Source organism: Lycorma delicatula, chromosome 3, assembly GCF_047948215.1.
Source record: "Lycorma delicatula isolate Av1 chromosome 3, ASM4794821v1, whole genome shotgun sequence".
Classification (NCBI taxonomy): Eukaryota; Metazoa; Arthropoda; class Insecta; order Hemiptera; family Fulgoridae; genus Lycorma; species Lycorma delicatula.
In genome coordinates, this window is record NC_134457.1 from 115,967,586 (window position 1) to 116,039,674 (window position 72,089).

The 72,089-nt window shown below is 30.6% G+C and overlaps 1 protein-coding gene across 3 annotated transcripts; it reads right to left on the minus strand.

Moving 5' to 3' along the window:
• Positions 1–25,784: 25,784 nt before the first annotated feature.
• Positions 25,785–54,179, minus strand: LOC142320965 (RYamide receptor-like). Of its 3 annotated transcripts, none has more exons than XM_075358954.1 (3): positions 54,095–54,179; positions 53,222–53,290; positions 25,785–26,336 (listed from the first exon to the last, which is right to left on the minus strand). In XM_075358954.1, the coding sequence occupies exons 2-3, from the start codon at positions 53,288–53,290 to the stop codon at positions 26,028–26,030; spliced, it is 378 nt and encodes a 125-aa protein (XP_075215069.1). In that variant the 5' UTR covers positions 54,095–54,179; the 3' UTR covers positions 25,785–26,027. The 3 variants fall into 3 exon arrangements, 1 of the variants encoding a protein (XP_075215069.1); XR_012755525.1 differs by lacking the exon at positions 25,785–26,336 and adding an exon at positions 42,556–43,233; XR_012755526.1 differs by lacking the exon at positions 25,785–26,336 and adding an exon at positions 50,626–50,668.
• Positions 54,180–72,089: the final 17,910 nt, after the last annotated feature.

The window sequence follows — 72,089 nt, forward strand, 5'->3', positions numbered from 1 at the left end:
GTACTATATCATGCGAAGACGCGGTTCACTCCCTATGGATGGGACATCCGCCCAAAGTAGCAGCAGCATGACAAAATCGGCGACGGTCAAGAAAACCGATCTAAAAGGGAAGAAGAGGCTCCGTCAAGGATCTTCCGAGGAGGAAGAAGAGGCACCCGATACAGTGAGCAGTCTAGCATACCAATTGGGTCTGATACTGATATCGTTGAAACAGCATTTAGGCCCAGGTTTGAATAAGTACTATTGCGACCCATGAACAGGATCTAAGGCGAGTATACGAGGGACTGAATGAGCTTTCCGAGCTGTCCTCTCCAGACACAAAGACTTCCCAAGCTACCCAAACGGACCCTATTGCGGGTGACGATTACATGGAGTATATTTTGACCAGCGATTTGAGTGATGAAGAACTCATTGAGCTCCTCCCTAAAAGGTGGCCTAACTCACTTAGAGGCAAGCTAAAGTTAGTTACTGACCTTCCACCTGAAGTCAAAGACTCTTGTACTCTTAGAGATTTAAGGAGAGTAGGTGAGCAGGATATAGGTAACAAGCTCGCAGCTGGTGACATCATAAAAGACGAAATAACTCTAATAGGAGACCAAACCGTTGAAGAAAAGAAGAAGAAATTTAAGATACATTATGACTCGGGAGCCCCGGAAAAGGAAACCCTTTCTTGTTTATTGAAGGCGTTCAAAAAGATAGCTATACAGTCACCAAATTCAGCGTACATACTGCCTTCGGGCAGTATGGGAAATTTTGCCAAGAAGATCATATCCCATATCTTCAGAGCAAGGGAAACACCTGTATATGTGTTAACTCTCCAAGGGGATGGTGGGACCAGGCACATCGGTAATAATCAAATCCCGATAAAGAAGGCTACTCCACCGGCGGAGCAAAGCCGAACAGTGATTGTTAAGGCGGAAGGAAAAACGTACGCGGAGCTCCTCCGGTCCATGAAGGATGCTGTCACCAGCGAGGAGGCAAATAACGTCATCTCATTGCGAAAGGGCCGTAACGAGGAGCTCCACGTTAGGATACAGGGTGCAGAGAAAGCGGAACAATTTACATCTATCCTGAGGGACAAGGCTGCCGACCTTCACGTTGATATAAAAAGCAGAGCTGGAAGGAGAACTGTTGTGCACATCCGAGATGTCGAGCATGACACAACAGAGCAAGAGGTTATGGCTGCCATTATAAAACGCGTGGGTTCTAGCGAGGAAGTCAAGATAACATCCATGATGAAAGGTTTTGGCGAGACACAAAATATTACGGTCATGACCTCTTATAGATCGGCATGCAAACTGGTCGAGGAAAGAATAAGAATCGGATGGATTAGTTGCCGGGCGTACATCCGGGAAGATGAAGACAAGTGCTACCGTTGTTGGGGCACGGGCCATAGAAGGCACGAATGTAAGGGCCCAGATAGGCTCGATTTGTGCTTCAACTGCGGTAGCAGAGGTCACAAGATAGCGGATTGTCTTGAACCTAAGCAATGCCTCGATTGTAAGAGCGGTGAACACAGGACTGGAGCATGGCAATGTAAGAAAAAATTGCATGATTAGGACTATGTTAGCGAATGCCAATAGGAGTATTCTCGCTCAAGACTTAATTAGTCGTGTTGTTGCAGACAAGAACGTAGACCTCCTTGTGGTCACCGAACCCAATAAATATGAAGCTGCCAAACTTGGATGGACTGTTGATATGTCGGGAGATGTTGCCATTATGGATGTAAGTCATAGTATACAATGGAATTTCAAGTTTAGAGGTAGTGGCGTGGTGTCTGTTGAAACCGAAACAACTCTATTCGTGGGTGTGTACATTTCGCCCAACATTGCGATCGCGGACTTTACTAACTTCATCGACACTTTACAAGGTGTGATTACCAATTCAACCAAGAGGATCGTAATGTTGGGTGATTTTAACAGCAAAATGGTGGCAGCTGGCAGTCGACACACCAACAGGAGGGGACAGATCCTTGCCGATCTCCTGGAAACTGCCGGCTGCATCTGCATTAATGACGATACGCCCACGTACGTAGCGAGAGGTCATCGGTCGGTGCTTGACCTCACCATCCTGGACTGTAGGTGGAGGAGGAATCAGTACCAGTGGATGGTTCTCTCAGAAGATATAGCGAGCGATCACCGCGCCACTATCTTGGATCTGAAAGACGTAGATTTCAGGCGTTAAGTGCACTCCCCCCCACCGAGATTCTCATCAGTACAAATAGAGCAAATCGTCAACAGGACTGCAAGTAGACTGTCTGATAGACATCAACAATCACCTGAGGCTTTATCTAATATAATAAAGCAGGAAATGGACAGAATGGCAGCTAACAATACAAGGAGGCGCTCCGTATATTGGTGGACTGCTGAAATTGAAGCAATGAGACAAGAGCTCCAGTCCCTTAGGAGAAGGAAACAACGTATTCTTAGAAATAACAGAGAAGGGTACCAGGAAATAGCCAATAGATACCTCGAGGCAAGAAGAACGCTCAATAAGGCTATTAAGAGACGTAAAAAGGATTGCTGGATCAGGCTCTGCGAAGAGCTTGACAGCAATCCCTGGAGCCAGGCATATCGTATTGTGACCAAAAGGTTCGGGAGACGTATGCCTATCCTCAATAAGACCAGTGTTGCAAGGGAGGTAGCCAGGTTGTTCCCGCATACAGTGCCTGATATCGTGAGATCCACACCTTGCGACAATAGAATATTCACCATGGAAGAGCTGCAACTTGCGGCGAGGAGTTTGGCAACCAAAAAGAGCCCTGGCCCGGACAAGATTCCCGCGGCAGTGATCAAGGGGCTGGTTCAGAAGGCTCCCTGGGAGATGCTCGAGATTGCCAGCCATGGCATGGAGAACGGAGACTTCCCCGATTGCTGGAAGGAGGCCAGAGTGGTATTCCTACCTAAAGGCACCTCTTCGGAGGAAGATATAACCTATAGACCCCTGAGCCTCCTTAACATGATGGGGAAGCTAGTAGAAAAGATGCTGGCTCGCCGCATCATCAAAGAACTAGAAGAGGGAGCCGGAATCAGTCCTAACCAGTACGGGTTTATGCGGGGGCGATCCACCGTGCAGGCTATCTGCCGAATTTCGGGATGGGCCGACGAGGTGAAGAGAGGCACTTGGCGAACCAGGAGAATTCCACTGATGCTATCACTAGACATAAAAAACGCGTTCGGGGCTATTGGTTGGGGTCATATTAATGACGCAATTGCGGCTAGGGTCCTCAGCCCGTACCTGCGTAGGCAAATTGAATGTTACTTGTCCAACAGAGGATGTCTGGTGGAAGCACAGGAAGAAACAGTACATTTTCAAATGCACGGTGGAGTTCCGCAGGGCTCTGTTTTGGGGCCGTTGTTGTGGCTGGTGATTATAGATGAACTCCTTCAGAAGGAGTTTCCTGTCGGCGTTCAGCTGCTGGCTTATGCAGATGACCTTGCAGTCCTCGTAGAGGGAAGGACGGTCTTGGAGGTGCGGGAGAGGGTGTATGCGGCCATCGACACTATACAGGAGTGGTTGAGGTCCAGGGGTCTGCCACTGTCTACCGAAAAATGCCGGTGTATTGCCTTTACGGGTAGAAGAGTGCTAGAACCGTTCAATATTTCCATCAACGGTCATGCTATAGAAGAAGCGAATAACATCAAGTACTTAGGAGTTATCCTCCAGAAAAACGGTAGATACACCGAGCACATAGTCAATGTATGCAACAAGGCAGAAAGGATGATAAAAAGTCTAAACATCATTATGTCATCGCAGAATGCCCCTCGGGCCTCAAAGCGCCGTTTACTGGTGACCACCGTCGTGTCTTCGCTTATGTATGCCGTTCCGGCCTGGTGGCGCTCTTTCGCCATCAGGCGCAACAAAGAGAGACTGGCGAGGACGCACAGGTGTGTACTCCTAGGTGTTGTGTCCGCATACAGGACAGTGTCCTATGCCGCCCTGTGCGTGTTATCGGGTACACCTCCTATTGACCTAATCGCAAAAAAGAGGGTGGAGAGGGCACAAGGCAAGCCAGAACAAGAGGTCAGGGATGCCGTTTATAATATCTGGCAGGAAAGATGGTCGCAGGAAGCTGTGGGTCGATGGACGAGAACCCTCATCCCCAACATCAAGCCATGGTTGTCGAGAAGATTTGGTGAGGTTGATCATCACCTATCGCAGTTTTTTACAGGACATGGTTCCTTCAATAACTACCTGCACAAAATAGGCAAGAGAGAAGAACCAATTTGCAACTACTGCAACGAGATAGATGATGCTGAGCACACCTTTTTTGAGTGCAATAGGTGGGACACACTTAGACATAGTAAGGCACTCACAGGTATAACTACAGAGACAACAATAGACTACATGCTAAGAAGCGAGTCAAACTGGAATAATTTTGCTAGTTTTGTTAGACAAGTTGTTCTACAGAAATACTCCGCTGAGAGAAGACAAGGTGTTGGCTAGAATAGGACTGGGCGGACAGCCTTGCTGGTGAGGTCCAGCATGCTGCGGTGTGTTGGCACTGTGTGAGCCACCAAGGACTCCACGGGTAACAGTCAGGCAAGAGCACACTGAATACTGAAGGGACCCGGTACCGCGTCGCGGCGAACTGGGTCTGGCGTGGTGTATTAGTATTGCCCTTTTGGGTCCCCAAGGGGCCAATATTGATAAAGAACTCTCAAAAAGAGCTAACCGGTAGGCCGACCTGCCTTGCCGGTATATAGCCGGTAGGTGGGGAGGCCTATTTGAGTTTAAAGACACTCCCCTGGGCGGCGTAATACCAACAAGTCGGTCCGGCCCAGGGGAGCTGAGAGAGAAAAAAAAAAAAAAAAAAAAAAGATACATGAATGGGGCATTCGTGGCAAACTGCCAACCTTATTGAGCAACTGTATGAATGACCGTACTTTCCAAGTACGTGTCAACAGCGAATATTCATCAATAAAAATCTTGGAAAATGGCATACCCAAGGTTTGCCGTTGAGGGGTACCTTGTTTATGATCGCCATTAATAAATTGATATTAGCCATTCCAGTAGAAATCAGCAAAAGCGTCTATGTTGATGATTTGGGAATTGTGTATGCTAGCAACAACGACTGCTATGGTGAAATACAAATTGCAACGAGCGATCAACGCTCTAAATGAAGTTGCGAGGAATAATGGATTCCAATTTTCACCAGAAAAAACGTGCTGTGTACACTTCTGTAGGAAGAGAATTCCTCATCAAAGTCCTACGTTGATAATCGGCAATGATCCAATACAATATAAAGATAACGTGAGATTTTTAGGACTAGTATTGGATAAATCCCTTAGATGGGGATCACACATACAGGACTTGAGTGTTAGATGCAAAAGAAAGTTAGACGTAATTCATAATAGCGGAATTAGATATGCGACAGGTGCTTTCCGCACAAGTCCGGCGACAAGTCTAATGTCCAAAGCCGGAATAATGCCACTACATTATAGAAGAGAGATCCTTTTGTTAAGATATGCAGCAAACGTATGGGCTTTTCCTGCCCATATAAATAATAAACTTTTCATGAATCATCCAATGGCTGCAGTATATGAACGTCGTGCTACCTATTCCAGACCAGCCGGAATTAGGTACCACGAATTAAGGAGAAAATACGAAATTGCTATTCCAGATACAATAGCAATTTCCACAAGAGAAATACCGCCATGGCTTTTGCCAGCGGTAAATTCAAGGTTGGATCTCTCTCGAAGCGTGGCACGTATAGTAACGGGAGGTAGCCCTCTTGCCTAGGCCATCCTGGCTCGACTGCATTCAAGAGCAGTGAGTCGGGATGTGTCCAATGATTGCATGGGGGACCCTCAAGGGTAAACTAAGGGTGCGAGGCTATGGGTAAGTGCAATGGATGCCTGCAGCCTGTTTATAAGGAGGAGTCAACTGCCACGGCACCCTGGCGCGACTGAAATACTGCTCAACGGCGGTTCTGGTCGCCCCGAGGGTGCTTAAACAAACTATAAACGAGTCACGTAGAAAAACGGAAATGGTATTGATATCTTGTATTTTTAATTTCATGGTCTTTTGAGAACCTTATCTTAAATTTTAATATCGAGGCCCTTTACATCCCGTAAGTGTTGTGTTTGTCCTTGTCTTTTGTGTCTTAATGTTTCGTGTAGTTCGTGTTTTTAAATAAAATGTAAGGGCCCTTTACACCCTTACATATGACGATCCTGATGGTGATACTAATTTCTTTCTAAGAACTTGACGAGGGCTAATGACCTTAGTAGTCGATTCCCGTAAAAATTCAGGAAAAAAAAAAAAAATAAAAAATAATAATAACCAAATTATATATATACAGTTATTAATGAAATAAAATTTATGTACTTTTCATTTATAAAAAAATGTGTATATTTAATTTAATAGGCGTACAAGGAAGTCATGGGGTGTTTACATCAGATAAAAAATTCTAATAAGTCTGGGACCTTCGTCGAAACCGACGACTAGTAAGTGCGTTGCATCCCAGAGATGACATTACGGCGAATGTTGGCAATGTAGTTCCTTAAAGCTCTTCCGCGAGTAGTAATGAGCCTAGAGCCCCAGAGAGGATTGTTCGCATTTCGATCGCCTCCTGCTTTAAACGGGTACCCAGCTGAAAGAAATTCTGAGAAAAAGTCATCCTTGATCACATGACGGGAGGACAGTAGAGAGCAGATAATTTTAAAGATTCACTCCATTCATGGATCTCAATTTTAGTTGCCTGAATGTGGTTGGTCCTGTGCTCCGGTAGTAGATGATGCTTTATAACATTTTTGACAAGCATTGCAGTAACCCCATGGGTCCTACTATCAGGGTTAGTTGTGTAAACCGAGTATACCCTGGTCGTGGAGATCGAGATAATTACGGTTAAAGGAAACTGCTTCCGAGATTAATATACCATCCGGTATATTAAAGTACCGGATGGTACGATCCGGATTCGGTAAACACCAATGCTTCTAGTTACTGACGTCGACAACCGAGGTCATTCATATTCTAAGCAGCAATCCTGAGGAATCTAGCCATCATCGGATTTTGGCAATCGAATTTTGGGGGTAGGGTGTAGGCTTATCAGATTACATATTTGCTGTATAAGGAATTCTATATTAGCTGTTACCTTCTCCAACTTGTGTTCAGTAGAGTTACAAACACTGCGCTCAACAGCCGTAGCATATATTCTCGGACGAGTATTAGAATTGTTGTTTAAATTCCTAGTTGTTAGGTTTCTTAATCTAGGGAACTTGGCGTTGTCCAAGTCTAACGTGGCTCGTTTCTCCCCATTCTGTAATGGATTAGCAGTTCTCGTAACATGCTGGTCACTTTACATCTGCTTTCTCACCAAAATTTCTTTATATACCCTGCAATCTTTGCAATTAGCAGGGTGGTCGGATTGACAGAGCATCCATGTCACTGGGGTATTTCTGTCTACTCTAGGACAATACACAATTTTATGACTTGCAATTTTTTTTGCATGTGTCCATACTGCTGGCATCTGATGCACTGGACCAAACCGGGAGGTTTCCTTGGTATTTCGAATCTAATTACACAGTTGGCAATATATTTTAGATTAAATATTTCTTTGTTATTTCATTTACATATAGTGAATGAAAACCGGGTCAAGATAAAAAAGTAAAAATGTTTGGATTTTTTCAAAATTTTAGTGAACAGACTGATTAATTTGAAAAAATTTCAAAATAAAAAAATGCGTTATTCAATTAATCCGTAACATGAAAAGAGATTGGATTAATACTAGTGTCTAATATTAAACCAATATGGTAGTAATATTGTACCTGTAGTAATAATATAGTGTTTAATATACTAGTATTAAAGTAATATAGTAATAAGGAAATAAAAACAGTCTTAAATGGGTTAAAAAAATTATAAAATAGGGTAAGTGTGAATAAAAATGGCTATAATCCAGCTATTCCCTCTTACACATTCATTTCTTATTAATTTCTCATCCGCTATTTAAACTTTAACTAATTATGTATATGGAAATGATTCTAATAGTGAAGAGGAAGAAGAAAATTGAGAAACTGTAAAAACAGGTAATACAAAAAAAAACTCCGATTCGTTTTTACAAACATATATATAACATGCATATTTCATTGAGTTAATTGAAAAGAATTTAATAGAAAAATCTGATGTGGACATCACTTGACTTCCTTGTACGCCTATTAAATTACATAAACACATTTTTTTTTAAAATGAAAAGTACATAAAATTTTATTTCAGTAATAACTTCTGATATTTTGTTTTTATTGTTATTATTGAATTATTATTTATTGTTCAAAACTTTTTAAAATGGGAGGTTAATAATTATTAATAAATCAATATATTTAAATTAAAAAAATTAAAAAAGGGAAATGAAGTCGGATTTGAACCGATGCACAGAAGGGTATATGATTAAAAAATCTTGCCACTAGTCGATTTTACAGAATTACCCGTATCATAAAATAATCGTATACCCGAGGTACTTTAGATTGTAAACAAACAGCCGATCCTCTTTCGTACCCCCGCCACACCATTTCTCAGCGTTCTCAGTAGGAATTCGATCGTTAATCATTGTATAAGTGTCTGTTCCCGGCGTTTATTGCAATAGCAAATATATCAAAGTGATTTTTGAAGTTTTAACCAGTTATTTACTACGGATATATCAGAGGCAGGTATGTATAACCCTTTTACTAATTTTGGCAGTAATACATCATAATGCATTATGAGAGGTTTTTTTTAAAATAGTTTTTAATATTTTTGTCTAACGTTTTCTTTTTAAACGTTAAGAGTTTTACACTTTTATACTTCTGGACGTTTACTGGCCATGATTTATATCTCATAATGTAGAAACAGATATCCTTTAATCATCCTACTTAAAAATGTTTCCAACTTCCAAAGTAATCGCTCTAACCAGTACATACTCAGCAAAAATAAATAAATAAAATAATTTTATCACACATAAAACGTTTCTTTGTAGGACCATCCGGAATCAAAAATGACTCAGAAACGTTTCTACGACAAAATGAGAGAGAATCTGAGTGAAGATATTAAAAAAATGAAGCATATTGAATCGTCTTTGTTGGACTCCCGGAATTACACAAAGGATCAAATAAAAGAAATGAAACACAAATTATCATATACAAAATCAGAAATAATATTGTAGATGAATCAGTTCACATTACAGAGAAGATATTTTTCTTAAAAGAAATGATAGTTGGCTTTAAGGAACATTTGAAATATCACAAACGAGAACTCGAACGGGGGCGTCCGCAGAAGTTTTTTTTTTGAAGCCACTGAACAAAGAAAAAGAGAAGCTCTTTGAAATGATGTGAGCTCTACAGAGTTAACTGTAATCTCATATAAGAAGTTACGCTAACGCTATGGGGGTAAGACGGATGCTTCAAATGTGATTAAAAGTTTAACACAATCTCCAACGCGCGCAAAAAAATATAGAAAATCGCTCATTGAAATTTCAAAAAGAAAGAACAAAAGCAGTGATTAACATCATTAGAAGCATTGTTCATGTTCGTTGAAGCTGTACTATCAAGGAAACAGTATGCAATTATAAGGAAATCCGATAAAAAATTCTATCCATGCTCTAAGAAAGAACAAAAAAGACTTATCCTGTGCAAGAATTATTCAGAATTACAGATGCTTGTGCTGAAGTAAATCTCCAAAATCTCTTAAATCACACTGCTTCGTGGAATTTGTTTTATTTGACTGAAGTTATTCAGCATTTGAATATTGAAGAAAGAACCACATTAACTTTAGTGCTCAAGTGGGAATGTGGCGGGTCACCAGCAAGCAACATTTAAGTAAAAATTTGAAAACAATTCAGATTCAGATGCCAGCATTTTTTAAAGTTCGTTTGTCCTACTGCAATTGTCTTGTAGCGAAGAAAGATAATATGGAGCAATCCACTACCTTCATCTCCCCGATTTTGCAGATCAATTCGAATAAGATTTGTAAAAGAAACAACTGATATCACGAAAGAAGAAATTAGTTATGTAGAATATAAAATGAGTTCATTGGAAGGAACTCGAATCATGCTAACAGACAAAAGTTTTTTGTAAAACATGTCATGATTCTGACAATGGTTGACGCTAAAGTATGCGATGCCGCGACGAACACTAAATCAATGATGAAGTTCTACATCTGGGAGTTTCGTCCAAGGATTTTAACGATTTTACAATGACAAAGCAAATAAATGAAGATTTTTTGAAATTTAGCTTATCGATACTGAATGCCAGAGTAAGATTGTTTGAAGGATTGCTTCATCTTACATATAAATTACCAGTAAAAAAGTGGCAAATAAAAATTCAAAGTGATAAAAGCGTTCAACAAAGAAAAATTGAGATACAAGAGAAATTTGAAACATAATTGGGTTTAATAGTAGATGTTCCTAAAGCAGGAAACTTTATATGGATTATGAGCTATCAGCGGCAATAACTGTCATAGATTATAGATTAATATATCGTCAAAAAGTAATTTTAGAACCTATATCTAGTGGCCATAAAATAGTCACTGATAAAATCAAAGCCTTTCGCTTAGACACGGAGAAATGAACGTGGAATTATATTCGTGGCATCCAATGACACCTATTCTTCTAAAACTATTAATCCATGGATCTATTGTTACTGAAAAGGTTTTACTACCCACAGGAATGACGTCAGAAGAGGCTATTAAGGTTCGAAACAAACACTTTCGCTTGTGTCGTCAAGATTTTGCTCGAAAGTTCAGCTGAGAGTTCTGCAATCTAGACTTCATAAAAAGCTTTTTATAACAGGATCTGAGCTAAGCTCAGATCCTGTAATTACAGGCATGCGACCTACTCCTAAAAATAGCAAAACCATTCCACAAAGAAATTTTTGAAATGCGTTCTTCCCGTAGAAACAGGGGGTAAATCAGATTCATCTGAGATGAATTCCTCGCAGAAGGGGAACAAGAATCATCAGATGAACCATCGATTTCATCATAGGATTAATGCCATTTTTTGTTTATTTAATATGTAATAAATTTCATTTATAATTAAAGTACCTATTTGTTATTATTTTCAAACCTAGTGTATCCTTCAATCAAGTGTTTACTTGATTACTTCAAGTGTTTAGCAACACTTTTTAACTAAGAAATAGTTAATTAATCTCTGTCCTCTGATGTTTTGTATAAAATAATAGAGTATTTTGTAAAAAATAATATTGGCCAGGTTTTTGAATCCAATACTCTTATTCGCAATGTGCCTTCCCCTTGTAAGATCCAAATGTTTTATTAATTAAAATTTTATTTGGGTATACCCAAATATCTTTGGTAACTCCGGTACTAATAAAAATAAGTACCGCTGATATATCGTTGAAAAGCTCTCTATGAGGGCTTCTTACTAAAGAAAAAGTTCAAAATCAAAATTTGTTTGAATTTTGGGCTTTTTTTTGGAAACTTTTAGTTCAGTCGATTACAATCAAAAGGGGAGATGCACAACTTGAAGTTACGACAGTCCTAAATCCACAATTTCAACATCCTATGGCTAATCGTTTTTGATTATGCGAGATAAATATGCACATACGTACGTACAGATGTCACGCCGAAATTAGTCAAAATAGATTCGGGATGGTCAAAATGGATATTTCCGTTGTAAACTGAAAACCGAAATTTTTCGAGATCAAAGGCGATAAAGCCTTTTTTTACTTCCTTTACTTCGTACAAAGAAGTAAAAAAGAATTCAGAATCATTAAAAAAAAATTGATTTAAAAAAATATAATAACACTTAATATAATTACATAAGTGCTAGGGTAAAACGAATTATTATTATTAATTATTAATATAATTAAATTTCATGACACATTTCCTTATTTGTTATTTAAGATACTAAATGGAGTATTATTGAATTATATAAACAGTAAAAAACGTGACAATTATTTTTTACATCAATGGATGAAAATTAAAATAATTTCAAGAAAATTAGATTTTAAAAGTGAATTTTAACTGGAAAATTAAATGAAAAAAAAACGTATAATTAATCTTGGTAATGATGAATCTTGATCATTTAGAAAATGATTTTATTTTTAAATCAGCCTATGAATCAAGTTAATGGGAGTAAATTAATAGAAGGAAATCATTTGAGGTAAATGAGCCACGTGAAGTACAAATACAAATCTTCATTGCATCTCACTATCCCTATCAAGTAACTTTTCATGAACAGACGTGTCACGTAGATGTCTTACCTTTTTTGATATCAGTATCGTTTCGTTAAACAGTTTTATTTATATTACAGACATTTTTTTTTTGAGCGGAAGAAATGATATCTGGGAGACTCTTACAATACAGTTTACAATTTCATTATATTTTTTTTTTATATCACTGCGTTTTGTTAGATTATTCTTTTATTTTTTTTTATGAGTTACTTATTGTTATCTTATGAATTTATTATTAAAATTTATCGCCTTAGAACAAACAAACTGAATTTCACGGCCAATTTTTTTTGTTGACAATCAAATCATTCACTTGATACCATATTTTTCCTTTCTTAATAAAACTAGTATAATGACCTTTACGAATCGAAAATCGGTGATGTAATATTGCACTTATTAGTTTGTAAGGGAAATCCTCGATTTTTATCATTAAATTCGATTTTTTTATCGTATTTATTTCTTTTTTAATAAAACTATTATAATCTCTTGTAAACTAATACTTATATTTTTTTTAAAGAAAGAGATGGGAATTAAAAATATTGTTTCATCTTCAGTACTTTCATTTACATTACAGCAATTACTATTAAAACAAGCTGTAGTATATAACTTTTAAATTTATTATTTCTAGTACATTATCAAGTTTTTATACGCTACCTAGTACTACAAAGTACTGCTATCTAACGGCGCAACTTGTAAAGGTACATTAAAAAATGAATAAAACGACATATTCGAGACCCGCGGTTCATCAAATGGAAAAAAAACCGTTGTGTAACAAAATTCGAGGTATTTTTTGAAATTATTATTTATTCCAAATCTAACTGAACTGAAATGTAATGTTTTTACTCTTATTTTTTCCCCCACTTTCATTTCACTGTTAGATTAGGTCATGCTTAGAATTATAAACGTAGTTCGTTAATTTCGTCGCCTCTTACCGATGAAGTTCTAACGAACTCCGTGATAGAACCTATGATAATTCCGGTAACGTAAGGACTTCCACGCGGGATCATGCATCTAAACCGATTCAGCCGTTGAGCTGTTACGGTGGAATAAACATACATATAATATATATATTGTACATAAGTTATAAAAAAATTTTAGAAGTCGTCAAATGTATAAATATGGTCAACAATTAGACAAATAGATAAACTAAAAGTTATATATGCACATAAAACATGTATATATATATATATTTTACAAGGAATATTTGCACGCATATTTTTAATTGTCAAAACGTTTCGAGATACTGACCCCCATCATATTTTTCCATTCTAATCCAATCTTAAAAAACTGAATAGAATCAATTCTTCTTATTTTACAATCTACCTAGAAAAATTGTATGACTGCACATTTTTTGTTCTTAGTGATTTCATTTTTCAAGTTTACAACCATATATTCAAATCTTTATAACTAAGATTTTAGTGTTTTAGATTCAAGGGGATCTCAAAACGTCAGTAAATACAAAAACCCATGAAAAAGGTAATTTAATTTTTTTTAAGCTGTCTTGCTTATTTTATTTTAATTTTCTCTTGTTCACTATATCAACCAGGAAAGTAAAAGTGTCAGTATAAGGTCAGAAATTTCTTAGTGTCGGTTACTGTGGAAATAAATACTGTGTTCTTTAATTTCATCGGCTATGAAAGCTGGTTGTGTTATTTACAAAAAAGAAAAAAAAGCAGTTTATTACCTTAGATCTCATTTAACAGAGCTAAAAGCTAAATTCACATTCAAAGACTATTTATCTTATGAGAAATTAAGTAGAATGAAAGATTTCATCTTTGCTTTCAAACATAAATGTTTGGAAAACTATTTAATGCCCGAGTTCAGTATCGTATATAGTAATGTGCAATCCGTTATTAAATAAACTGCATGTAATTAAAGTTTAATGTACGAGTATGTATATATATTAGCTACGAAATTTTAATAATGTTTAAATTATAAGCTTTAATAAGACTTTAATTGACTGTAATATTCTGAAATAACCCTTGAAAGGAAATGAATTTATTGGATTTGCTGCAATAAGAAACATTAAAAACTAATAAAAACAGTACAGCTGAAATTAGTGCACGTATATAATAACGTATAACGAATAAAATTATGTTATGTACTCGTAATATACGCCTTTTTGATTTACTTTCTTATGTAATCAATTCACTTAAAATCGTAGCGAAAATTTTATTCAATAGCAGCGTATGAATGAATAAATATCCATAGAATCACTATTATTTATAATATAAATGTATACTAAAATTTTATCGTAAATTTTACTCATACGAGTAATTCTTCAGATGATTAAATATACGATTCTAGTTTTAATGAGAATTTATTTAATCTTAGTTTCCATCATACTTTATTGAGGAATTACCAACCTTTCTTTTTTTAAAAAAAAAAAAGATGACTTAGTTCTATTTATTTTTGTATACAATTTTCAGATTATTTTTCATAATCTTTTATGTATTACCACTATAATTCACTGATTGGGTTACAGAGTTATCCAATTCGCAGCAGTTGACAACTGTTAATCCAATTGTTCTTTGAAGATGCACGACGGTTGCACAAATCTGGTTAATTGTGCAGTTTAATTAGATTTAATTATATTTACGCATAAACATGATTTTAGAGTATTATGACATAACATAATATATATTTTTTTAAATTGTTTCTCTACGGACAAAGCACTTAAATTTACTTAGAAAAACAAATTAAATAACAAAAGAATAGGACGGAGGCTATAAATAATGGAGATTAATGAAGTCAAATTCGTTAAATCTTAGTAAAGTTTAAATCTGATAAAGTTTAGTTATTGTCGGACCGTGTGGGTGTTCCTTGATGCCGTTGCTTTGTTCAACCGGCATCAGTAGTTTATTTAAGGGAAAGACTCCTATCTCGCTCCTGTGGGAAGCTACTAGAGAGTTATGGCTGGCCATCAACCAGATTAAGGCTCCAAATGCTTTAATGGTGGACAGTTACTTGCTGGCATTCAGCGACCAAGGCGTAGCAACGAATTGTTGTCTTGACGAATTGAATTTATTGAATGTCATATAGTTGAATGTTTAGTAGTTGCCGGAGTGCGCCTACCCATTTTAAATATATGAAAAGTGAGCGGTGGGACACGAAGCAAGTGATGTGTGGCACCATGCTTAGTTCGCTCACGCAATTATGTTACTCTAGGAGCTCGTTAGGACACTGGTCGCTAAACTGATTTGAGGATCAGTAGCCGTTTGTGTAACAGACATTCGATCTTATGCTTTAGGGCGACCGAATGGGGTGGCGGCGGGAGAAATGCCATGCAAATCAAATCAAATGTTTATTGACTTTTGACTTCCTGATCACAAACAGAACATAAAATTTTAATCTTTGATACAAGACTACACAGATTTGTTTTGTTTATTACTAAACTATTCTTACATTTTACAAAAATTGCAATAATACTAAGATGTTTCTCCAGTTGTTTTAAAATCACTGTCATATTCAAAAACATTTACATAATTCTAGTATTTAGTTTCTAAGTCACCCAATTTTTCTTCTGATCTTGAAAAAGCTGGATCGTCACTTTTTGAAAATGCTGGAGTGTTTATGTTAGGATCTATTTTCGGTTCCGTAGAATCATTAGGTTTGCTGCCTTCCATCTGGTATTTCAAACAGGGACTTTTCTTTTTTCTTTATAAAACGAGGCATTATGATATTGCAAAAGAAATCATAAAAATCACTGTCACAAAAATCAAATTTACCACTTCATAATACGTAAACAAATAAGATTAGCTTAGTACACAATAGATATTATTATTAAATAAACAGTATGAAAAATATTACCAACATAAACTCGATGATTGATAAAAATAAATGTGAAAATAAATAACTTTTCAAATGAAAACTACGAAGTCATAATAACAAGGAAGAAACTTTTTTTTGGAAATCCATAAGAAAAAATATCTCTGCAGTAGAAACGACCAATTATCAAAAGAATACTACCGTAAAGCTGGAATTTGAAATTATATTTCAAGACAAAAATAAAAAATTGACTTTTAAAAAACTTTTTGGTTCACTGCTGCCCTTAATCTTAAAGCAAATGTTTCATGATTTTAATATTTCTGGTTTTAATATTTTCTGATTTTAATATTTCTTTGTACAACGCAAAAAAAACCACTTGACTCAATTTTACATTTCTTTAAATACCATTTCAACAAGATTATGTGTTTTTGCAATTTAGAGGCCACAAAACGATATTTTTTTTGTTGATATCTTAGTTGTAACTATAAGAATGCTTATTAACACGGACGTTTCTGTTATTATAACCTTTTACTCTTTGATATCGTTGGGCGGGGGGGTCATCAATGATGACTCTCATTCATGTGATATTTCAACATACTTATTACTTATGGTTTCGTCAGAAAAAAACGATTGTAAATTTTTGTTTTACAGCAAAAAAAAAAATTCGATATCATTATTTAGCTTTATTTTTAACCAGAAATTTTATTAATATTTTTAATTTATTTAAATTTGAGATATTAATATATATTTTGAGATTTTCAGATTAGTTTGTTTTATAACGTGGGATTAGTAGTGTGAATATGGAAAGTAATAAAGATTTTCGTTTGGGTTTGATTATATGTTTCAATAAAAATTCAAATTTCTCATAAGTTTAACAGACTATAATGTTTTCTATCACAGATACCCGGAAAAGAGAACTAATGAAATTGTAGCTTTAATATTTAACTGGTATGGCTTGACCACGCTCTCTGGAGACCTTCCACAATAAGAAAAAACAATCCTTACATTTCCGGAGATCATATTTCTTTATTATAAACCTTAACACAACACCGAAATATGGAATATAAGATATATGTTATTAAAAAAAAAAAAAAAATCACCGACAATGACAATGATTTCAAAATATAGAAAATAAACAAAACAGTAAGCAAAACTAAAGCTCTTAAATTAGAGTGGTGTTATATTTAATCAATAATTAACAAATCCGACATCAAGTGTTGTCACTAACTAAAAAGTAAAAAATCTGATAATTGATGATTTAGGATCTTACATTGAAGTTAAAACATTATTACAAAGTAGTGTTTAAAACAAGTTTTGGTTTAAAACATTTGGAGGTAGTTCTCATCCAATTTATTGATAAATTGCTAAAACAACGTATCTATTTAGCAATATTGGTTTATCTAAATTAATATTTTTGTCACTGATACGCTTTAATTTTTATACTTCAAATACTATCATTTAAATATAATTTCAAAAAAAATATTGCTGAAATATTACAGATGGTTATATGAAAATATTTATTAAAAAATCCCTGCTAAAACCTCCTTTTCTACAAAAAAAAAAAAAAAAAAAAAAAAAAAAAAAAAAAAAAAAAAAAAAAACGCCAGTAAATAACGTATTCATTTTTCTATAGCATGGTACTTTGGGCTAATGAAGAGTAGAATTAGCTTTGACTACCACTGGAATTTCAACAAATATATTGTATTATTAACGATTTCGTATTAAATCACTAAGTATCAGGATCATAACTGCTTCCAAAACTATTACGCTCGATTTTACAAATATATTTGAAAAATCTATAAGAAAAATTGTACGTTTTTTGATCAAAAGATAAATTCTAAAATTCTGATAAAACATAATTCTTGAGTTTTTTGGGGTATATATTTTTGAGCGACAATATAAGGTAATAAACTAAGGTATTAGTCGATTGATAAATAATTATTGCCTAGTTGAGAGGAAAAGAAATAGACTAAAGAGAGGTAAAGAAATACAGTAGACTAAATTAAAAATGTGTAAAATATGAAATAAAAGTGCTTTTATAAAGCGATAAACTCCTCATTTTGCAACTTTGTAATTGACGAGAAGAAACTTCTCGTCATATGGGTTAGAATGCAGTTTCTTTTAATCTAAAACAGGTTGTCTTCTCATTATTTTGAGTAATAAAAATACAATATAATGGTTTAGTTTTCTCAGGGGGAAAAAATTGATGAACTATTTTATTCTACATTAATTATATCAAATTTATATGTTATTGTCTGTAACTGTGGTAATAATTTATGACTTCCATAGTTCTAGGTCAGGCATGCGAAATAGAATTCACGTGAATTCTATTTCACGTGAAATAGTTGGCTTTGAGAGTTTGTGGTGATATAAAAAAAGAACACTCTGTCGCAAGGCTAATTTAATGTCAAGAATTTAATGACTCGTAACTGATAGAATGTGCAGAAAGCTTATATAATGAGCCTTTATCAATAAATTTTTTCAGTGGAGATTAATTTTTAAATTGCATCTAGCAAGTGATATTAATTCCAATTTCATAATAATAATAAACAAAAATTATTTATAATTTATTATAATTACTAATAATTTAGTTTGATTATATTTTCATTGATTCTTGAAGGCAAACATTTACTAAATAAATTTCATTAAAAAAAAAAATTCATATAAAAACTTCTGTAATTTTCAAGGCCTAAGATAAATTGAACTATTTAACGATAATGTGAAATGCACACGGCCAGATTTGCAATTGTTTTTATGGAAAGTAGTTCTTTGGTTTTTAAATATACTATAACAGAAGGGAAAATAAAAATTATACACGATTACAATATTTATGCCGTCAAAGTTTGATTCAATTTTGTTTAAATAACATTTAAAAACAGGTAGGGCAAAAAAGGATAATATGGAAAATTTAGTATGATCCATTTCATTTATATAAAGTTTAGAAACCCAAATGCCAAAAAATGTCACTTGAGAAATATACGAAAGCTTCTAATTTATTTAGGCAGTTTCCCTTCACAAGGTACACACATTTTTTCATTTACCACTTTATTGATTTTCCTTGTTAAATCCACGCGCGATATTCTATTATTAAAAATAAATATAATACATTTTAACACGTCTTAAACACATCTAATGATTTACTAGAGATCATGGAGTAGTTAGTATAGTATAATTATAACTAATCAACTATACACAAATTATAAATACTGATCATATTTTCATAATCTTTTCTGCTTAATTGCAAAATAATAGTAATAATTTTCCCAACTAGAATGGATGATTGCATTTAGCCAATATATAATGAGAAGGAATAAAAATTTTGAATATCTATTTGTATTAATATCCTTGTATTCCGCAGCTGGATTCCGTAGGGACAAATGAGAGTTATAACGAAGTCGTACAGCAATTCCAAAACAAAGGATTGAGAAATTTGACAGAATCGCCACGGTTTGCGAAGAACACTGAAATACACGATTATCTGGAATTGCAAACCGTTCGAGAGGATATACGGCAATTCAGCACAAGATACAAAATGAATCTCAAAAAACATGTCAACTGGCTCGCGGTTAACCTCCTGGATAACAGCGAGGACGTTAGGCGCCTAAAGCGACTGCATATTTTTAGATCTGTGCTTTTCAAAAATTTGAGGTAAATCAGCTACAGAGTGTTGTGCATTCTGTACTTCATTTCATTTTGTCACTTACTTTTGTTGCTTCTTTGATTTGTTTCACTGTTTCTTTGTTTGACTAGTTATTCTTTGTGTGATTGAAAAGACTATTTTTTTGGTGTCTTCTTTGCTTTTTATGTTCTGAATTTTTGACTTTGATCGATGTTCTTTAAACTCATCTTCGTATATAATTGTGTATACTGTGTAAGATGTGTGTGTGTGTGTGTGTGTGTATGTGTATACACACATTATATTATATATAACATTATATATATATATATATATATATGTGTGTGTGTGTGTACATATACCGTTCTTTGAGGGATTTCATTGGAACTCCTCTCTGCATGTTTTTTTTGTATTCAAATTTACTTATTGTTCCGGTAAATTGGAAATAATTATAAATTAAACACTACAACAAAAAATAAATCTAATATTCTCAAAGTAGTGAAGTCATGGGACGACGTTTTGATAATTCAGGCAATATTAAGAGTATATGCGCGCGCATGTACTCTTGTTCTGCTTTATAGACACTTTCGTTTTATTTTTCTGTTTAGCCTCCGGAACCACCGTAAGGTATTACTTCAGAGGATGATATGAATGAATATAAATGAAGTGTAGTCTTGTACAGTCTCAGGTCAACCGTTCCTGAGATGTGTGGTTAATTGAAACACAACCACCAAAGATCACCGGCATCTAGTATTCAAATCCTAATAAAAGCCTTTATAAACACTTGCTAAATAAAAAAATAACAGAATATCAAGATGAGAAAAAGCTGCTGCATCCGTTTCCCCGACCTCTAAATTTTTAACATTTATTCCTTAAATTACACAGCTAGAGGATTTAAAAAAAAACAGTTGGACGTCCTAGTTCAGTATACGAGTATTACACTATTTTGTGAATGAAAGTGATGAATCACAAATTTGTTTTCAACATTTGTATTTAAAACTTGAGGAAATTAACCTATAAAATAAAGCAACTGATACTGCTGAAGATCATTTGACTTCAGAACAATAGCAGGGAATTCAATTGATGGAAATCAATAGTAAAAGTAAACTTCATTTTCGTTCTTATTATCAACAATTTTTTTTTAAATGTCAGGGCGTATTTTCTTATTCTAAAAATTGATCAAGTTCAGTGTTCATATGAATTATTTTATTATCGTTCTGCGATCATGCGTTCTGCGGATCATGGAAGAAATGGAGTAACGATCTATTTAATTGAATTTAAAGGGTGAACTTATCATAAGAGTAATTAAACAATAATTATAATAGAATTAAACTTTACTTACGTAATAATATTTTCCTGGGGATCCGCTCTATCATTTATTCACTTGATTAGCAATTTATTTTTTGGATTCAATTAATAGCATATAAAATCTACATATTTCAATAAAATTTTCTATCCAATTTTTATCAATTCTTTTATGAAATCCATTAATTCCTCTTAATCCTATTAAGTTTATTGTAAAACTATTTTGTAACGTTCTGAAAGATATTCTAATGCATTTAGACTAGAAAATGTTTCTAGAATTTATTTCTTAAGGCGTATTCACTGAAAAACATTTTAAGGAAAACGAATTAAATATAATAGAATTTATGTTTACTACAACATCAATTTTTTAATTAATAACATGGACAGGAATCATAAAAAAAAATTGCCAAAATAAATTGACGCAGTAGTCCTTAACTGTTTTTAGAATTAAATGCACTATTTACAGAACAAAAATTTAATTTACAAAACAATTATTCTTTTCTGAAAAACAATTATATTGAACATTTTAACCGAAAAACTATTCGAATAAAGATTATTTATTAAATACTAGATCGGATTTTTTTGCCACTCTCGCATTTTTTTATGTTAAGTTAAAAGGCTTTTCCTAAAACCATGCAATAATTTTGAGACAAATTTCAATTATGTATTAAACTGAAGTAATTAAAAGAAATGAAATCATTAAATGAAATGGAAATAAAATAAGTTCACCTTCATATTTTTACTATAATAATGAGTGAGGTAAGCTTTAAACTTTATAACACAGTGGTATAACGCGACTAGTATAAAATTATTAAAAGCTATTCATATAAAAAAAGAACGTCATTAAAGTATTATAAGAGTATAATGTTTCAGACATCATACACATTAAAATTGTAAGATAATCAACACAGTAAGGAAATTTAATTTGCAATGTTATACATAATAATGTAATATGAAAATCAGATTCAGTAAATTTTAAGGGAAGATATAATTAACGGAAGAAGCGCAAACTATTTCTTCTTATTTAAACTCACGAAATGGAATAACTAGGGTATCATCACCACATGTGTGCATCTGGATACAATATTAATTTTACGTTACACTTTGTTGTTGGTGAGTAAGAGAGGTTGAAGTTAGTGTGCCGATTCTTTTAATATGGATGAATAAATAAGTTCCTGTGTCTAACGTTTCGATAAAAAATACAAAAAATATCTTGACTAACTGTTCTGAATTCAGAAGGTTTGACAACAACATGCATAATCCGAGTAAAAATAGATTTAACAACTGTAGTCTACAACTAATTGTGTCCGGTGAAGTCTTTTTGGGAAAAGTAACACTACAGAAGTCTCAAACTTTATTTCTTCAGGTGAATACAACTATGGATTTTTACATTAGATGTTAATTTATATTATAACCCTGTATGTTGTGTGGTGTGTGATATGTGTGTAAACTCAAAAACCAAAAGAGATTTTTATTTAATTAAATAATTAACATAGCCCAGTATATTCATAATATTGCATTATCATGGAATAAAGTTTCTTTTTTCTTAATAATAGTGTTAATATATTAAAAAAAAAAAATGGAAATTTTTAAAATTATAAAAGGAATAAAAAAATTGGAACAATATCAAAAAAGTCGGTAGAAAGTTCTTTACAGCTTTTTGTTGATGTTTTTAGTACAAATATTTGTAATGTGATATACAAACATAATCCTCTTTTTCAAGTATTATATTGTTACTAAAACTAAATGCATATTATTACAAAGAAATGTAAAAAAAAGCTTTTCTGTTTTCTTACGCAATTATTCTCATTAAAAACCGTTTTATTTAAACTTTAAAATTTTTTATTAAATCATTTTAATTATTGCATTTTGTATTAAAATTCATCTTATCTACTATATTAATATCTAAAATTTATGTAGTTGCTAGTGCATCTGATATTTGTTTCTAAGAAAAGGCATTTTTTTTTTACAATTAAACTTTGCAGATATATTTACAAAAATAAAAAAGCTGGAAACGATGTTGCCTCATCACACTCGGAATTCACAAAACGCTTAAAATCATACCTCACTCCAAACTATTTTTTTCACAACATTACTATTTTTATAACTGATTAACTTGTTTTATTTTTAATCAAAACAAAAATATTAAAACATTTTTTCGATTGTTTAATTATACTAATGAACAATTATAAATATTCTCTACAATCCGACATTGTACGTAGACAATATGACTATTTATTATATAATACGGTTTTAAAAAATTTAAGTGGTATTATGTTAGACTATTTTAAGGATAAGCTCGTTTTATTTGGGCAAATGACAATCAATTTATTTGAGTGATTCGATTAGAAGTAGAATAATCAGCGGGATGAGATATGCAGAGTAGTGTAAATATATTTATACTAGTATCACTTAACGAGATATTCAATTATCATGAACAGGGAAATTGAAGATCATGAATTTCCCATCTTCTTTTATACTCATCAATCAATTTTTGCAATTACTTGAACGAATGCCTGTTACCTGCTGCTAATTTATTTGATTAACTTTACTCAAGTAGTTTAGCGTGTAATTTTTTTGAATTCTTGAAAAAACGTTGTTATATATGTTTAACATCATGGAGCCATTGATAGAATGAATGATTTTCTCAACAAACTTACTTTTGTTAAAACGTCAAACAGAAATGAAATCTATGAAAACCCTGCTTATAATTGTTATAAGCAGGGTTATCAAAGATTACCAAATGTTTTTTTTTAGGCTTCACTGCATTATAGTATTCTAATGCAGTGAAACCTAAAGTAGACTTCACAAGCCTGTAGTATTCTAATGCTGTGTTTGATTAAAGAATGTTCACAGAGAAAAAATTCAAAAGTATTTCTACCCTTTTTAAAAAACTGAAAACTGATTACTCTTTTCACTAGTAACACATTATTTAGATAAAAACAATTAGAAAGATTTAAATTCTTTAGTTTGAAGTAGTGAAACTTTATAATAGAAAACTACATAACACCAATTTGCAGGAAAAATATGTTAAGATTTATTTTTAAAAAATGTTTCAATGTTCAAAAGATTGCCTTACTTGATAATCTAAAAAAAAAAACCACGTAACTTTGAGTAAATGTTTCATAAAACCAATATATTCATACCCAAAAATAACTCCTTACCAACTAATCCGATTTTTCCTAACTTAGGAAAGTCAATCCCTGCAATAAAAAAACTACAACATATATCAGTAATACAGTTGAAGCAAAACGTTACTAATTTCTGACGTTCAGTAATCTTCTTTTTTTGTATTTAAAATGAATATTTAAGTCTTTTCGACAAAATGTTTTTGTTATTTTCTTATTATTTAACATCTCAAAAACGTGCGTTAATTCTATTTATTTTTAAATTAAAAAGTTTGATTAACTTTCAACTAACTCTGTTTAATTTTTTTTTTTTAATTTATTGTTCGAATAGTGATATGTATTCAACAATACCAGTGAATAAGATAGAGAAAATTTGATAATTTTTAAAGGAAATTTTATTACACTGCTTGGTGTTATCATTGTCACGCTTGAATTATTATTAGGTAGTCTTCCCTTTTAAACTGTTCCAAGATATAAAATCAAACACATACACATTCATGGATGTAATTTAATATTTTTCGATTCGTGGACTACAAAATATCAAATCCAAAATACAACAGGTTATTTTTTTATCAATACGATTAGTTCCCAGTATGATATATTCAATAATAATTTTACATACAGCTGGAAAAGTAAAGACACAGCGAAATTTTCCAACAACGATCTCCAAAAAAATGATATAGAAATTGTCTAAATTTGATTTAAATTGTAAGTTGCAAAATATCAAAATCCTTTGTGAACCTATCTTTATCTTTCAAAATCTGCTCAAATAAACTCAATCTATGAAACCGAAGTTTTGCCACACAATTCCAAACCGTTACACTTTCACAATGAAGGACATATTCATCATCTTCGTTTATGTGTCTGATTCACAGGGATTTTCAGTTGTTCATATAAATGCACATGGTACTAACTGACGTATTTTTGAAATGAAGTACGCCGCATCTTTTATTATTATCACTAGATATTATTAACAATTCGTCATTTTATATGAGTGGTAATGCGAATCAAATTACAAATTTATTAAACACTGCAGTCAGATATGCTTAGCTAAGCAACATACCAGAAGGCAGAAATGCACCTTCCGCGGAATTTTGTAGCTTATAACATTGTTTTATCAGAAAAAATTTGGTTCATTTCAGGTAGTTATGCTATCCTTTTTTGAAGAAACCTTAAAAAGTGGTAGAAAAATTTATTAGAATAATAAATCTCAGAAAAATTTATTAAAAAAATATATACACGTAGAATTTTTAAAATGTTCTACTTCTTTTAAAATTAAAAACAATAATAAACTATCATATAGACTACGGAAGAGGCGAGTATATCTGACCTACCATTTACTAACTCAATTTATTTATACAACGTTTATTAAAACAATTTACCTTTAAAATATGGTTCCAATTATACATTCGGGTTACACATATTTTGTGAATCTCCGCATTTTTAAACAATTTATTTTAATTTATTTTTTATATTATTCTAATTAAATTCCTTCCTGTTGAATTATTAAAAAATAACGTTTGAATTTATTAAAGATAGTTATTGATAAGAAAAAATTTTATTTTAGGTAATATGTTCTGATAGTTAATATTTTTTAAATCTGATTGATATCAAACTGTTCTAGTATAGAATCTTCCTTAATTATTTAAGAAATGACATTACGTTAATCATATACAATGTTGAGTTTCACAGTTTCTTTTTTTAGAATTTCTTTCTGCAAAACAAAATCTCAATACTTAAATCATTAAACAATTAGAGACACTGAATAATGTAAAAAATCTTACCTTGAATGGAAGAAATTTGTAGAAATCATTCACCTTCATTAGGTGAGCACAACTGAACTGAAGTGAATTGAATTTATGTAAATTTTGTGATTTGTATAATTTATAAGCACTAAAAATTATTACAATCAATGAGCTAGTTTTATTTTGCACACTTTCTAAAAGTTAAACTATTTATTATATTTTTTCACTTTTTTACTTTTTATGAACCGCTTTAAACAACACATAATAAAACACCTAATGAAAAAATAGTATATTACGTTACTTGAAATGGCTAAATTACATCTTCGTGTATAACAGCCATTTTATTGAACGCCGAATTGTTCTCCTGAAGTACATTACCAATCGTATTTACTCTTTGAAGTACGGAATGTTCCGTCATAGCAGTTGATTGTGGAGCTCTTAATTCGCCAGGAACAACTCGACCTAATGCAGAACAGAATCCTGCTCTGAATCGCGTGTTCATCCAACAGTAGATTAACGGGTTGTAACATGTATGAGACATTGCTAACCAGTGACAAGCGAACCATAGGTAAGGAAGCCCTTTCCATTCACTAAGAGTCTCATCGTTTGCCCACGCAACCTGTAATAGAAAAAAAGTTAAAAAATTAATATTAACAATAAATGTTGTGACAATTAATATTACATGAATAAATCTATTTCATGCTTTCTTTATATTCTTATACGTTATATAGCTGGAAACCAGAAAATATGAAGAATTTATTTTCAACCTTCTGCCTGCTTGAGAGATTATCGCTTGAAGGTAGTTAACATCAAAATAAGGATTATAGAAACTAATTTTTTCAGAAAAATAATGTAAAGTAAGCTAAATATTTTCAAATAACTTGCAGAGCTTGTTAATGAAGTTATTTCAGAAAGGGAATAATACTAATCTAATGAATGGCTAAAGAAATACGAAGCCTTATAATTAATACAACGATCACTTAGAAAGCTGTGTAGTTGTGTACTGAACAGTTATATAAATTAAGAAATAACATATGAAATGCTTACATCTATTTAATTTGAAAATAAAAGAAGTGATGAAATTTATTCCTTTATATAAAATTGAAAGCTATCTTAATTCAAGAAACAGGAGAGGGTTGCAGTCCTCTATATTCGGCGGAGGATACCTCTGACATGGAGAGATACGAGTCATGGATGGACCTTTCCGGTATGAGGGAAGAAGGATCTGCAGGACAACGGCGTGTATTAAGTACAGAGTAGGCTGTTGTGAAACAGAAGTATTTTGCCCATTGTATGAGGCTTCTCTTTCGTAATGTGAGGGAGCTGAATGTGTTCGTCCGACAACACTCGAAAACTCCACCCTTGTTGAGAGTACTGACAGTTTGGACGAAGGAGTTGGCTCCGCCTGGATTGTTGGCATGGCGGTTGGAATTGAGCATTTTCAGCATGTGACAGTGCTTCGGAAAGCTCCGTGGTTTAGGGACTTGGCCACTGCTGGCAGATTGAAGCCTGGCCAGGTCCTCCTTTTGCAGTCGACTACTCGGGACCTCTCCGAAGGGATACCAGCTGTGAGGTTGTACTTGGGCGGACCGATTACGCTCTGGTCATCGATTCTGTGGCGGGGGATCGTGAGGTGGCCTCTGCTCTTTGCAGGTCCATTCCACGGGTTTTAGAGAATGGAAAAGATCGGCGGGTGTGCTTCTGTGGTCCACAAGGGCGGGGCAGACAAGCCTTACGGAAGTCCGTGGAGTGCGCAGGGAGAAGGATGGAGAAACGCCTTCTCGTTTATCTGACACTGGCATCACCATTATCGATGCTGGCAGGTAAGAAGCGACCCGCGGGTCCGCCACTACTACGTTGTGGTCAAGGCGGAGGGGCAGATCTTTTCCGCTCGGTGAAAGAGGCAGTTTCACCAGGGGAAACCGGTGTCTTCTCCGTCCGGCAGGGCCAAGGAAAGGAAACGGAGGCGAGGCAGACCAACTCAGCAAGGATATTGCCGAAAAGGCGGAGGGTGCTACTATGGCCCTGGCTCGTAGAGGCTGCAGAAGAGCCCACGTCCTAGTTAAGGACGTGGATGCCCTCTGCCCTCACGTCACAGGACGGGTTTCTTCGGGAGCTTCGTAAGACAATGCGGCCGGCTTACGATTACACTCAGGTGGTTACACTGGCGATGCTGCCAGTTCTGGCAGACAAACTATTGACTAATGGGCGAGTTCGGATTGGGTGGGAGCTTGTCGAGTGGTGCGACGTACATCCGACGACCTTTGCTTCAGATGTTGGAATCCAGGCCACAGGGCCAAGTTCTGTTCTAGTGCGGACAGATTCGGCCACTGTTTATCATATGGTAAGGCTGGCTATTTACGCAAGGACTGTCAGCAGGTCCCTAGGTGCTTATCTTACAAGTCACATGGTCTTGCGCCCGGTGGTCGGGGATGTAAGATGGATCCATCGGCATCTGCCACTGCTTCTTCTTAGGAACATCATGGCATCTCTGAAGGGCAGCCTCATCCGGGAGGGCGTGAGAGGCCTCGGTCTCCCGCTTACGATGGATGATCGGGTGAGGACTGCCTTGCAGTTCCGTGGAGGGAAAGTAAGACCCTAGTCTTGGTGGGGGGATCCTTTGCGGTCCCCTCATTAGAGGCAAGGCTCCTAAAAGACCAAGTTTCAGCTATCTGGCGGGAGCTTTGTTCCTGACGAGGTAGTTAGAGGCTATGGCACCCCTCGGAGCCGAGTTTATGTTTAGTTGTGGATCCGGCTACGGGGAGCGGGGAAAAAAGAACAGGAGAGAATGATGAATAAGCTACAGAAAATTCCACCTTGAATAGTGATGTTATTGGTTGCCGAAACTGCACACTCATTTCCAAGAATAAAAGAATTTTAATACTACATTTATAGGAAAAATGAAGAGATAAGTAGTTTCTCGTTGCCTTCTTCACTGAGTCGGAGGTAGTACAGCATATCAATATGTCAAGCTCTCCAAAAAAAGCGGTATGACTCACAGGGTGAGTCATACCGCTCTGTTCTTCATATGTTTGTATTATAATGAAAATCATTACTTTGATTTTCAGAGAACAGAATTCTGGTTGTTTACTACTAGCACATGGAACTGTGGACGACATGCCACTTGTGTTTGCACTTTTACAGAATTTGTGTTTCTGACACTTTATACGAGTTACAATCATAAGAAAAATTGAAATAGAAAGACTGACGGCGATATATCTAGAGCAGTTGGTGCTGATGGAAACAATTTGTTGATTTTGTATAATACGAAAAAATTGAACATAGAATTTAAAAATAAATCAACTAAGCTTGGAATCAGACTGTCTCAAATTTCATTGTTTAATTTCGCACTCATTTTATTTTTTTTAATTATAACGACTACATCCACTATATTCAAAATATATATTTATTAGCACTAATAAAAAAATAATGTCCAAGTTTGATTTAAAATTATTGGTTGTTCAAAATAAAATAAAACTAGTACAGCAATTTTAATGCTATTAGGACATATTTTATGTCTTAATATGTGTTCTTATAATAATGTTATACATGCCGAAATTCGATTTCAAGTCATAACAGTAGATCATTCATTTTGGGAGGAAAGTACTAAGAAACACTTTACAAAAAAATTCTTAATTATTTTTCATTTGACTTTATGCCGATTGAACAAAGATAATTTTTTAAATTAAAAAATTAAGATTTCCGGGCAACAAAGAAATAGCGTGGTAGTTTTCAGATGAAATAATTTCTAGTTTTGTTTGACTTTTAAATTTGCGACTAAATGCTGTGAAATTATCTGTTATGAAATATACACTACATAATATTGCTTGAACTAATAATATACAATGTGACCAACTTAAAACGATATCGTATATATACACATTGAAAATTTACTTATATCCAAGGCGAACAGTACTTTGTACAAGGATTCAATTGTAAATGCTAATCTTCCTTCTGTATTATTTTATATCTCCAGAGAGTATTATTTTATCACCATCTAAGTTTAATGAGATTTCAGTAAAATTAGACAACTCTGATTAAATAATATACGATGATGTTCCATTTTGACTTTATCCTTTTCGTAATGAAGGTTAAATTAAATCAGCTGCTGAATTAAACCATATTAACAAATTTAAAGCTAAAGTTATGCTATCCAATTTATGTGTATAAGTTAGGTTAAGTCTAGAAAAGAATCGTATTAGAAATGTGTTTTAATAAGAAAAACAATTATTTTTACGACGAAATCAAATAACTTTGTTTAACAGTAATTTCCAATTCATCGTTTGCAACTACTGAGTTAAATATTTGTCAGAGTAGCAGGCAAAATTATTTTGGTGAAATAACACCAAGTAACTTTTTATTGTAGTTAAAAAAAAATAAAATCTGTTAGTTTTCACAGGATTTCACACTGTCCTAAAAAATTCTATAATTCTAAGAATAATTACGCAATGAAATTTATACCGTATATCATACCCATTGCTAAAATGTATCATGTGATTACAAAACCGAAAAACTGGATTACGCTTTCTCAACTGTGAAATTTTTAATTTTTTTACACATCGTAAAATTAGATTTAATTATAAATTTTAACACACATGTAATTTTTTAAAAAATAAAAATTTATTAATACTGAGTTTAAGATACGGATTTAAATGTAAAAGAATTTTCGTTCTCTAATATGGTTTTAATTATAAAAAATACTTTAAAAAATTAATTATTTTTTTGTAATTTCTATCAGGTACAAGATTTAATTTTTGATTTAAAAGATTGATATGACAACTATGAATAAAATTAATAAATTCGTTATTATCAATTAAGGGTGGATGAAATAGTGCAAAATGAATTTATACATTAATGTTTTGGTTAATAATAATAACAAATTTGCAAAATAAATTAGCCTAAATATTTTTTCCAAAACTGTAGTAATACAGTTTTGTTTTTGGTTTAAACTATAAATCTAACTTATTTTGTCATTAATTCATTTTAAATTATTTTCCCCGGAATATAATACCATATTATATACTTTATTTAAGATATATATATATATATATATATATATTATTTTTGACATATTATTAACATTTTTCAGCTATGTGATGTAATCATTTACCCATGACTACAATCTTTATATCTGTTAAAATGCATACTAGTTAAGAGCTGGTTAGTGGTTGTTAAAACTTCAATTATGATTTGATTGATTACTTATTTTGTGAGGCTTTTTGCGATTCGTAACGTCTCAGAAGCCTTTTTAGGTTCATTATATTTTTATATCATATTTATTAAATGTATATTCCTTAAGAGTGTTTTATAACATATTTAATCTAAAATTTCTATTGCATTAGGTTCTTTAAACACCTTTTTTTACATTAAAAGTTTACGTGGACTGAAAATTCTTAATTTAAAATATTTTAAACATGATAATAAAAAACATCGGTGACGGATGGGAAATTTATAATAAAAAAAAAATCAACGAGAGGCAAAGATTAATATTCTAATAGGGTTTATACATAAATATAAAGAAGTATATAAAATTATTTGAATATTAATCAGCTTTTTCCAGAAGAATATTAGTTAAAAATTTAATCTCTTATAAAAAATTTGCGCTCTTTATAATTCATGAAATTAAAAAAAAATACGATGCGATTACTCAAATATTTACAGAGATCTGACAGTAAAATATTTATCTGACACTTATATACTTTTTATCACCCATGAAATCTAAAAAAATAAATATCAATCGGATATTTAATCCAAATTTGACTCTCGCACCGTGAAAATTATGATATATTTTTCAAATGACATGAAAAATACTCTTTGAACAAATCAGTGTCCATTTTTCAAAAAAAAATTTATTTAATATAATGATTAGTATCTTATTAAAAAACTAAACACAATTGCGTATATTGTTGGGAAGTTTTAATTATATGGATTAAATGATGAATAGTAAGCCAACCTTCATGTCTGTGGTCTTAAAACAAAAATAGATTTGCTTTCAAAGAGGTACATTGTTTTGTTGCTTTACATTATCATTAATTTTTGTGGCTGCAATAAATGAAAAGAAACTGATGTAAAAAAAAAACTAGTCAAAGTAACTTCATCTGAGAATAACGATGCCTTAAAAGTTTACCTTTAAGTTAATAACGATTTAGCTTAAAGTTTATTATAATAGACAACCTTCAAATGAAAAAGAAATTACTAGAAAACTGTTTTACATTTCGCTACCGTTGTTTTAGGTCATTTAAAAAAATTATTTGTTGACGATATGTGGTGGATAATTGATAGTAAATATTTATATAATTCATTTTACTTTTTACAAAAGTACATGTAAATATTTATTATACTGTGTGATTCACGAAGAATGTAGCTAACTTTCAGGAAATGTTCTACTGGTGAAATAAATGTTCACATAAACATAGGTTCGGAAACGCTTCATTAGCGACTGTCGGCTGATAATTTCGCCCTAATTTCTATGCCTTCCATAAAGTTAAGCCTTATTTGACACAAAATTCTTTTGTTTCTTTTAATCGTAACAAAAATATGCCACTTTTTTTTGTTTGTAAGAATTCTTACGTCTGAATTTAGTTTCTGTGCACATTATTCATACCATTTTACTCAGACTAAAATTCTTTACAAGTTTTATTTTATAACGTTTCTATATTTTTTATTTTAATTATATGTTTATATATTTGCTTAAGAAGTTATTTTACGCCAAACATTTAACAGAGTGTTTTTCGACCCCAAATCTTTTGTCTTTTACCACAAAATTTCTCAAAAACTATTAAAATACACTGTTGGTACCAAAGTTTTTCAAATTTTTTAGATCAGATTTCAGTTAAAACCACAAAATTTATCCCTTAATTTTAGTCCCTAGAAATACAATCTGGCTTAACTTAATTGAAAGCGTAGAAATCAGAGCGAAATTTTTCGTCAGCTGACACTCACTAACGAAGCGATTTCAAAACTTTGTTTATATGAACTTTGTTCTTTATTTTTACCAGAAGAATATGTCCTGAAAATTTGTTACATTCTTTGTGAATCACTCGGTGTAAAAGTCATATGGAAGAAAAATAACGATAAAAAATAAAAGTAGGACTACATATTTTATTTTTTTTTATTTTTCAACAAAGTAGTTACAAAAAGTAATGCTTCATTATTATAAAAAAAAATCAGAATGCTACAGTAATATAATAAGGCTAAAAAATGAAACAGAGAATATATTTTCTAGAGAAAAGAAAACTTAAAGAAACATTTTATTTATGAATTTATTAATACCTTCTAAAAAAGTCAGAAATTATTAAAAACCTTTTTTTGAAGTGTCAGAATGTATAATTCTGTCTATCTTCTTAAGTTATGTGAAATAAAAATGGTGGTTACAAATATATGAATTATTAACAATAAACAACGTTTATTGATTAAATATAAGAGGAGAAAATATAAAAAAAAAATAAGCTACACTAAAGTTCTTAGTTAATAGTTAATGAATAGACTGTTTAAATAACAATTCTTGTTTCAAATTTTAGGAGTAAATTTGCACATGAGAAAATATGCCTTTGTGATTCATAATGTATTGCATTGTAGCTAAAAAAAATATTGAATGAAAATATTCATAAATGTTATGTATTCCAGTGAAAAGTCAAATATTTATTTTAATGATTTTCGTATTAGAGTGTTATATTTATAACTCATCTATTTGTAAAGGAGTAAACTGAGATAACATTAAAAAATTTCCTCTGTTTTCGTAACTTTTATAGAAGTAAAACTATTTCTTGTTCTAAAATATTCAAAGTTTTCTTAAAGGTGTATTTTACTTCTTAGTATAAAGTAATGTACCATATGTGAAAAAATTAACATAACTGCAAGAAACTGTAATAGATATAGTCATTGTAGACTATTATCAATTAGCTGCCGGGTTCAATTCCTAGCAATGATCTAACATTTTTCACCTATTGTTTCATTCATTTAGTGCTGTTAATGTTTTACAAATACGCTTTCTTGACATCGTAACTGCACGTCTAGTGTAACTCATAGTTTTTTAATTAAAAAAATTAATAAAAACTTTTTTTAAAACTCGACTTCAAAAACACGCTTTTATCAAAAGACAAAAAACTATTTTAATGATACAATTTTACTTTATGTATTTTTAAAGTTCTAACAAAATTAAAATCAAATATCTACAAAAAAAAAAACTTATTGATATTTAACGACAAATTCAAAAGTAAGAATTTAAGATGTTGAAAAAATAAATTTTTACCGATTATTTTATTTTTATTTTTTTCATAAAGATTGATTTATTTTTATCTTTTTGATTTTAAAAAATACAGATATGCCTACATAAAAGAACACTAGCTACTTGAAAAAGTTTGCATGTATACGAAAACCAAGAAAAAAATAAGAAAACGAGTGGGGAGAAAATATATATTTATCATTTTTAGTAGTATTTGATAGTACTAGTGAACTTGCAAGAATACTTATTATTCTTTTACCCAAACTGTTTCAATAAACTTTTTTTTAAATTTCGAATAAAAGTATTCCAAATTAAATTAGAGTGAGTTCAGGTAACATTACGTTGCAAATATTTCTTATTAAGTAATTATGACGACAGAAATCTTCATATCGCCTTCGAGATCGAACAGGAGTCGCCAGAGGAGGATTCTTAAAAAAAACAAAACAAAAACATCTTCAAAATCACCCCACTAGCAAGAGTGTAAGAGTTGAATACGCATAAAAAAATAAAATTCAAATTCTTTGAATTTGGTAATAAAAATATATGGACGTATTACCGAGCTAAAATATTCATATATATATATATATATAACCGACAGAAAAAACGTTTTTATAAAAGAAAATCAGCGTGATATATTTTAAAAGTATCATCATCACTCATGAACCTTTATTTATTAAGGTCATGGGATCCATCTTTAAATTCGGACTTAACTTTTGCGCTTTAGTCGCAACTGCATTTATTTACTCGTAGATCAGTAAGTCACTGTTAACTACATTTTCTTTTTCCTTGGTTAGCCAACAAGTAAAAATAATTAACATAAACACAATAACAACTTTAAAAATGATAATTACTTTTACGTAAAATGGCTAAAAATAAGCAAATAATTTCAGAAAACTACGCTCAAATAAATATTTGAAAATATTAATTCACGTACACAATCTTGAATTTTCATTTATTACCACGGAAAACCGTTTTAGATTAGGAATAACGATCAATTCTATCTTAAAAATTTTTTACGTCTAAAAATTAGGTAAATCTTGATTTCAAACTTTATCTTAACTATTCAAAGACAAAATTTATTTCTTTAAATTAGAATTTATGAGATCTTACATTTGTTTCAGATTACTTATTGTTATTTACAAAGAACTTAAAGATATAATAAAATTCTTTTAGAATTTTTCAACAATTCATTTGCTGTCATTTTTACTGGTCTTTTTTATTTTCTTATCATTTACATTTGCTTATCCTTTCATTCAGATGCGAGTACAAGAGTATATGTGTTTTGTCTTCATATGGCTTTTGTTTTTGATTTTTTTTCATTTTGATTTTTGATTTTGTTTTTGTTTATAGTTACATCAACGATAACAGTCATTAGCAACCATGACAGTCATTAAGCGATCATATAATTAGACAATAAACACCAAATACTGGATAACAAACTGGAACATGAATAATAAATGGATAAAAAATATGGGAACATCTCTAGTGAACTATTTTCACTGCTCACACAGTATTCGGTAAGGGATCTCACGTAAGCAAAGCGCTAAATTAAGTTTTTCATCCCACTATCATAAAGAAATCGCAACAGTGTTTTGGTGTATTTCTTCCAGTTGAGTAAACCCTTCACATCTGAATTCAGGTTTAATTGTCATCGAATAGATCCGAACATTGGCGATTGGTTTATACCCGTCGGCCAAGACAGAGCCGTCTGTGATGTGCGTGGTAACCGTTGTGTTTAGTCATCTCACTAAATCGGTTCCTAGCAGATCAGTAATGTGGATCCTGTTTATGTCTTTCAGACTGTAAATATTCAATATTTAGAGATACGTGCAGCCAAGGAGCGCCGCATCCTATTTCCTTTCCGAGAATCCTCGGAACAGACGAGTCTAGTTCCTGGAGATAGCGAAGCAGTCTGAGGTCAAAAAGCTGGTGTAAGGTCTTCTTCCCCTCAAATTGTTGAGCGAGAGCGGGTCCGGTAGCCTGCCTTGAGCAGTCGGAGATAAGGCACCTGCTGACCTCGGTATTTGATAACTTGGTTTCTGGTCTTGTTTTAAAGAAAACTAATTCTTAAGCAACATTACAACATTCAAAAAAATAATCTACTGGAAAACGTTTCCACTTAATTTTATGAGACTATTTTTCAGCGAATAGGAAATAAATACGACGTTATAAATATCTTCAAAGCGTGCTATTTTAATACAATAACGAAAACTAAAAATGTATCTGGAGATAATATAATTTTGTTTTATGTACTTGGATTCCTGTTTTTCTTTTAATCATATGAATTTAATTTCACTATCTCAATACCTAATAATTTATAAAAACAGTGGAAGAAGTACATGCATTATTAATAATGTTTAAGATATTGTAGTTATTCATACCAGAAACAAATAAAATTTGAATGTGAAAACTTTATATAAATAATAAAACGTGAACCACCATTTATGAAATAGGATTTAGGTACAGATAAATTAATAATATTTTTTCATAAAAATATTATGTAACTAATGAAGATTTAAGCGAATTTATTTTTATAACAAAATTTAAACAAAACTAATTAATGCCAGACTGTGATTTTTTATGTCAAAATCTAAATTAAATTAATTAGTGGCAAACTGCTAAATTATATTAACGTTTAAATCGTTCAGTTATGACACTTTTACTTCGGTTTAATAATAAGAAATTTAGTTAGACAATATATATAATATCAGGTATACAAAAAAGAATATTGGGAATTTTATTTGTTATATCTCTTGGATGAGGTGTACAGTGTTGATTTAAGGTTTGAATCAACAAACAGGACATGAACAACAAAAAGGACAGACGAGAACCGGTGTATTCAAAGTGGATTGGCCGCTGGTCAACAAAAAGGACAGCTTCATGCCATAAGCCGTTAACAGCTTATAAGCCATAAGCCGATTCCATATCTTAGGCGTAACAGAGGCACTAGCTAAGATGGCGACTCCTAAAAGAAAGCTTTCTGTGTTTTTTTTAATTTTCTGAATGTAAATCTGTACTTACAGTTTGAGGTGCTTTCCTCAGAAAATTTAATTGCGATCCACCGATCGACAATAGCAATTATCTAGTACGGAACGGCTGCAGGAAGAAAATGTTGATTTCAGGGAGTCTTTCTTGCATAGTCGTAAAAAATCTATTATGAAGGCCGGCTGCGAATTAATAATGCGGGTGATGACAGTGTGGAATATTTTTTTGTAAAAGCTTACACATGTGAATGTACCGATTATAACTTTACATGCTTTGAAACCTACCGACTACGCTATGTTTGCTGACTTCTCAATCAGCATGAAAATTGCAAATTTCTTGTCTTATTGTGATTTAGTGACGGGTTAACATTTCATCTTAGAGGAAAAATTAACATACGTAATGGTTTTCTCCAATCACTGGATCATTCGGCATAAATCCGATGACTGAGCTTTTATGCGGTGGCTTCCAAGCTTACCCGATCTGATCTTATTCTTTCATTTTATTTGTGATTCTTTACTGCGAGTCAAAATTAAAAGATATTAAATAGCTTTATAACTCCGATATTCTTCTTTTGTACATTCTGTGCAACTAATAAGGTATAGATACAAATTCGACTTGAAGATAATTTAATATTGTAAACATTTGAGTTAGAAAAGTGTATAGTTAGTTATTTTAGATAACATTCAATAAAAAATTCAGAATTTCACAACAACAAACGTTAATAAATGATCCGCTATCAAAAAAGTCACTAGTTTTACATTTAGCTACTTAATTTATAAGAATTTAATATTTATAAGAATTTTTCAAAGGAAAGATCAACATCAATTTCTCGTTACAATTGGACCAAAAACATCACTACTTTTAAAAGAATTTATATTACTAAAATCAGTCTTATTATCATCATCATCATCTAGTTCTTTATTTGGATTTAAAAATCTTCAAAGAAAACGTAAAAACAATTCATTATACATTTTTATAAACTTTGATACTTATAAAATAACTGAAATATAGTTTTAAATATTTATCATAATTTGTAATGTACTATCTTCGATAATATCTGATGAATAATAAAATATGTATCAGAGAAGACACTCTGAAATAATCATTTTAAGTCGTTGCATGAGTACAAACAATTTTTTGGTATGCGTGGTTACTCGAAATGAATCCCTTCGCATTTGATGTCATAAAAGCAAACAAATTTTATTGAATTGATCAAATCACACGTAATAGTAGAAAAAAAACCTTTTTATTAGAGGAAAAAATTATGCAAAACAATCTATGTTTATTTAAATATTAATAAAATAAACTGAATTAAAAAAGTAAATGGGCATAGAAAGTAATTCACTTTGGAAATAAATTTAATTAATATGATAACTAAAACAAATTAGTTTGTTTAAAATAATCTTATACAATTAGAATACATCATTTCCATTTAAAATATTTTAAATATCGAATGTTTTATTTGTTAAAATATGATGTTTTACGCAATACTAAAGAGATAATCAGATGATTATATTTTATAAAAGTAAGGTTTTGAATGTGAAGGCACCTGGATTTAGCTCGTTATACGCAATCTGATTACAGTAACCTCAGTAATATGCAGTGAAGATATGTTATCGCAAGTATATTTATAATGGTAGGACAGTCCCACCCCGGAGGGCCTGCATGCTCAGGTAGGTGGGTTCCGTTGAAGGGATGGGAACTCCTGGGGAGAATAGGACTGGGAATAAGAAAAGACCGAGTCCCGGCTGGGGTGTCGGCTCTCGGGGGTGCTCCGGTGCTTTCCGGGGCTGGCACTACCGGTTTGAGGCAGGCATTAAGACTGAGACCTGGTTCCTTGCGGGGGGCGGGGGACGGCATAGCCGGACCTTGTCTCTCCCGCGGGGAATTAGAGGCAGGCAAGAAAAAAAAAAGTAAAGATCCAGAACCGGGGGGGGGGGGTCGACCTGCCGTGCCGGGTGTAAAATTGGTGGTCGGGGAGGCCACCTTAGAGTCAAAAGGACACGTCCCTGGGCTGAGTATACTTGGGTGGATGTCCGGCCCAGGGACGTTGGGGGGGGGGGGGAAGTATATTTATAATAGTGATGAGTATCGTTATTTTCTTACGTGATATGGTGTTAATGTAAAATACAGAGTAAAATACAAAGTAAATGGAGCAGTTGATAAGGTTGATAAAAATTCTAAGCGAATTAATAAACAATAATTATAAGTATTTTTAAAGCCGTATTAGTTTTGTTATTTATCAAGATTTACTTTAGTGAAAATCTCAGCAATAAGAACAGCCGAGAAAAACGTAACTCATATTGCTTTTGGACTTCATAGTTGACAGATGAAAACTTCAAATATTATAAAAATTCCAACAGTTTTACACATGTAATAAATAAATGGTAATAAATAAATCTTAAACATTGGTAATAAATAAATGTGATCTATATAGAGAATTATGTGCAATTATGGTGTAACATTTCATTTCAACTCTTTGCTTCAGGTGACAAGGCTTCAGATAACAAATAGCTTTAGGAGGTACTGTAGAATAATAATAAATCTACAGGTTAAGATCATCAGTCATGAATGTATGTACTGTTAGGTGTGAGAAACAAAATAGTTTGTTTTTAAATTAAAAATTATCAGGTATTAAACTATCCTAAATAAATATGTATAAACTAAACTATCGTTTTAGTTACGCGTAAAATTTGAACATCAAAAAGTTACTTGAAGTCATTTAGAAATAAGTTTTTAGAATTTTAATTTCATTTGAATTCTAATCATTGAAAAAACCGAAGGAAGGAAAATTAAACTATTAATAAAATTTATTAAGGAATGTAATTTAAAAATGGTTAATGTAGATAGAATCCAATCCATTGTATTTATATTGTTCAAAACCAAATTCCGTGGAAATGATAAACTTCACATACCGTTCATTATATTGTCAATTATAAGTATATATTACTTCATAAATAAAATATATAATTTTAACAAGCGTATCACCGAAGTTAGATCTGAGCGGAGTTACGTTACTATGGAATTCTAAGTTTATAGGTGAAAAAAAAAAACAAACAAAAATACTTACAGAAATTTAGTCCTTGCAGAAATTTAGTCCGATTAATATAATAAAGACGGAGTATGTACACGTCAGTTAGTCTCTCTCTATCATCACGTTGGTCTAAGCAATTGAATCTTTCGATCACCATAACTCCATGCTCCAATCGATCAAGGAACCAGATAAAAACAGGTTCAGAGGACTCTTAGAATATTTTATCGTCGTCAAAAGTACATCATCAAAATTATTGGTCTTTGGCATGAACCAAATTATCTCAAAATCCTAATCAAAATAGGACACCATATTGAGAGTCAATTTTATTCCAATAAAAAAAGCATATGTTGTTATTGTTATAGTTGTATTATAAAAGGTAATGGTAATGATTACTGTGAGTAATATCTAAATATAATTTTATATTCCATAAATAAAAAGCTAATTTAATTTAATTTACTACTTTCAAAATTAATCGATGAGGAATAAATGAAACCAATTGAGCAAAAGGATGTAGCTATGTAATAATAATGCATCTTATGTTCATTGTGATACAATTATGCTTTAATAAAATCATACGTAGTATATAATAACAAACTTTAATACAATTAAATAATTCTTTTTATCCAATAATTATTTGTGCCTAATGCATTTTAATAATTATTTTTTACAATAGGAAGTTAGACAATTAGAATGATTATTTACCAATAAAGAGTGCTTCAAAAAGGACGCAACCTCTTGGTTTGACGACGTAAATTTATACAAAAATATTAATGTTAATAAAATATTTATACAACAATATTCAAATTACCTTTAATAACTTTACAATAGATGTTCAAAATGATTTCCTGTGATCACACACGTTTCATAACATTTGCAGCCATTTTTGTAATGTTTGCTCAATAATGTTTGAAATCTCACTTTCAAAACGTTAGCCTCCAATTCTTCAAGTGTATGAATATTGTCTTTAAAAATCATACTTTTTAAATAGCTCCAAACGAAAAAGTCTGCTGGTGTAAAATATGGGAATCTTGAAGGCCACAACCCTTTTGATACCAAAGTTCCCGTAGCATATCCAGCGTTTCATTAGCGGTATGACACGTTGCGTTATCCTGCTGGAACCGAGATTCTCGTTCGTGTAAGTCTAACGTGGCAGTAAACTGTTCGATTAAGTTGCGATAAACCACACCATCTACAGATTTTCAAAAAATAAAGGCCCTATTATACGATGCCGGGAGATCACCATTGGTGTTTGGTGCACACCAAACACCAATTTTTCGGCGTTTAATGGTCGTTCATGACATGCGTGAGGATTTTCAGCGCTTTATATTTGGCAGTTTTGACCGTTAATGTAGCCATCCAAGTGAAACCATGCCTCATCGCTGAAATAAACACGATCCAAAATTTCAATACAGTTGTCATCAAAAAGAGAATAAAACCAAATACAACACCGTAAATGTTTTCCGTGGTCTATTTCTTTCAGTTACTGAACAACACCGACGCAATAAGCATACGATTGTAATGTTTTAGTAGGCCTGAAAGCATAACCTGTGAAGATAACTTTTTGAGCGATTTTCTGGGTGAGCGAGTCAAACGTTCTTTCACATTCTCCAGAACTTCTACTTAACAGTGATGGTCGAGCTGTGCTTTTCCGATTATGTACACTCCCATTCTCACGAAATTTGTTAATAAAACACGACACTGTCGACTTATTAGAAACTGAAGAATTGGAAAATTTTATTTGAAACTCGTCTTTCACTCGTTCGTAAGATTTATACGCTCAATAATTCTCAATAATAAACACAAGTTCGTCTTTGGAAAACAGTTAACATAATAGAGACGAATTTATACTGGTGCAGCACTAGTGCATAAGAAGGACATTTCAACTGTTACGAGCTGCTAACCTTGAGTACATTGTTGCCAACTGACATGTACGGAGACATAAAATCTACCTATGCGTGACTTCTACGATTTTTAATCTTAAGGTTGTGTCTTTTATAAAACACTTTTTATTCTAAAGTATTTAGTAATTTTTTATGCACAAGATTAGCTGTTTGTAATCTCATATACCGCGAACTCTATCCAAACTAATAAATCTCAAAAACAATGAACGAACTTAGATATAAAACATAATAAATTAAACATTTTCTACAACATGTTAGTACTCCTAGTATTGGTGTAAAAAATTACTTAAACTCAATCCAAAAAAAAATATAATGAAATTGTAAACCGTAGGGTAAGAGTACCGCATTTCTACCGCTTATAAAAAATTTCTGTAACATAAATAAAACTGTTTTAACAAAATGAAACGATATCAAAAAAAGGTAAGACACTACTTTTCTATTATCAAAATCTGTTATTAATTTAGAATTTTCTTTAAAAAAAATACATGTTAAATATATATAACAGACAATAGATATACAATAATAGATTTAATAAACAATGTTTAAATATACATATATATATAAACACTTATATTTTGTTTGTTGATATATGAAATTAAAGCCTTAAAATTAAATAATTTAACACTTTATACTCTTATTGCTAACTTTTAAAAATTTACAAGTATCGTGAAATCGAGACGTTGAATTTTTGTTTCTTTTTTTAATAAAACTTCCTTTTTTAATAAAACTAGTATAATATCTTGTAAACTAATACTTTTATTTTTTTTTAAAGAGGTGATGGGAATTAAAAAAATTGTTTCATCTTCAGTTTCCCCCCATTTACATAAGAGCATTTACTATTAAAACACGGTGCAGTACATTTTCTTTTAAATTTTATTATTTCAATTACATTATCAAATTTTTTTACGCTACCTAGTAGTATCAAGTACTGCTATGTAGCGCGTGATTCATAAAGTCACCTTAAAAATGACATATTCAAGTTCTGCGGTTGATCAAATGAAAAATAACGTTGTCTAACAAAATTCAAGGTATTTTTTGAAAGTATTCTTTGTTACTAATTCTCCTTTTTTTAATGAACTGAAATATAATTTATATTTTTACTTTTTTTTCTCATTTTCATTTTACTTTTAGGTTAGATCATGCTTAGAACTGTAAACATAGTTCGTTGACTTCGCCGTCCATCCAGTTCTGCAGACTCTTACTGTCCGCAGACCGTTCTAGCAAACTTCGTGATAATAAAACCAGCTTGCAACGTATTTTCATGGAAGACAGTTTTTATCTTGTAGTATCTTATACGTGGTGATAATATTTGCACTGTTTGGTTCGGTATTATTATGGGGAAGTAAATACGAGTATTAGTTCCACCTGAAACCTGAATATACAATAAGAAAATATTATTAATTATAAGCAATATTAGTATTAATAATTAATTATATAATAAATATTTTGTAAGTTTAACCTTAATATATAGAGCTATCAAGAAATGCCTACTATTTTTTTTTTCGTAAGTGTAAATCCCGAACCTAAAATGTTGAATACATTTTTAAAAATTTCTTTTCTTTATCTTAGCCTTTATTGAAGGGGGTGATAGATCTAGAGAAAACTTAAAAAAAATTGTTAAATTTAACCTACATATGAATATTTTTAGAAACGTTTTCTTAAAATTAATTCCCCACCTCTATAAAATACATGTTCTGTTTTTGTTGTTTAATTTTTATAATTAATTTTTTTAAATATTTTTCTTAGTCACTTAAAGGGATATAAAATTAAATTAGCTTTGGTTCCTATATTATATTTCGAAAGGAGAAGTAATTTTTTTCATAAAATATATACTTTATTTTTTCAATATTTTTAAACACCTACCTTTTAAATTAATTTATTTTTAATGGTCTCTTCTTTAAAAAAAAAAAACTTTCCTATAAATTAACGAAACCCTTAAACAAATTTTTTTTTATTGTATGTTGAAGCTGTCTTATATTTTATAATTAGTTGATTTTAATTTTGTATTATATTGTAATAAAAAAATTAATCTTTGTAAATTTTTATTTATTTTTCACAAATTTAAATAAGAAACAAAGATTCAACGTCTCGATTTCACGATACTTATAAATTTTTAAAAGTTAGCAATAAGAGTATAAAGTGATAAATTATTTAATTTTAAGGCTTTAATTTCATATTACAACAAACAAACTAATAAAAAAAAAATAGACAAATTAATAAAAAAATACTTAAGGGTTTGTATTTTATTTTTTTTATAAGATTACATTTTTAATTTTATGTTTAACATTATAATGTCTTATTAAGAAGATTAAAATATTTATTAACCAAAAATAATTGTTTAGTTGTGTTAGTACATTTTGTTACTGTTTTATAAAAGAATGAAATTATTTTATTATAAAAATAAAAGTCAGTCCCTTAATGTTTCAATTAAAAACGTTTTTCAATGTAAAAGCTTGCAAGGGTTTGTACGACTTAACCTGCATAGCCGGAAAATTCATACACATATATTTAGGTTGGAAAAAGTAAGAAGTGCAGACTTGTTCCACGTGTGTACAGGAATTTCCATTTTTGTAATATTTCCGTAAGAATGAGGAACTATTAACTCAACTAAGCTTAAGTAAAATATATTTTTATTTTTACTTAAGTACTTTTGGACAAGCAGGAACTATGTGATTTTTTCAAATGCTCAACTGCTCTGAGATGAGACTGACATGCATGAAATTTTAATGTAACAGACAACGTGAAAAAAAAAGAAGTTCTACAAAAGTGCGGCAAAATACAAAACAGTTCTCGTAGAATAAATTAGTCGACATTCTTTTCTATTTACTTGTTTTGCTAATGGATAATGATGAAATATATTCCATACCTAAATTATTATTTTCTAGATTTATCTTTATGTTCTACGTACTAGTTATCCGTTCAATTAATTCTCAGCAAACCTTTCTTTTTAAAGCGGTTTTTACCATTTACTTTTTAAAGTAGTTTATCATTGTAAACACTCACGCTATTTTATCATGGAATAGAAAAATAAATATTTCAATATCGAAAACGAAAAGTCTGATTTTCATTAATGAAAACTAAAACATATTTTTTTTTATTTTAAATTTTTTTGAAGATATGACTTATCCTAGGATTTTTGTAAAATCAAAATTTCGATCTTTAAAAGAATTAAAAGTTTTAAAGTTGTGTAAAGGTTTCTCAATATAAGAAAATTTAATTTAAAATTTTTTTACCTTTAACATCCACAAAACAAAAATCTGAAATAAATATATAAATAATACCCATAAAAATATCTAAAATATTTGGGTGTGATTCCAAGCTCTTGGTGTGACACGACAACGGTATAGTATTTACACGACTGCATTTTTTGTATGGATGATGTTAAAGGGAAATGTTTTAACTTTAAATTAAAATATTTAGGAAAGATTTATATTTTAACGCATCCATAAACATAAGTCGTTTCCTGCTGGCATCAGAACGAACATGACCAAAAAAATGTATTATTCATTTATATAAAGGTAATAAAACTACCAAAGAGAAAGCAATCTCAGCTATAGTATGATAAAGTAAGTATAATAACCAAGTAAAATTAGACAAAAAACGTACAGAAAGTTGAAGAACAAATATCAATGACGACAGGGAAACTTATTTTATGAAAAATTAGCTGGGAATTGTTGAATATCGAAGTGTTTTACTACAGAAATGATAAAAGTTTACACATATAGCTTCCATTTTTCAATATTTTTAAATGTCTTATAGCACAAAAGCCTCTGTATTATACTTGGTTATGATACATTCATTTTTTAAAAATAAATATTCATATGTGATAAAGGAAGGAAATATTACGGCCATACACAATTCAGAATAGAAAAAGATTGCGTTGCAGGGAGAGAGATCTTATGTAAACATTTAGGAATTTCTTACATTAGATAAACCAAAGGTATTATTAGACTATTAATTTAAAGCTAATATGATTAATATACTAAAATAACTCTATGCCTAAAGACACTGTGTAATGCAAAGGACTCGTCCACACTATAAAGCGGATGTTATGAACACACCAGGCCGCATTCGCGTACATTATGTGCTAAATATTTTAATTAATTCAACGTTTTTAATTCAAAATAATTTATATAATTTTATTTGATAAGTATTACTTCTTTTTGTGCGAATATTTATGTTTGATACTGTCCCGCTTATCTCCATAATTATTTTCATTTGTAATAAATTGTATTGGATGCTAACTGATTAGTTGGATTCATCTACTGAGTGATTTTTATGATATTTTTATTATAAACATTTATATAAAAGCTGAGATATTAGACCTATGGAAATTTAGGGTATTTAATGTCGCATACCTAACAAAAATAAAAAAAAGTTTGAAACTCAAGCATATTAAAATTATTAATTGGATTAAATACCATTTATCTACCCACTTAAATGTCAAATTAAAAATTGAATTATTATAAATATGAGAAATTTAACTTAAAATTTCATTAGGATATTCTATAAACCTATCTTATAGGTTAGAGAGTATACGATGCCTCACAATCGTATTATAAAGATATGAGAGACAGACACGACAACAAACATCATATTCCATACAAACCATCCCGAATTCACTTTCTTACCGACCGAGATAGCTCTGGGGCACAACGTCTCAGAGCAATCCAGCCAAATTTATTTTCTTTAATTCTAAACAAAATTAAATTAAATTAAATGTTAAAGTGCAGGCCCAAAATCGCTTCCGGCGTCCTTTTCTTAAGAGAGGACGACTCTTTAAATAAAGGATTTCAGCCCACTCAAGGCTGAAAGGGATCGCTTCACGGAAGATAAGCTTATTAGCATATCGTTCCGCCGGGACCCTATCGATAAACCCTCCAGTGGATCGGAACGCAATCCAAACTTCACTATCTGAATCAACGCCACCTACTATTAATAAACCGCCAGTTCAATAGAATCACTCAGTAGCAAAGGACACAAGTCCGTACACTGCGAAAAGTAGGAAGGTATTGCACACTCCGACATCCTTGCGGTCCGTTCTGCGAGAGCTAATTTCTCGCATATCTGCACCAAGAGCAGACCAAAAAGATGAAGAAGAAGTTCCCTGGCTGGCGGGCTGACTAAGCAGGAGCCGGCCCAACGTGAGACTGCTTGGAAAGAACCGCCTCGGCTGTTCTGGCGGAAGACGACCGACGCCGAACCGCAATACGGCTCTGGGGACCACCACAGCAACATTATAGAGGGGACTCAGCTGTTGGTAAAGGGAATCTCGGTCTGATTCCAATGGACAAGCCGCAAATTTCCGACTGCAGTCCAGCCGACATTGCCGGAGACCAGCTTTCGGACCCAACAGTTCTTTTCAGGACCACCTCGCCTAACACACAAACGGCCCTTTTCAGAGCCACCACTCAAAAACTACAAACACCCCTTTTCAGGGCACAAGGTTCTAAGGTGTCACATGCCATCGGAGCAATTCGACGACAATCTGTTGTTTCCAATCAAACTAACGCAGCACGTCCCCGCGTTTCTATGCAAAATTATTGTTTTATTTAAAATTTTTGCTATGAGATTCGCTAAAAATCTACTATTTAATAAAAATTACGAAGAATGAACATTATACATTTTACGTCTGCAGTCAGAATAAAAATACATATTTAATGGAATTTAAATTCACTATAAATAAAGTTGGAGCCAGGAAAGCATGGTGTTTGTTAGGTACTATATACAATATTTAAAAAAAATCGATGTTAAAAATGAATGTAATCACTTTTTGATCTAAAAAGACAACCACGTTAAGTGTTATAAATAACTACATATTGATATGAAATGTAAAAATGTACGAGAGGTTATCTCTAACGTAAAGACCGTTTCGTTGTTAAAATATTTATTCTGAAATATTTATAAATATTTTTTATTTCTTTTAAACTACATGCCTTATACTACTTCTCTATATAATCGCCACATGAATTAGGACATTTATCGTAGCGATACACCAGATTCACTACACCCTCGTCGTATTCTTCTGCCGCCAGTCCATTTAGCCACTGTTTAATAGCATTTTTAAGTTCATCGTCACCCGCGAATTGCTTACCATTCAAAAATTCTTTCAATTTGCCAAACAAATGGTATTCAGAAGGAGCTAAGTCGGGACTATATGGTGTTGATCGTAAATTTCCTAATCAAATGTTCTCAGTAAAGGACCCGCAACACGTCGACGGGCACTATCGTGCAGCAGGATGACGCCGTTGGTCAGCCGCCCACGTCGCCGACTTTGTATGGCACACCATAACTTACGTAGAATTTCGCAGTCTTCATTTATAGTCGTTCCACGTGGCATGAAATCAATCAGCATTATGCCAAACCGATTCCAAAAGACTGTGGCCATCAGTTTTCGTCCAAATGGCTGTGGCTTGACCTTTGTAGGTCTTGTTGGTGATTGAGAATGAGGCCATTCACTTGACTGCCGTTTTCTCTCTGGCATGTAATACAAAATGTATGTTTCATCGCCGGTAACAATTGAATTAAGGAACTCATGACCTTTTTCTGTATAGCTCATCAAAAATTCCAAAGCAGATCCCATTCGGATTGTTTTGTGACGTTCCGTTAAGACGTGTGGCACCCAACGTGCACAAACCTTTTGAAGCCGAAATGGTCATGAACAATGCGACCAATAACAGCTCTTGAAACATCAGGAAAAAGAAGAGTCAGGTCGGAAATCATTGAGCGACGACCTTTTCTAATTTCATCATCGACGTGTTTCAAAATATAAATTCTGAAGTAATTTGTTAACACCTATTCTGTTATGAATAATCATCATATCTGTTTGCCTGCTGAAATATTGAAGTCAATAAATCTAGTGGAAACATAAATCGACACATGTTTATCATTAAAATTAACTATGACACGTCATACGAATCATCCTTCTCTCACAAAATGGGATACCCATTATCGTTCCTATTAAGTACCCTATCATTGTTTATACTTCACTTTTCAGAATAATAAATCATGAGACTCATATCAGTGCTTTTAAATTCAAATATCTATACCTCATTGGCAAGAGTTAAAAAAGAAGTAATCAGTACAACTTATAACATTTATTTATATTATTATGAAGGGTTAGGTTAAAAACAATATTTATAAACTACGGTAACTGTAGCTCAATTGTTCGGGATTTTCAGAATATTTCGTATCAAAATTAAATTCGCTATCTGCATAATTTATTTTGTAGTAATAATGCTGTTAACTAGTATAGAACTCTAAAAATATTCAACAATTAGGTCGAGATTAATAAAAAGATAAGGAATCTTAATAAAAATTAAAGGCCTTAATTTAAAGGATTTTAATTTAATTATTAACGATAAAATATTACGCTATTTAAGATGTAAAATTACGATTTATTTTTCGTACTTTCAAGGTGTAAACGTACTATACTGGATCAAATAAATTAAATGTAAATGAAGTCATTTATAACGACACCATTTGTAACCAGGATCCGGTTATATTTAATGTAAAATTATTATATTAACAAAAATTAACAAATTAAATTAAAAAATAAACATTTTGTTAATGAGCAAATATAAAAAAATTGTTTGTTTCCTATAAATGTACAGTAAAGTTTGTTTTAACGAGCTAATAACATAGTTAGAATTCGGTTATAACGAGCAGATTCTTTTCTTCCGAATAATAAATTTGTTCCCGAGTAAGAAATTTGAGTAATTAAAAACGTGAATGATTTTAAAATACAGATTCAGAAATTAAATGTTAAAATCATTAATACTGTACGTTTGTAATATTGAATATTACGTTGCTCAGTTAGGCTAGGAAGGGCATCTCTACTATTACATCCCAGATGTAATAGTAAGCCACATACAGTTTTTTACTAGCTATTTTTGGATTCCGGGTAATTCCACTCCTCCACTATTATGAAGTTTATACAAGTAGCATGGCAATCGGAAGGTTGAGTTAAGAGTCAAGTTCAGGTAGCCGATTCTGAAACAGGTTTGTTGCAGCTTTGTACAGTACTTTCGTTTGTTTAACTTGGGCTGAAGTCAGTGTATTTTCTGCGAGCCTGTTGTGTTTTTTTTTAATATTTACTGCACAGAAGTACCGTCGGGAGTTAAAAGAAAAATTTTTTTTCAGTTTGGGAAAATTAAAAATTATTGATCAAATTAGAAAACGGGCGATCTAATAGTGACGTGTGTAAAAATCAATCTCAAGGAAACAAGATATGAATATGTGAAAGAATTGATTTGGACAAAGCCTTATAACCTGGTTCAAAGTGAAGAGAAGTGAAAACGTTTCCATAAATGAACCCATTTTGAAAATTCAAGCAGAAAAATTTGCTAAACAGCCAGGATTTGTTTGTAGCAACGGCTGACTGAACCGATTTAAAAACAGACATCAAATCGTCTTTGCAGAAGTTATCGGTGAAGAATGAAGCGTAGATAGTTCTGACGATAGCAGTTGGCTGGGTGAAAAATGGTTACTAATAAAATCGGGTTATGAACTGGAAGACATATTTATTTAATGCTGATCAAACGATCTTTTATTATAAATAAACTCCGGATAAAACATTTAAATTTAAAGGAGAAATATGTGTCGGCGAAATGCATTCAAAAGTAAAGCTTACTGTTCTTCTACGTTTGAATATGGAACCAAAGAAAGAAAACTGTTGGTCATTGGAAAATCAAGAAACTCTCGTTGTTTTAAGAACGTCAAAAACTTCTGGTTAAGTATTTATCCAATGCAAAGGCGTGGATGACTTCTACAATTCTTGAGGTGAAGTTCGTAATTGGAACTGAGAACTGAAAAAAAGAAGAGAAAACTTTTACTGCTTACATAATGATTGTATTTTTATATTAGCAGTCGTCTAAACACTACTGCAACGCTGCTACCGATGGATCAAGGCGTTATGCACTCTTTCAAAGTTCATTTTAAACGTTTACTGCATTACATTACTTGACTGCTTAGAGAAAAAAAATTGTTTCGATACTAAAAATTAGGCTCTGCATACATTGCTGTAATAGTAATTACAATAAAATTACTTTTAAAACTTATATAATCTAGAAAGAAGAAAAGAATCTTTCACACTGATGTCAATTTATCTTAATTATAAATTTTAATAACTAAAATTGACAAATCTAATTAAAATTTTTGTTAGATTACTGCGGAAAAGTAAGCATTAATGCAGTTATGGTTATGTTAATGAGTATTTTCTTAAAATTTAATCCAGCTGCATTAATCTAACCATGATACAGAGTGTTTGTGCAGCAGAAAGAAATGACTGGAGAAGTACATATGTCAAGTGAAAGAAAATTACGAGATTGTATTTATATGTTCTTAGAAGATACAAAAATAACAATAAATTAAAATTAAAATTTTTAGAACCAACGGGTCTAATTCTGGGGAACAGGCCGGGATATCTTCCGATGTGATAATTTACTTTTGTACATTCCTTTTCACATCCTGCAGCTACGTAGCTACAAGACGAAATGTCAGACAGAAATAACGTGTTAGTTTAAAAAAAACTCTTTAAACAACAAGTTTAAATATTGTTTAATTCTTAAAAAATAAGTTATACGTAAATGTGTCATCTATCAGTTTTGTAAATATTCTTTATATTTTTCCTTTTTTTAAAAAAAAAGGCTAAACCTCGTTTTATAGCACTACAAGTCAATCAGGAATCATTCTGATAGTCGGAAACTTTTCACCTTACCACGAATTGATAATATTGTAGGATAGAATATGATGTAGATTACATGCAAATATTGGTCGGTTCAAGTTATACACGAGTAATTAGTTTATTTCGGGTAAAAATTCAATGCGTTACACTGAAAAAAATAACAAATCAGAGAGCTAGTATTTAAACATATGTGAAAACAAATAATGTACTTAATCTGCGTTAAAATAAGTTCAAATAGAAAAAAGAAGATAAAAATCCTGTTCCACTAATGAAAAAATCAAAATGAAAAATCAAATTTTAAAGTATTTTTAAATTAATATTCCAAACGTACTTTATACGATTTTCTAATAATTTTAGATATGACTCAGTTATTATTATTTGTACTAATTTTCTAATTAAAAAAAGTAAATTTCATTATTTAAAATCTTTTTCTTTTTTCTTATTAAATTACAGTTTTTAATATAACAAGAGTACAGTTACGAGTTATAATGCTTATTTACTTCTCTACAAACAGTACCGTTAATTGGGTTACAAATAATTCTATACAAATTGTTACAGTGAGGCAGCTAGCACTGAAATTCAACAAAAAACCTGTACCGTTATAATATTTGAAATAGGTATGCTTTATGATATTTTTATAATTCAAGATGAAATTATAAAATTATCATTTATAAATAAAAATTACCAAATAAAATTTCAATTTTTATATTTCTCAACAAATTTTATAATGAAGAATCGATGAAAAAAAATATTTTTGGTAAAAACTGATTACTGAGAAATAAAAGTAATTTAAGTTATAAAATGAAATATTCTTTCTCTATTAATGTAATATTGAGATGATTTCAAATTTAAAAAAAAAAATTGTTGTTTCTCTTTTTTCTTATTATCTTGAATATTTTAATGAATTTAGATGGATTTTATTATGATTTTCCTGAGAAAATATCATAACGTTAAAATATATTAATGCACAAGAATACTTAGGTATTACACTAGATTTAAAATCTAATGTGAAAATTAATTTATTTTTTTAATTTTTTGAAAATAAGTCGTAAAATATGGGCAATTATCATGCTTTATTCCATGAAGACTTACGGAGTATCGGTTTGAATATGATAAGAATATTCGACTGATCATTTCAATTGTATGCTAGCATACAATATTGGTACTAGCAGCATATTAGACATAAATTATAAAATTATCGCTTAATATCTTTTCTCTAAGTCTATGAAAACTAGAGAGAAAATGAGGGGGAAAGTAAATAAAAACAAGAGAAAAATAGGATACATTTATGAAAATATATTAAAAAACATATATCTATGTTTTTATGTGTTGTGTTTTTATTGTGTTGTGTAATGTTTTTAAAGGTTTTATTACACTCCGATGATATAAAACTTGTAGTTCAAAAAATCTAAGAATCTAAATGAAATGTAATACATTTAGTCAATGGATGGAAAGTAGAATCATATGATTAATTTAAAGGAAACATTTGTTAAAATTTTTATTTTGTATGTATTAAAATGCACAATGCGTTCATTTGTCGGTTTGAAAGATCCCGATATTTTAATTACATAATTAATACAACGGTAGCAATAAAGAACATAAAGTTTTTATAATATTTATTATTATAAAATTTTGCAGGATTGAATTAAAAAAATTAGTTTTTCGTATTACTTACCAAAAGTATATTAAACGGTAGCCAACAAGTCGTAAAAACAGCAACCACAGTTAGCATCATTTTTACCATCTGAAAAAAAAATCTATTAAAGAAAGACATAAAAGTAAGAAAAGAGTGTTATACAGATGTATAAATTATATAAAAATATGTAGCTGACATCTTTTAGCAGTTCATTTGGAACAGAAACATATTCTAGTATTGTAAGATAATCATGATTAGTGAAAATTCCACATTCTTAAGTAATGTATAGTCATTTTATATAATTAATGATCCGCGTTTAAATCTTTTAAATCATTCATTTCTCATTTCGTTTAAGTAAATTTACAGAAAGGTCCATTGAAATGTAAAGAGTATTCCCCGTTCTCATACCATAATCAAAAATACATTTAAAAAAAACAAACACTTACTTCCTCAAAAATTAGTAGTCGACTAATAACAGAGTTAATTCTTTAAGAAAATATAAACATTTTTTGATAAACGAGTATTTTAATACTGATTTAAGAGTTAAAATATAATATCCCTTGTGCTGTACTAATTAACAATGAAAATGGATATGATGACGTTTATTTTGTCTACCGTAACATGCTTACACCCTAATTACAAGTCAATTAGGATCGTTCCGATAGTCGGGAACTTTTCACCTCACCACGAATTGACAATAACGTAGGATAGAATATGACGTAGATTACATGCCAATATCGGTCAGTTGAAGTTCTATACGAGTAAATTAGTTTATTTTGCGTAAAAAAATCAATGCCTGACAGTGAAAAAAGTAAACAAATCAAAGAGTTAGTATTAAAAGTATGTGAAAACAAATAATATACTAATTAGTAGTCTGCATTAAAAGAAAAAGGATAAGCGAAAACTACATACTGAGATTAATAAAGTAGAATTCGCCTCTGTATAACGTATTAGTTTGCCTAAATACAAGATTATTTATTGAATTAAAAGTAATTTGTTCTTTAAACAATAAGTACTGTTTAAAAATAAATCATCAACATTCTTATTACTAAACACTGCTGATAAATTTTAATCAGCTGACTACGATATATGACAAACTCGTTTTGGATGATTTAAATAAGAGATATGTGTAAGCTTTCTTTTCATTTTTAATACAATTTGCGTATATTCCTCTTTTTCCCGGGGCTAAATGCTGAGCTATTATATATTAAATCTCACGGTACAGATAATTACTATTACATGAAATATTCAAATAGCGTCAACACGATTCTAAGTGTAATTTCCAATAAATTTATGTTTATTAAATTTAAGAATAAGATATATGTGAAAACTATATTTCATAAAAAGTATAAAAGAAATTTTAAATTCTTGTAAAATACTCATTAATTTAATTAAAATATATTCTCTGAAAAATAAAGGAAACTTTTTATCACGAATAGAGTTTTCTTTTTAAAAAAAGTTATCAAAGTTTTTCATATTTTATGTGCTCTCATTTTTTATTCTGAAATTTTTTTATGAAATGAAGAATTAAATAATTTAATTTATATATATATTGTTTCTAAGCGGGGAAGGATTCTCATCACACAAATTTTCAAATTAGAATGATATAAATACAAATTCAGTATATAAAAAGCAAAAATATGTGTGTCACGAATATATATTTTATTACGTAATTTACTCCACATATCGCTTTCATTATGTTTTTTCAAAATAATTATTAAAAAAAAATAGGTTGCACGACTTATATCGGGATTTTCTATTGATAATAAAAAAAAAACAGCGTGAATATATTTGGAATTAAAAAAATGTTTTTAATTAATTACTTAATTAGCTTAAATACAACGTCATATAAAATGCTTAATTGGATGAATCATATGATACTGAGGATTGAATAACATCGAAAGTTATTGTAATTAGAAAACCTTCAATTAAATCTTAATTCCGTAGATATGGTTTATCATAAATTATAAAGTAGTTATTCATGTCTTAATATGGGCATAGTATACTTGTATTTTATCTGTTTAAAGGAAATTAATGTGAAATTAGAACTTCTAAACCAGTTCTGTATGGGACTGTAATATGTTTACGTTCATTTACTGCGTTAAATGTTGAAGAAAAACTAAATTTTTTTGGAAGCAAAATCAGTACCACTTTCAATTTAAAGTCGCAGTATTTGTAGTTGTAAACATGTTATTCCGATTCTATGTATTAGAAATTAGAAGAATGAAAAAATAAAACCGTTAATACAGACAGGAAGGGTGTTTTTAGCGGATATAAATGTTTTGATAGTTCTGTTTTCCTCTCTTCTGCTATCTTCGAAGCAGCAAGGGCTTGCGGCGTCTATAGAAATGGAACAGTTAGATTCCGAACAAACTGCAAACGATCTGCAAGAATCAGTTACAAACATTAAAGAAAGCACATAAGTTTCTTCGTTTCAGGAAGTTGCATGATCTATCAATAAGATAACAAATGTCAACAGCTGCAGGATCCTCAGGAAGAGAGATCGATCTTAGTTTGGAGGTATCATTAGTGTAGTGTGAAAAAAAAATGAGCCAACTAAGAAGTGCTGATCGGACACCAGTATTTTTCAGAACGCCGGAAGCAGCTATTTGTATAGAGTCAAAACAATGTTCATGTACCCAGATACGGTTCAGAGAAACAGCGATTTATTGTTATATCAATAGTGTTTGCTGATGCTAAAAACGTTTGTTACGTTTAAACGAAAAACTTTTCACAGATGAAAAATCACCAAACGATGAAATTAAAAGATGCAAAGGAAGGTTGGATAACGCACTGGATAATGAATCCTGTTAAACTGGATCAAATGTGTACGAGAAGAGCAACCCGGATCTATTTTAAATAATAACACCATTCATTGATTTCCTTCACAGTACAAGGATGGTGGCTGAAGTATATGAAATGATTCCAACAGAAATATTTAAAGGTATATTTATTCTACTGTATGAATGGACTCTGGCTGCGTAGAGCCTCATTTTAAACGATTCGGTGGTGAAAGTATTAAAATTTTTTCCAATAATCTGGATAGGACTGAAAATAATTTATAATATGAACTGCGTCAATTACTTCAGTTTTATAAATGATACAATATTAGCATTATTGAAGGTATTTAAAATCAGGAAAGACATCTTCCTGTTTTCAGTTATTTTTTATGCACTACTCTTATGAATAACTGTAGGCTAGATTTTATGTTACATGTTAAGCAAATAAACACTTAATGTGGCTATTCGTCCATATACAGCGCAATATTTCTATGTGTTTAATGAATATGTGTTATGTTTTAGAAGTAAAACATTTTATTGAACTTTATAAATCATAAATATATAATAAAAAATATATAACATAATATATACAATAAGTATGTAATTGGTTGCCGGCCTCCGTGACGCGAGTGGTAGCGTCTCGGCCTTTCATCCGCAGGTCCTGGATTCGAATCCCAGTCAGGCATGGCATTTTCACACGCTTTTGTCATTCATCTCATCCTCTGAAGCAATACCTAACGGTGGTTCCGGAGGTTAAAAAAAAAAGGATGTAATTGGTTATTAATTCTATTAGAACTAATAAAATATCTTAATCAGGATTAGAAGTATTAAAATTTCTTAATAATTCTATAAAGAAATGTTGCTAATTTATTAACAATCATTATTAATTTATAATTGAAAACGTGCATGAAACTACATATGAGTTGTAGATCATTTTAGAAGTAAAGATGTTTTAAAAATCATCTATAAAAAAGTAAGGAATAGAATACTTTTTTTTAGGTATGTAATACACATTAAATAACGAAAAATATTCTAAAAAATGTTTCATTTTATTTCTAAAATAAATTATGTATTTAAAAAAAAAGGGTGTGATTAAATATTTAAAAATCTCTCTATTATACATGTAAGGTTATACAAATCACAAATAATTTTAACCACAACATATATAAAAATGTAAAAAAAGAATTAATATGTTAATGAAAAGAATTAAAATGTTAAAAAATATTTAATGAATTTTCATAAAGCAATATTGTAGTCACTAAAATATTTCCGAGATAAAAGTTATCAAATTAGCACTGGGATGAAATATAAAAAGAATAATTAATGATATTCATCAGCTCTTTCATTTATATTCATAAAAGGCCTAATTAATATAAATATTTATTTTTATTCATATTTTGTGATATCTGTGAACAAACTATTTCCAATGATTCATTATCGAACAATACTTGTTAGTTTATTCAAATTAAACATATTATTGATTAACAAATAAAACACTTTCCTCTTTTTATAAAATTAGCAAACGATGTAATTTACTTGAGTTAATTTTGTTATTTTTTTGCGAAAAAATTACAGTTCTTTTTAACCATTTTATTTAGAAAGATAAAGAATTCTATTTGACGTCATAATAATTTATTGACTTCGTACATTTCGTTTTAAATAATATGACAATTTTAATGCATCTGTTTGCAATTCTTAATGCATTATTGAATATAATGAGTCTATTAATTAAAAAATTAGACAATGTAATTAATTATATATAATAATTTTAGTCATCGAAGATTTTCGTAATAGGTGTTTAATTATTTCCGTTCTTTAGAACAATTTTACGAATAATATTTTAATTTCCACTCACTTTTATCTGTGCATGAGATTAAACTTACATTACGCACGTCGCTACACTATAAATATATGAAGAAAATACACAATAGAAAAAATATTAATTGAAAATTTTGAAGTAAGAAAAAATGAATTATATATCTAAAATAAATTACAGAGTACAGGAAATCGTAAACATCAATTACATATTTAAATGAGTTATAGTGTTTTTTCATTTGTTAAGAAAAAAAATTGTAGTTCTGAGGAATTTAGAAAATAAACTAACGAAGATTAATTCACGATTCATACAAATTGAATTTGTAACGGACGCATTTAAATAAATAAATTTCTAAAACAGGCACTGCATGCGATGCCTAACAAAAACAAATAAATAAATCATGAGATTCAAGTGAGTAAAAACTAGTTAATCCCAAATAATTCCTGCTAAGTTTGTGCACATTCTTGACAAAGCATTCTATCAAAAAAGTCGGGAAGCATAAAGTACTATATAGAATTCTATAAAGGAAGAAATAATTAATTTACTAAAAAAATATATCCCTTTTGAAAAATACTTGTTTAAGACCGAACTTTTTTCAGTAATAAACGGAACATACGGTAATGAAATTAAAAAGATAGATACTTTACTTAAAAGTACGGTCAAAGTGATCAGATTCCGGTTTACCATCCTAAATCCAATCCTAGAGAGTTGATATTTGACGTAGAGAAAAATTAATTTAACATTCTAAGCGTAACTACGGGCCACCGAATAAATATATTTCAGTAAAAAGAAAATTCCGTTGCAGACAGAAAAAGTAAGGGCCAAATAAATTTCTCTGACAAACCCCTTAGAACATAGGAAAAGTTCTACAGAAAAGTTTTAATACGAATTAACTTTTAAGGATAAAGGTATTAATTATAAATAACGATTCTGAAGATAACGATTACTTTTGATGAAGATAATTCTGATACAAGCATAAATGATTTAACCAAAAGATTACAATCGTGAATAACTCGGTAATGTAATTAAATGATAAATATCTTAACAGTTATTTAAGTTTTATTTTCAGAATCATTAAATTATTTTAATGCTTTAGTAATATGTAGAAGAAAACGTTTAAATATCTTATGATCTAATTATCTATTTTAGAAATCCTTTCTTCTCAATTTTGCAATCATTAGTAAAAAATTATTAGATTTTTATGTAGAAAATACACCTAAATTGAGATGAAAAAAAATGTTTGTAGTTCGGGTGTTATATTAATTATATGCTACTATTATATATTGTTCGAGTTGCAAGCTAGGTATAACAGCGTTTGTTATTTACTTTGTGAAAATTTTTTCTAATAAATTAATGTTTGATATAGCCGATGTGAACAGCTGGATTGAGTTTTGTTCGGACGTGAACTTCTAGTTTTATTTAATTGCACTGTTGAATGAAAGTAAAAGTTTACTCGTTAAATTTAAATAAGCAGAATGCTAATCACAGTGGTGGCTGCTTATTAATTCCTTGCTCATACTGACTAATAATCATTTCTTCTTTTACTTAAAATTGAAGATCAGGAAGTTTTAATCTTTTTGTATAATTTTAAATTAGATCAATCACTAAAAATTTTAATATGCCAGTATCCGTTATCTATCTAAAGGACAATTTATAAATCGTCGTTAATCTAAGAAGGAATGCTCAATAATTATGACTTCAGGCAAACACATAACCTTAATATATTCCTTTTATCAGAAATATTACTCCCCTAGGCTTATCACGTAAAATGAAACCATCACGATAATGCAGTTTGTTGACTTGCCACAGGGCTTACTCAAGGAATTTCAATGTTCCAGTTAAAGGAATTACAAAATAAACAGCTAGATCTTCTACGTTAATAGCTTAAATGGAATTGTATTTATAAGATTAGGTAGTAATTGATAGTAGTATAATATTACTAAATCTAATGAACTTTTAAAATTTTTTACTGTTTTGAGTAATCATATTTAACGTAGTTATGAAAACGAAAACGGAGTTTTATGTACTCACATACTTTAACTAATTACACTGGTAATTTAAATAAGTAATAATTTAATATATACTTCCACAAAAAGTGGGTTTCGCCTGCGTTCCAATTTATATAACACAAAGCAACAGAAAAAGATATAATTTTATTTTTAACACGTACCATCTGCTAAAATAATTTTATCTCTGGAATGCTCTACAATCGTGACAGATAATTTAGAAAATTAAATAAAAAAAAAAAAAAGGTTGAAAGTTAAATTAATAAATTCTAACGGTTTTAAAAGAAGTGACGCAATCTTATGAAAGAATGTTTCCTTCTTTTGTTGCAGGTTTAATTGAGGAAAAATGGGTTACACAATGCAGCAGAGAATATTAATTGTTTCCCAGTACATCTAATGTACTGGGAAACAATTTAGGGTGCAATGTCACGTAGGCTAATCTTCATGACATTCTTTCATGGCACAGTGAACAATGAACGCTACATACAGATGGTGAAACAATTTGTAGACACTGTATCTACAGACCGGCTAAAATAAACGTAGTTTCAGCATGACAATGCTACGGCTCATACAGCCAACAACACTATTACTTCTTGGATTAGTGTTTTTATGGACAAGTGATTTTGAAGGGGTTATGGCCCCCTCGTCTCCTGATTTATCTCCTCCTGAATTTTCTTGTGGGGTTATCTTAAGGATTCTCTTACAAAACTCATCCTCACACTATTCTCGAATTTCAAAGATAATTTGATCGCTGCAATTTATAAAAAATAAAAAAAAATTTTATAACATTTAAAAAAAAAAAAAAAAAAAAAAATGTTATAACATTTTAAAAGGATGCGACGTCGTATTTAATTATTTGAATCGTACAATGGAAGCCGCTTTCAACAACTATTGAAACTTACTCATTTTCCCATAAAGTTGCATCACTTTTTGAATACTTTTAAATCACTAAGTTTTGTTGATTGAAATTAAATCAATTCACTTTTTTTTGATAAATTCAGACCCAAATAGAAATCAAAATTAATTGTAGGAAAATTTATAATTTATTTGTAAGTGAAAATCTGTGTTAAAGGTTACTTTGGTAGTTGAGGTTCAATTCATGAAGATTGAAGGAAATGTTTTACATGAAGTCTCAAGGATAATTTTTTATCATTAAACCCTAAGTAAATAAAAAATAGTTTTTAACGTAAAAAGTATTGTATTTTATTTACCTTGAGCATAACAAAGAAGTAATAATTCAAAATAAAGACCATTTTAATAAAGTGCCTGTGGTGATAATAGCTTCCACCTACACCTTACATAAAGTTACGTTTATTACACTATAACAATAATAATAACTCATAATGCTTTATAATTAATAATAATACAATGATTTATGTAATGTTAAATGATATTATAATGTTTCACATTGCAGGTTGTACGAGATATTAAACAAATTATGCAGTTAGCACTTAATAGAGGCATAAATTAATTAAGACTGGTACACGTATTTAAAGGTGCGAATACCTGAAGCCTATAAAGCGTTGTTATTATTAAATAATAATAACGTCAGTGTAACTACCGTGCAGATGAATATAGGTACGTTCAACTACACGAAGAAAACACCTTTAATTTGTTAACAAAGTGATAAATTTGGATAATTTATTATCAAATCTATTACTTTTGTAAAGACTGCCTTTAAGTCTGGTGAGATATATAAATATAGTAATTATTAAGTTAATCGTCTTTCTAAAACACAATGCCATAAAATAAAAATTTAAAATAAAATTAATATTACTAATTTTTTAAAGTTTTTTTAATTTTTTAAGTTTTTTCAATTATTACTTTTTTCCTCCTTAAAAAGTAAACTTGCATGAAAAAAATATAAAGGTCGGTAAAATCTACCAGCATTTCTGTATAAATCCAGTAAACTAACATCTATTATTTGCCGTTCTTAATTTAATTAATACTACTCTATAATTATTGTTATTATTAGTTTAATTATTATTACTGCCCGGAAAAGGGCAAACAAATCACAATTTCTTAGCAGCTACTTTTAGAAAGTCAATTAAAAATCTACGAAATGGTAATGGGTTGATATTAAATTTTTTTAATGTATGAATTTTGTAGTAAAACTTTACCACGTGACAACATTTTGTTTTGATGAAATGATTTTTAAATAATTTTTTAAATAATCGAGAGGTTTTTTATTTATTATGAATTTCGTTTTCTGATGAATCATTTTTCATAATCGTTTTTTTTTACATAGTAGGTGATAACAAAGAAAGATTAAAACTGGCACCAACTGTACACATTGATAAATTCGAATAATTTTTACGTGCACATTTACGAACTCATTAAAATTTCATTTTATTAAAATGGGATTTACTGATTTGATATAACTAATACGAAATAAATAATGTATCAGTAAAATACTGATATATAAAAGAGAATGTCCTAACTGATTCATTGACTCATAATCAACGTACAACCAAAACTATTATATATAGAGACTTTAAATTTTCAGTGTACCTTCGTATCTTTAAGTATGCATGCACTAAGAAAGGATTTTGCGAAATTTTAATTTTAAGGGGTTCAAAATGATAAAAAATTAAATTTAGTGTTAACAAAATTTAATTTTTGTTAAATTTGATAGCGGAGTCTAACAGACTCCGCTATCTGTTGGACGTAAAAGCAACATACGCTATACTAAATATTTTACGATTCTATTGCAATGTTTCCGATATGTGTGTCCACTATAGACTAAAAAACTACTGGACCGATTTACGCGCCGGGAAGAAGGGAGAATGGGAAAAACGGAAAACGGAAATAGGAAAAAAATCGAAAAAGGTAAAAGAGAAGAGGGTAAAAAGGGAAGAAGGGGAAAATGGAAAAAAGGGGAAAACGGAAAAAAAGAAAAACGGGAAAAGTAAATGGAAAGGGAAAACAGAAAAAAGGAAAGAGGAAGGGGAAAAGGAAATTTTAAATAATAGTTTAAATAAAACCGGCAGTTGCATCATGTTTAAAAATTATTTTACTTTAATTACAATAAAAGTTGATAAAATTAATAATTGTAAAAATCAAAATTTGTGAAAAATAGAATTTAAACAATTATATAGAATTACTAGTATGATTTTTTAATACGTGTTTGAATGTTTGGAAATGTTAAAAAATCATAATAAATAAAATAATTTTGTTTCAGAATGATTAAAATTTATAATAAAATAGATAAATCGCAAGTCAAGTCTATGAATACCAGCAATGCTCTCTTCACTGTAAGGCTGGTTAACATTTAATGTTATAAAGGATATGCTAGCAGTTCATAAGATGAAAAATCTATTAGTGAAAGGTTTTATGAAAAGGTAAAATAGACAGAAAATGTAATTCAGATATAAATCTGGGATATGATAATTAAATTTAATAGAGAAGAGATGAATTTGGCTGCATAATACACCTACATTTAAAACGCGTGAACATTTTTTCCGATTAAGGTTCTGATTAAGGAACCACAAGTAAATTGCATTAAAAAAAGACTGTAAAGAGGGGTTTCTAACGAACGCTCTCAATAAAGCGTACATACGTAAATAAAAATATATTTATATAAACTACATATACATAAAAAGTCTGTGTAAACACACTTCCATTAATTGGGATCACAGAGATTCAAGAAATCACAACAGTCTAGTGAAAGAACAAACCAAAAAAAGAAATCCACGATATTATTAAAAAATAGATAGAAATAAACAAAATAGTAGAATAACGAGTCCACGGAAAGAAATATAAGGACGCTAGGCTCCTCGCCTAGCCTCTAAGGCATAGTAAAGACGTTTGTCACATGAAATATTACAAAAATATTTCTTTAGATTCATTAATTAGTAAATCCATTTATGTTTGGGTATAAGAATTAAACACATTTCAGATTATATGTATTTTAGAACCTTCGGTTTAAGTTGGTTTTATTCTCAATTAAATTATTATTCTCTTACTTAATTATATCTAATTTTTAATTATTCCACTAAAATAATTACAGCTACAATTAAAACATTATTTATTCTTTATATTATTAAACACTAATTTTCGGTTTTGTAAAGTTTATCATTTTGTTGGTTTTTATTTTAATAAAATTGAAAAACGTCTTTCCAGCGAATGTTATTTGGTCCAATAATTCACATTTTATGAACATTGTAAGATAATGGTAGAATACAATATTTTATTGTGCATATTTATCAACGAAGTACAGGTCTGTAGATTCAAACAGAAAACGTTACAAATGGCATCCCTTAGGAAACTCAAGGAAATCGTTTGTCTAGGGATATGAAAAAAAGTTATTAATGAAGCTTCGTTTGGAGTTTTGTTGAAAGAACGAGTATCTTGAATGTAATATATCACATGAGTTAGATTTTGTTAAATGAATAATGTTTAATTTAAAAATTAAGATATCTCTCTTAATCGCTGCAAATAAGTGTTTTATCCCATTTTTAATTTTTTTTTCTATTTTTTACTTATGACATACAGTTTATTATTAATATTAAATATCATGTTAATACCAGTATTTACTATATTTATTTATTATACTAATATAATATCATGTTAATATTTAATGTCAATATCATTCGAGAGTAAATTCCCAGTAATTACAAATGTTTTTTTTTTTTTAATTTTTACTTCAAAATCTCGTATTTATGACCATTCTATCAAGATATCTCATTCGTATACATAAAAGCTAAATATCATTTGTCCATTCATTCACTGCTTTATCACAGTACCTCCAGATTATCATTTAAGAAAACTGAAATCTTTTTCCGGGCAAATTCCTTTAGTTACTAATCAATCTTCTACAAAGAAAATTATTAAATAATATTTAACCCCCACTGAAAGGGTGTTAACAGGAATGATTGAATGATGCAATTATGCGTTTTAACAGTATTTTTGGTGGCAATAAATGTACGAGTAAATAGATTATTTCGATTACTTTCAATTATTGTTTTACTAAAAGAATTTCTAATAATGGATCGCAGAGATGTTAAAAGAATATGTAAGCATCTTCAATCTTTTTGAATTGCTCTAAAGCTAAAATTATAAAATTAGGTATTGCTCTAACTGTTAGAACATATCTAATTTAAATAAAAATTAATTGTGTTAGAGTCTAACCCAATTCTGCTAAAGGGGTTTCATTTTAGGATTTAGGTAACCGTTAATAAATATTTAAAAAAACCTCAAACCTCAAAGGATAAATATATCAGGTAAACAAATAACGATAATTCAGAATTTTTGAATAGCTAGAAAACAAATTTTCTTATTATTATTAGTTAGAATAATTATTATGTAGACTAGTGATGCCCAACTTTTAACCGGGCTTGAGCCAATTAAGAATTTAAAATTCTTTGGAGAGCCACATATATATTTTGCTTCTAATATTTCAATTTAAAACTTATATAATGACAAAAAATTGCAATATGTTAAAGAAAATGAGTAATTTATTAAGAATTCAAATACAAATTAAATATAAGAAAAATATATTTTAATGTGAAACCTGACACTGCATTCCTTCTGCCAGGCTTGTTGCGATATTTCAGGAATATTAGTATCAGCAAATGAATTTAAAATGAATGGAGCAATTGGCTGTATTTTAGGAAAATCAGAAAATCTAATTTCGAAATTGTTTTTAAGATCGGTGAGAGATTCAGAATATTTGTTTCAATTTTCTTATATTTTTTAACGTAGTACTCCAAATCTGTAAAGCGACCAAAGCTACATTCCTTTATTTGGGCCATTTACAAATTTAATTCTGATTGATCCTTCCTATTAATTCAACAACAGATTTTCTTTTTCCTGAATTTCAAGATTGAGTATATTCACTTTAGTTATGACTGCAAGAAAGGCTAAATCAGGTAACCAACTATGATCATTAAGTTCTACATAATTTCGTTTCTAGGTTCTACAAACTGTTTTATCTCTGGAAGAAGCTCTAAAAATCGTTGCAGGACTTCTCCTTTACAAAGTCATCTAATTTCAGAATGTAAAATTAACGTTCCATACTCAGGATCGAGTTCATCGGTCAGTTTTTTTAATAATCTGTCATGAAGTGGTTTGGCACAAATAGAATTGAGAATTTCTAGAACAACTTTTGATGACGTATTTATAATGCAACAATTTTGTACATAATACCTGTTTATGTATGATGCAGTGGTAGTGAAAAAATATTGAAAACTCAGCATCATTCTTGGAAAACGTGATGAAGCCAGCAGCAGAACCAATCATGGAAGGCGCGCCCGTCTGTTGTTATGGACACAAGTTTTTGAAGCGGATGATTAATTTCTGTAATATGGTTTTTAATAACCTGGTATATGTCCTCCCGCGTGTATTTCCTTTTGATGGCAAAACTGACAGTATATCTTCCTTTGCTGAGCAATTGCTAATAACCATCCTTATTAAAATATCTATTTGAGCTACATTGCAGATATCTCTTGATTTATCACACTGTAAACTTAGAAAAATATATTTTTGTAAATTATCATTTAATTGTGCTCTGATTTTCTCAGACATTGGTTCTATTCTACGAGTGACTGAATTTCTGGATAATTGAACTTCTTGAATAGCCAACACAATTTACTTTTCTTATTTTTAAATTCTTGAAATTATATTTCTGATGCAGCAAGCGTTGATTCTATAATTGTGTTGCCATTCTCAAAAGGTTTTTTGTGCATTGCAAGTAAATGTGCAATCTTAAATGATGCAATCGTAGCAGCTTTCGTTTTATTCACGGATCTGGTAAACAAAGAAAGTTTGGCAACTAATGCGGATTTCATTTCTTTCAGTTTAGATTTTCTTAAATTGCTGTTAGGAGGATATTCAGTATTATATATTTTATGAATTGTTTTGAAATGTCGTTCCACGTTGCAGTTTTTCCAACAGTAAATGTTGAACCGCAACATAAACAAATACATTTGTTATTACAATAAATAAAAAAATATTTCCCTTTCCATTCTTCGTGAAAATTATAGTTGTATATACGTTTTTTTTTTCTCAGGTTCCTGTACCGACATGATTAGGGTAACTACAAAATAATTGCTTATATATAATGATGATTTATTTTGTGGTAAATACAAACAAATATTTTTATACCTGGATGAAACCACTTGTTACTTCATGCAAAACTTCTGATAAATAAAAGTTAGGTATATACACGTATTACAAAATAACTCAACGAACCTACCATGCTGCCCTCTTGGTAGCTACTGGCCAGCGTCAGCGCACAGCCACTATAAACTGAAGTAAACCGGCGCATCTTGAAGAGCGCTTCTTCGGGTGATGCTTTCTGAACGAAAATATTCTTGGTCAGCGGCGTAATAATTTTATAAAACCGAAAAACGTTACAAATAATTGACCAAATTAATACCTCTAATTAATATCTTTTTTCTTTCTATACATTAAAATTAAAGAAATGTTTGAGACACTGTAGCCATTAACCGCGGTAGTGTATATTATAGAGCAAATAATTTTTACACATTTCATGCCCGAGAAGATAAAATGAGCCAAATCAAAAGTTGCTGCGAGCCACGTGTGGCTCGCGAGCTACGGGTTGGGCACCCCTGATGTAGACAGAATTTTTAAAAGTGATTTTTTTCTCTTAAAATAAAAATTCCCAATTTTTACATTCCTATTTTGTGAATGGGATGAATGATATAATTACTACAACGTTTAATTAATATTATTAAGAAACACAAAAACTGTTAAAAAATTAATATCTCAAAAAGGAGATAAAAAATGTATGAAACTAGAACTTTATTATTACCTTAATGATTCAAAAAATAATAGAAGTGCTTATATCCAGTGTATTTTTTGTTTTTTAAAATGTAAAATATAACGAAAGAAGTAGTAAATGAACAAAAAGGATTATAACAATTTTATATTTCAACGTAATATAACATTTGACTTTTTAGTAACGAAAATTATTATTATATGGGTCGTCACATCCTTACGCAACTCGCCAAAGAAAATTTAAAAACTCTAATTTAATTAATGTTTTAATATTATACGAATCTTTTATTAATTATATTTCTAAAACAATTTAAAAATAAAATGATGGCTAGAAAATTTAAACAGAATACAGATCACTTTTAAAATTTGCAGCAGCATCATGAAATGAAAATATAATTGAACTCTCTTCTGTATTTTATTATTGAACATAATGCAATCAGATAAGTTGCTAGGTACATTTTAATGAAAGGTTTCACCAAACCATTAATTAAATGATAAGGTATTTCATACTTGCAGTTGATATTGTAAAGTTAACTTTATAATTGTTTTAATTATCAACCTAGTTCAGGAATATCGTCAGTTGAAATTTGTCTCTGAAAAATGCGTTGTAAATTTATTGTACTTTATGGTATGTGCACGAGTGCGAGTGCACTTGTGATTGTATCTGTGTGTTCGCGCGTGCGTGTGTGTATTCTAGTTTATAGATACTTATATCTAAAACCAGTTTACACACTAGAGTAGTGAGATTGAAAAACTTTTGCTTACCTTTGACGGGCCTCATAACTTTTGCCGTATAAGTCAAAATATGACTGGATAACACAACCCGGATTACACATTTTTCAGGTGTCAAAAGTGTGTGTAGTCAGTTTTCTATCTACATTTTCACAAACTTAGCTTGTACAATAAAGCAGCTGCAAGATCCGACTGATGAAAATCATTTAGTTATAATGGTGGGGAAGTTCAGTTCTTAAAGTGTCTACAATTATGCCGTCTTTTGTTCAAACTGTGAATATTTCCTTCTTAAATGTTAGTGAGTATTGTCTTATTATAAAGGTAAAGCGAGTACAGTGATGATATGAATTTGTTTATTGTCGAAAAGCGAATCAAGGAAGGAACTGCCTAACGATTTTTTATGAAACTTGCAGATGAAGCATGATGAAATATTACATCTCTCTTAATATTAAAATATTTTCGTGCGAGTTTTTCTCTTAAGGAAAGAGTAATATTTTTTATTTTGCAGTTATCCGCTTATATGAGATTAATTTTATACTCCGTGATTTGCTTAACCATATATAAATGAAATTCTATAAATTTTCTACGTAACCTTTGTTAATTTTTATATGAAACGAAATTTTTTTTATAGAATCAATTAAGATTATTATGCAGTTTTTAATACTTTTATACGGGGGTCTGATCTACTTCCAGTAGCGTTTAGGTCTATTTTTCTTTAAAAGAGGACTTCATCTTTTTGCAAAAAAATCCTTTTCTCATAAATGTTGAATCGCAGTACCCTTCCCAACTGATCCGAGGGGAATAAAATTATAAAAGTAAACCGACTATAAAACCCTCTCAGAAGTTTACAAATTTTTTGTATTATTTTATATATGTGTGTATGTAAAAAAATGACCATCGATCGACAATATCGGTAGCCAACCTCCGTGACTGAGCAGGTAGCGTCTCGGCATTTTCTGCAGAGGTCCCAGGTTCGAATTCCAGTCAGGCATGGCATCTTTTCATACGCTACCAATTTCCACCTGGCTAATGACTATAGCTGTTGATGTCTGCTCTTTTGTAACGAATAAAATATGGATTAAAAATTATTCTCTTACTGTTTCCATTAGTATTAATTAATATATATGTTATTTGATCTCTTCTAATAAGGAATATTAACAAAATCTTAAAATGTTTTTTATTTTTTCTCCCTCCAAAAATGTTTACTACAGGACATCTAATTTATTAACCAATCTATACATACAAAATACACACGGCAACATTCATTTTATAAGGAGTCAAATATTTTACTTTTATTTTACCGCAAATGTAAAAAAACTTTCATTAAAATGTTTAATAGTGTACCAAGCTAACGCAGTTAGTGGCTTATGAGGAATGGTATTAATAATAATAAATAATATATTATTGCAAGTACAGGATTATTTTATCTTCTTTAAAATTTTTCTCTAATATTTGTTTTTTTAGTTATGCTATCAGATAATTAGGGCAAGAATAATTCAAATCATCTGTTCATTAAAGGATTGCCACACAATACAAGCAGCATCACGTGTACTAGATCAAGTAAACAGCATAACTGGTTGAATATTTTTTTCCTTTTAATTATTGATGTTAATAATTTCTATATTTTGGGTATGAGCGTTGGAATTCGCTGGATATTGGATGGATTTAACACTCCTATTATTGTTTGCGGTCGAGCTGCTCAATGTTGCGTAGCAGTTATTAATGAAGTTCTTAGTTCTGTATATTCAAATTTAATATAATCTTAAGTTACATCAATTATCGGTTTTAAAAAAATAAAATTTCCAAAATTGTATCTATTTAAAGCAAAATGAAGTGTAATATTTGATTAATATTTAAATTAAGTTAATTTGATTAAATTTTAAATTGAAATTAAGTATAAATGTTAATGACCGTTTTCAACAAGGAAATGAACATACACTTACTGTTATATAACATGTAATAATATTAAAAAAACCAGTAAAAAGAATAACAAAACCTGTCTAATATACCTGTCTATAACGAAATATTAATATTGTAAAATTTATTTTTAGTTTATTGTACTATTTTAATGATAAATTATTCATAATTGCTAATGAATAAAATTCATAATGCTGTAATGATTCAACTAACAATTTTCTCAAAAACCGTAAATATCATTCCACATCCCACGCACAAGCTTCAAGCTTATGTGACGATATCATCAAGCAAACGAAAGAAAAACGAGAAAGAAGTTGTTAAATTAAAAATATAATTATCTCAAATGTATTTAAATATTCTTTACTATTAATTTAACTGAATATTTGTTATTTTACTGAAATAAACGACGTATGCAATTCAAAGTATATGTGAGAAATTACCGATTTTTAAAAATGTCCCGTAACGATCGTTCAGGGGACAAATTTTCAGACACGAAAAAAATTGTCCTCGGGGTGATTACGGTCATATTTTAGGTTGATTAAATATACCACTAACGGCTATGACTCGTAATCTGTCTATTGTCCTAATATGGCTATTATCAGATCAATATTAACCCATGCGATAGTAAATATTGACTAGTACTCAGGAAAACTGAAGAAAAATGATATACTGCATTTTTTTAGCAAAACTAGAAGAAAATCACACCAATATACAGTGAGACTGTGTATTTTAATATTCTGGTCTCCGAGTGAGAAGTGTGATTATTCACGGCGGAAATAACGTTCAGAACAGAATTTTTACAATTTTTTCCTTTTCTCTTTTTTCATTAATACAAACATATAATTATAAAAATCACTAACGTAAAATTAAATGCACTCTTATTTTCAGAATTTCGTTTTATAACAATATTTTAATTTTTTAAGAAATCTTATTTTTACTTCCTTGTACGAAGTATTATGATGACGAAAAATTTCGGTTTTCAGATTTCAACGAAAATATCTATTTTGACCATCCCTGAATCCATTTTGTCTAATTTAGTCGTGATGTTTGTACGTACGTACGTATGTATGTATGTATGTACGTACTTACGTATGTATGTATGTATGTACGTACTTACGTATCTCGCTAACTCAAAAACGATTAGCCGTAGTATGTTGAAATTTTGGATTTAGGACTGTTGTAACGTCTAGTTGTGCATCTCCCCTTTTGATTGCAATCGACTGAGCCAAAAGTGTCCAAAAAAGCTCAAAATCTAAAACAAAGATTGAATTTGGACAATTTCTTAACTGCAGTAATAAGCTCTCATTGAGAGCTTTTCAACGATATATCAAAAGTGGTACTTGTTTTAATTGGTTCCAAAGTTATAGCCAATTTAAATATTAATTAATTACATATTTGGATCTATAAGGAGAAGGCACATCGGTTCGAATCAGACTTTTTTATTTTTTTAACTAATTTTTTTTTAACATTTAAAAAAAATTAAATATATTCATTTATTAATAATTATTTACTCGTGATTTTAAAAAAAACTTTACAATAAATAATTAATTATTCAGTAATAAAAATAAAAATATATGAAAAAAATCAGAAGTTATTAGTGAAATAAAAATTTATGTACTTTTAAAAACTTGTATATATAATTTAATAGGTATTATTTATTACAAATGTGTACATGTAATAGTGTTGGTGAAACATATGATTATTTAATGTTAATTGAAAATTATAATTTAGAATCGTATTATTTTTGGAAAGAAAGGTTAACGATTGTAAATGAAAAAGAAAGCGTAACTAAAGTGGTACAAGGAACACATTTAATAAATTCAAATAATGCTCAAATGTTGTATAAGGATAGCCCACTACAGTATACGAATAAAAGTTATGGGTATAACTAATGAAATTTACTAATTAAAATGAAT

Coding starts and splice junctions, on each gene's coding strand:
- LOC142320965 (XM_075358954.1), bottom strand. CDS start 53,290: ATGGTAAAAATGATGCTAACTGTGGTTGCTGTTTTTACGACTTGTTGG. Junction 26,337..53,221: donor TACCGTTTAATATACTTTTG/GTAAGTAATACG, acceptor TTTCTATTACAG/GTTGCGTGGGCAAACGATGA.